The sequence below is a fragment of the Gobio gobio genome (assembly GCF_949357685.1).
Source record: "Gobio gobio genome assembly, chromosome: 10".
Classification (NCBI taxonomy): domain Eukaryota; kingdom Metazoa; phylum Chordata; class Actinopteri; order Cypriniformes; family Gobionidae; genus Gobio; species Gobio gobio.
In genome coordinates this window covers 16,045,868-16,117,956 of record NC_137116.1, presented here as the reverse complement: position 1 = coordinate 16,117,956, position 72,089 = coordinate 16,045,868, and the positions used below count along the sequence as shown (strand labels likewise).

General features: G+C 37.7%; 1 protein-coding gene across 1 annotated transcript; it reads right to left on the bottom strand.

Moving 5' to 3' along the window:
* Positions 1 to 28,272: 28,272 nt before the first annotated feature.
* Positions 28,273 to 69,906, bottom strand: snx2 (sorting nexin 2). Its single transcript, XM_079827970.1, has 15 exons — positions 69,698 to 69,906; positions 68,293 to 68,392; positions 62,424 to 62,563; positions 62,284 to 62,353; positions 62,158 to 62,201; positions 61,134 to 61,275; positions 59,921 to 59,999; positions 55,381 to 55,456; positions 50,585 to 50,698; positions 46,394 to 46,487; positions 35,250 to 35,455; positions 35,035 to 35,178; positions 31,845 to 31,925; positions 31,679 to 31,750; positions 28,273 to 28,759 (listed from the first exon to the last, which is right to left on the bottom strand). Exons 1-15 carry the CDS (start codon positions 69,794 to 69,796, stop codon positions 28,709 to 28,711), a joined length of 1,512 nt encoding a protein of 503 aa, XP_079684096.1. The 5' UTR covers positions 69,797 to 69,906; the 3' UTR covers positions 28,273 to 28,708.
* Between the last annotated feature and the right edge of the window lie 2,183 nt (positions 69,907 to 72,089).

Sequence of the window (72,089 nt, the reverse complement as noted above, 5' to 3'; positions counted from 1 at the left end):
TGAGCCTCATGTGGTTGGACACCCGTCAGACCTCCGTTCATCTTCAGACACAAATGAAGATATTTTAGTGTAAAGCTGATGCTGAGAAAGGCTTCAGATAGGCCTCCATTGGCATTCAGTACATTTACACTCCCAAGACCCATAAAAGGCACTAAAAACGTTGTTACAAAGTCCATCTCACCACAGTGACTCTACAATAATTTTACGAAGCGACGACAATAGTTTTTGTGCGCAAAAAAAAATCAAAATAACACCTTTATCCAGCTTGTTCTTGTCTTCCGTGTGTGTCTCCACGACGCATGCGTGAGAATATGAGCAGATCCGGCGTTCGGGAATCCATGAAATGCCACTTTAGCCCCATTTTGAGAACTACGAGACCTAAAGCACGATCAGTGTAGAATTCAACAGCTGAGATACGCGCGTCTTCCTCTGCTTGTAGACAAATCTCTTCTGGGTCATGTGTCCGAACGCCGGATCTGCTCATATTCTCACGCATGCGTCGTGGAGACACACGGAAGACAAGAACAAGCTGGATAAAGGTGTTATTTAGATTTTTTTTTTGCGCACAAAAACTATTGTCGTCGCATCGTAAAATTATTGTAGAGTCACTGTGGTGAGATGGACTTTGTAACAACGTTTTTAGTGCCTTTTATGGGTCTTGTGAGTGTAAATGCACTGAATGCCAATGGAGGCCTATCTGAAGCCTTTCTCAGCATCAGCTTTACACTAAAATATCTTCATTTGTGTCTGAAGATGAACGGAGGTCTGACGGGTGTCCAACCACATGAGGCTCAGTCATTAATGACACAATTTACATTTTTGGGTGAACTAACCCTTTAACAGCATAAACGCATCCAGATATGAGGTCAAAGAAAACAGGTTTCCAGAAACAACAACAACTGTTGAGCATGAACTGCCTTAAGGAGCTTTAAAACCTGTAAGCAGGGCCGGATCAACATAAGGGATAGGTGGGGCTAAAGCCCCAGGGCCCGAGCGCGGAGGGGGCCGAGAACAGAGGGGGCCCGTGATTGGCCGAGGAAATGATTGACAGTCGATCGGGTGCATCTAAACCTTTTATGGTGGGCCGCCCACCAAACCAATCAATCAAATTAAAGTAGGCGGGCTTTATGTTCACAGCAGCTGCTGCGCGAACTGTGTGAGATGTAAGTAGCTAAACTAAACATTTCATATTTCACAGCTGTTTTAGGATACAAATGTTAAACAACGAAACGACTATCAGCCAGCGCTCAGCTTTAGGAGAAGAGACAGGGCAAGAGAAGGAGACTGAGAGAAAGAAAGAGTGAAAGAAATGAGGAGAGCATATGACAGATAATCTACTGCCCACTAACATGGTTTTGAGAGCTATTTATTATAATTTTTTAGCCTTTAAACATCTTAAAATGCACATATATAGATCAGAGAAATGCCCCCAAACACCCCAAAATATCTTAAATATAGGACCTTACATGTTTTAAAGCTCCTTAAGGCAGTTCATGCTCAACAGTTGTTGTTGTTTCTGGAAACCTGTTTTCTTTGACCTCATATCTGGATGCGTTTATGCTGTTAATGTGCTGCAGCCTGCAATATTTATATATATGCCTACTTAATATTACAATTGAATATTCAGACAGTATACACTCATTGTGGGGGCCCTTGGGTTTGTTCCAGCCCCAGGGCCCGACATGTTCTTAATCCGGGCCTGTCTGTAAGGTCCAAATTTAAGCTATAGTTTTTCATTAACAAAATGGCCGCCAAATTACTCGTCTACATTGCATAATACAGCATTTTTAGTCGTTTCCGGTAATTTCGAAGTTAAGGAGGGGAGAGTCGAGTCACATGATCTCTCTGACCTTTCCTGATGAGTTTGTGTCTAGCGCAGGTCAAGCATCTGATCTGGATCCGGCCCGGATCCGGCTGACTGCAGCAAACCTCGGGATAAACAGAGAGACTAGCATAGGCCTTTATCACACTTCCTATTTGCGGTAAGTGAAGCAGTGCACCTCTACTTCCGGTCCCATCGCGACGCAATCAAAACCCGGGTGTAGCTGCAGCGATCCGGTGCTCTAATACTAAATAATGACATCCTTACCTCAGATTTGACCATTTCCTGACACTAAAAGAATAGAGGAGAGCATGGGTGAGACTGATATGGTGGGATGAAGTTGTATGTTTGTGTGCTGTAGGCCTATGCAGTTCCAAACTGCGGATGTTTACGTCTCATATCGTCAGCCTGCTGAAATGTTCCCATCCAAATGTGCATTCTGAATAATAAATACATTTCTAACCTGCCGCAGTCCAGTGATTGAATCTTCTCATTAACAGTGTTTCTCTTACTAATCATATTTCATACCTGTTGTTACATTTTTAAATGAATTTGACTGATAAACACCCTTACGAAAGTTAACCATGGTTTTATTATAGTAAGAATGTAGTAACCATGGTTTTTTTTTTGTGGATTGACTACCATTTGTATTAGTTTTACTACAAATACCATGGTTAAACTACAAGAACCATATTTTATTTGTAATAAAACCATGGTTCATTTTCATGTTATAAATAGATGAATGAATGCGCGGTAACTGCCTTAAAGAAAGTTAACGATGTTAAGCATTTAATTAATCTTAAACAGTAATACGTTAACAGCATGACTGAATTTTGGCATAAATGTGTGAATTACATATACTGTAGGCTACAGTGAAATGTTTGTCAATGAAAAGTGACAGAACAATGACTAAAATATTAATACAAATCAATATGTTGATTCAGATCTTATTCGTCAGGTCTCACACACTTCATCGCGGTCTATTTAGACGAGCACTGGCTCCGTGTGGTGAAATAATCACGTATGTTTACGACCGGTCGGATTAAAAAACTACAAGTTCAACAGAGTTTGGAAAATCCTGAACACAGTAATGATCAGTTTATCTCTTCTCCTGTCTCGGAAAATGTCCGGATTTTTAAATCATCCTCCAGATGCTTATTTTAATGGTTGTTTGTTCAGCTAGGTGTTCACAGCACATTGAAAACATGCATAACCGGAAGAATCAGCACTGCTTCGACGCGCACTTCCGGTATTCAATTCCTCTGTGATAAAGGCCTATTAGCGTAGATGCCGTTCTTCTGATGATGTCACGAGTACATCAGGTGTTATGGGAAGTGTTCCCGGATCCGGCTGACCCAGTTAATGCAGCCGAACAATCACTGATAATGTTCTGTGTGTGTGCCATAGTAAAGAGATGTGTGTGAGTCTAGATCTGACAGAGTGTGTGTGTGTGTGTGTGTGTGTGTGTGTGTGTGTGTGTGTGTGTGCGTGTACAGCTGATCTACACTGGAGTGTGTGTGTGTGTGTGTGTGTGTGTACAGCTGATCTACACTGGAGTGTGTGTGTGTGTGTGTGTGTACAGCTGATCTACACTGGAGTGTGTGTGTGTGTGTGTGTGTGTGTGTGTGTGTGTGTGTGTGTGTGTGTGTGTGTGTGTGTGTGTGTGTGTGTGTGTGTGTGTGTGTGTGTGTGTGTGTGTGTGTACAGCTGATCTACACTGGAGTGTGTGTGTGTGTGTGTGTGTGTGTGTACAGCTGATTTACACTGGAGGAATATTACACTGATTACTGGAGTTATGATCAGACTCATGAGTTATATAGTGTTGAACGGTTTGTAAAAGTCATCTTATGACGGCAGTTTCATTAAAATGACAAATCCACGAAATTGTGACTTGAAGCATTATTCACGGTGAACAAGTCAAAACTACTGTGGAATAAAAGTCCAAATTTAGCACGGATAATTTTGTTTTTAATGTCATAATTTTGCCATTTGAGTAATCATTTTGACTTTTTTTAAATAAAATAATTTAGTTTTTTATGTCATAATTTTGGCTTTTTGAATAATCATTTTAACTTTTTGTCATAATTTTGACTATGTCAGTATTGACTGTAATAATTTCGGTTTAAATTTTGACTTACGTCATAATTTTGGCATTTGAGTAATAATTTGAGCTTTTTATTTTCATATTTTTCTGGAAACTGTGATACATTATGATTAATATAATATTCAAAAGATCATAATTGATTAGAAATAGAATCTTTTGTAGCATTATAAATGTCACTTTTCATCAGTTTAATCTTACCGACCCCAAACTTTAGAATGTTATTCAAGGTTTCCACAGAAATATGAACATTGATAATAATCATAAATATCAGATCCTCATATGAGAGTGATTAGTGAAGGGTCGTGTGTGTGTGTGTGTGTGTGTGTGTGTGTGTGTGTACAGCTAATCTACACTGGAGTGTGTGTGTGCGTGTGTGTGTGTGTGTGTGTGTACAGCTGATCTACACTGGAGTGTGTGTGTGTGTGTGTACAGCTGAACTACAGTGGAGTGTGTGTGTGTGTGTGTGTGTGTGTGTGTACAGCTGATCTACACTGGAGTGTGTGTATGTGTGTGTGTGTGTGTGTGTGTGTGTGTGTGTGTGTGTGTGTGTGTGTGTGTGTGTGTGTGTGTGTGTGTTTGTGTGTGTGTGTGTGTGTGTACAGCTGGTCTACAGTGGAGTGTGTGTGTGTGTGTGTGTGTGTGTGTGTGTGTGTGTGTGTGTGTGTGTGTGTGTGTGTGTGTGTGTGTGTGTGTGTGTGTGTGTGTGTGTGTGTGTGTGTGTGTGTGTGTGTGTGTGTGTGTGTGTACAGCTGATCTACACTGGAGGAATATTACACTGATTTCTGGAGTTATGATCAGACGAGGCTTCACGAGTTCTTGTTTGAATGCTGGGATTGTGTTTTTCTCTGCACAAAAAGCCTCCGTCTGAGGCGCTGATGGTCCCAGAGCGAGAGCGAGGTCAACATCAGGTGCAGCGGCCACCCTAATTACAACCAAAAGACATGCGGCGCAGGCGGCCTGGGGTTCAGAGGTCAAAGGTCGAGCAGTGGGGGTGGGGACAACCAATTGCACGTGAAACACCATTCAGTTTCTCTTCAATCCGTTCGATCGGATACACGTGAAGACCGAACACACATCCAGCCGCCCCGCAACACGTGGACAGACACGCGTGTCCGTGTAATTCCTCCTCCGGCCTTGTTTTGGAAACAGAAACAGGTCTTCCTCTGGTTCAACAACTTTACCTGTTTACCGCTCCTGTAAAACAGAGCTGCTAAATTACTCATCGGCCCTCTGGAGGCAGACGAGTCCAAACAAAGCAGAGTTTTTTACTCCGAGTCTAAAAATAAGCCGATGCTAAAGGTTTCCTGCGGCTCGTAGCCCCGCGGCCCTTAACCTTTCCCAAAGTTGTAGATGAAATGTCAGCTGGAGACCCTCAGGTATAAGTTAGCCGGCTAACCAGACAGCAGCACCATATGAATCACTGTCATTCTAAATGTAGAATCAGCAATTCTACACTCGTCCTATCTGGAAACGTAACGCCGCTCCAGGAGCTTCGCTATTGATTTTTCTCCCAAACAAAGAGACTTTTGCGAATACATGATACATCATAATCATGTAATTTGTACCTTTGCGTCAACCGGGGAAACGCAACAAAGACGTGGACCTGTACGGAAACGTGGGCGGCGGATTTTACCCGATGACAAACGTCAGAAGTTTTGAAGAAACTTCAGGAGAGAGGCGATGCATGAGCGCGACCGCATAACTGATGCATTTCACTCAAATCAATATCTCACGCCAAAAAACAAACAAACTGATATCATCATAATCCCACAGTTCATTATTCACAGTACACGTTTGCAGAAAAGCATCTAATTAAATATGCAATCATTTGCATACCTTTACATTCGATGAAGCAGGTTCAAATTTCTAGTTTGATTGGGTCGATATATTAAAGGATTTTACAGATTTCTCTTTTCATCACTCCATAAATCAAAATACAGCGAACAGACAGAAACAAATCATCATGTTTTCAGGAGTAAACTGTTCTCTAAATCAGGTGAATGATATATGAGCAAACCTTCAGAATATAGATATGAAGAAATCTGTAAAGTGTGTGTGTGTGTGTGTGTGTGTGTGTGTGTGTGTGTGTGTGTGTGTGTGTGTGTGTGTGTGATGGGTAGGTTTAGGGGCAGTGTAGGGGGATATAATATACAGTATGTACGGTATAAAAACCATTACGCCTATGGAAAGTCCCCATAAAACATGAAAACCCAACATGTGTGTGTGTGTGTGTGTGTGTGTGTGTGTGTGTGTGTGTGTGTGTGTGTGTGTGTGTGTGTGTGTGTGTGTGTGTGTGTGTGTGTGTGTGTGTGTGTGTGTGTGTGTGTGTGTCTACAGACACATTAAAAGTGCAATGAAATAAACACTTAAGTGTGTGTGTGTGTGTGTGTGTTGGATGTTTTCTGTCCACTGGTATGAAAGAAGACCTGGAAGATCAAAAGTGGCCAGTGCATGAAAACAATGTTTTCAAAAATAGATAATCAGACTTCTAATAATGACTGATTATTCATTATGCTATCATTAACCGTTCAACTCCCAAACTGAAAACATTATGTTGGTGTTACTTTATTCTGTTACTTTGTAACTTTCAGATTTATTACAGTTACTTTCAAATATCGTTACTTTGTTACGTTGAAACATTTATTACAGTTACTTTTAAATATTGTGTTACTTTACTTTGTTACTTTGTAACTTTCACATTTATTACATTTACCTTTAAATATCGTTACTTTATAATACATTTATTACAGTTACTTTCAAATATCGTTACTATGCTACGTTGTAACATTTATTACAGTTACTTTTAAATATTGTGTTACTTTACTTTCACATTTATTACATTTACCTTTAAATATCGTTACTTTATAACACATTTATTACAGTTACTTTCAAATATCGTTACTTTGTAACATTTATTACAGTTACTTTCAAATATCGTTACTTTGTTATGTTGTAACATTTATTACAGTTACTTTCAAATATCGTTACTTTGTTACGTTGTAACATTTATTACAGTTACTTTCAAATATCGTTACTTTGTAACATTACAGTTACTTTCAAATATCGTTACTTTGTTACTTTGTAACATTTATTACAGTTACTTTCAAATATCGTTACTTTGTAACATTACAGTTACGTTCAAATATCGTTACTTTGTTACGTTGTAACATTTATTACAGTTACTTTCAAATATTGTGTTACTTTACTTTGTTACTTTGTAACTTTCACATTTATTACATTTACCTTTAAATATCGTTACTTTATAACACATTTATTACAGTTACTTTCAAATATCGTTACTTTGTAACATTTATTACAGTTACTTTCAAATATCGTTACTTTGTTACGTTGTAACATTTATTACAGTTACTTTCAAATATCGTTACTTTGTTACTTTGTAACATTTATTACAGTTACTTTCAAATATCGTTACTTTGTAACATTACAGTTACTTTCAAATATCGTTACTTTGTTACTTTGTAACATTTATTACAGTTACTTTCAAATATCGTTACTTTGTAACATTACAGTTACGTTCAAATATCGTTACTTTGTTACGTTGTAACATTTATTACAGTTACTTTCAAATATCGTTACTTTGTAACATTTATTACAGTTACTTTCAAATATCGTTACTTTGTTACGTTGTAACATTTATTACAGTTACTTTTAAATATCGTTACTTCGTAACATTTATTACAGTTACTTTTAAATATTGTTACTTTGTTACATTTATTACAGTTACTTTTAAATATTGTTACTTTGTTACATTTATTACTGTTACTTTCAAATATCGTTACTTCGTAAGATTTATTACAGTTACTTTTAAATATCTTGTTACTTTGCTACATTTATTACAGTTACTTTTAAATATCGTGTTACTTTGCTACATTTATTACGGTTACTTTTAAATGTCGTGTTCCTTTGTTACTTTTTAACATTTACTACAGTTACTTTTAAATACAGTTACTTTGTAACATTTACTACAGTTACTTTTAAATATCGTTACTTTGTTACATTTATTACAGTTACTTTTAAATATTGTTACTTTGTTACATTTATTACTGTTACTTTCAAATATCGTTACTTCGTAAGATTTATTACAGTTACTTTTAAATATCTTGTTACTTTGCTACATTTATTACAGTTACTTTTAAATATCGTGTTACTTTGCTACATTTATTACGGTTACTTTTAAATGTCGTGTTCCTTTGTTACTTTTTAACATTTACTACAGTTACTTTTAAATACTTTTAAATACAGTTACTTTGTTACATTTACTACAGTTACTTTTAAATACCGTTACTTTGTTACATTCATTACAGTTACTTTCAAATATCGCTACTTTGTTACGTTGTAACATTTATTACAGTTACTTTCAAATATCGTTACTTTGTAACATTTATTAGAGTTACTTTCAAATATCGTTATTTTGTTATGTTGTAACATTTATTACAGTTACTTTCAAATATCGTTACTTTGTAACATTACAGTTACTTTCAAAATATCGCTACTTTGTTACGTTGTAACATTTATTACAGTTACTTACAAATATGGTTACTTTGTAACATTTATTACAGTTACTTTCAAATATCGTTACTTTGTTACGTTGTAACATTTATTACATTTACTTACAAATATGGTTACTTTGTAACATTTATTACATTTACTTTCAAATATCGTTACTTTGTTACATTTATTACAGTTACTTTCAAATATCGTTACTTTGTTACATTCATTACAGTTACTTTCAAATATCGTTACTTTGTTACGTTGTAAAATTTATTACAGTTACTTTCAAATATCGTTACTTTGTAATATTTATTACAGTTACTTTCAAATATCGTTACTTTGTAACATTTATTACAGTTACTTCCAAATATTGTTACTTTGTAACATTTATTACTGTTACTTCCAAATATCGTTACTTTGCTACATTTATTACCGTCACTTCTATGGAACACAATGTTGCACCGTTGATCGCATAATGCCGGCTTGAGCTGTTTCAACTGAACATTCATGCATTTTCCCCTCTGCGCGTGCATTAATGCTCAGTAATGAACCGGTCCGCTGATGGTCATGTGCTTCAGCGAGGACAGAGCCAGGCGCCGCGTCTCCTTTCTCTCCGTTCTCCCAGAATCCCCGGCGCTCGTGCCACGCTGCATCACACCCAGTTTGCCTCCCTGTTCCCGGAGAGTCTGAAACACTTTTCCTGATCTCGTTCATCTTGATGGATTGTCAATATATGGATCGTCCTGCTCTCTAATTCAGTGAAAAAATCTAGTTTTCCATTAGTCTCTGCCTTTCTAATTTTCACTGCTGCTTTGCCACGTGTAATTATTAAAGGCAGATTCAAGAAAGCAATTACTGAACCAGGGTTTGTATCTTTGAAATCTTAATAAGCAGAAGAAGTTGTGCTGGGAGAGCAGATCTACGGCTCAGAGTCTCTCGCTGAGGCATTCTGGGGGATTCCAAAGAACACATCAAAGCGCCACACAATAAAACTACTTATGATATTGCTTTCCCACTTCAAATGATGACGATAATAATCAATATGTGTTTAGCGTGTGCAAGCTCTTTTGTGTCATTGAGGACGTCAATAAAGGAGTTTACAGAACAGGTCAAAGGTTAACAAAGCGGCATGGTCATTGCAATATAATGCTTCATAATACTGTGTGTTAAATGACCACACAAACTGTAATCCAACAGGAAAAACACGTGGCAATAGCCGATCATCGTATGGGTCAAAATTATCCATTTTACTTTTATGCCAAAAATCATTAGGATATTAAGATCATATTCCATGAAGATGTTCTGTGAATATCCTACTGTAAATATATCATAAATGTATTATTAGTAGTAATATGCATTGCTGAGGACTTCATTCGGACAACTTTAGAGGAGATTTTCTCAATATTTAGAGTTTTTTGCTCCCTCAAATATTGTCCTAACAAACCACACATCAATGAAAGATTATTAATTCAGATGAAGATGATCTATAAATGTCAATTTCAGAAAATAGACCCTTATGACTGGTTTTGTGGTCACTTATTGGATACACCTTAATTATATCCGCTCAGATGTTCATGCAGAAATATACACTGCAAAAAATGCTTTTCTTACTTAGTATTTTTGTCTTGTTTTCAGTCCAGATATCTAAAAAATCTTACATCAAGAAGCATTTACTAGACAAGCTAAAGTGTTTGTATTGTTTTGGGGGAAAATAACTCAAAATGAAGGGAGTTTTTGCTTAAAATAAGCAGAATAATCTGCCAATGGGGTAAGCAAAATAATCTTAATTCAAACAGAAAACAACATTATTTTGCTTACCCCATTGGCAGATTATTCTGCTTATTTTAAGCAAAAACTCCCTTCATTTTGAGTTATTTTCCCCCAAAACAACACAAAAACTTTAGCTTGTCTAGTAAATGCTTCTTGATGTAAGATTTTTTAGATATCTTGACTGAAAACAAGACAAAAATACTAAGTAAGAAAAGCATTTTTTGCAGTGTATCCATTTTTCTTTTATGCCAAAAATCATTAGGAAATTAAGATCATGTTCCATGAAGATATTTGGTCAATGTTCATATCATAAATGTATTATTAGTAGTAATATGCATTGCTAAGGATTTCATTTGGACAACTTTAAAGGAGATTTTCTCAATATTTACATTGTTTTGCTCCCTCAAATATTGTTCTAACAAACCACACATCAATGGAAAGATTATTAATTCAGATGAAGATGATTATAAATCTCAATTTCATCAAATGGACCCTTATGACTGGTTTTGTGGTCACATATGGGATACACCTTAATTATATCCGCTCAGATGTTCATGCAAAAATATATCATTTTTCTTATATGCCAAAAATCATTAGGATATTAAGATCATGTTCCATGACGATATTCTGTGAATGTCACTGTAAATATATCATAAATGTATTATTAGTAGTAATATGCATTGCTGAGGACTTCATTTGGACAACTTTAGAGGAGATTTTCTCAATATTTATATTGTTTTGCCGCCTCAAATATTGAAATAATGATCTATAAATCTCAATTTCATCAAATGGACCCTTATGACTGGTTTTGTGGTCACATAATGTAATCCAACGACAAAAACACGAGTGTATCTGTGGCAATAGCCAATCATCACAAGGGTCAAAATTATCCAAAAATCATCAGATAAATTAGATATTAAGATGAGATATTAAGATCATGTTCCATGAAGATATTTGGTCAATGTTTATATCATAAATGTATTATTAGTAGTAATATGCATTGCTAAGGATTTCATTTGGACAACTTTAGAGGAGATTTTCTCAATATTTACATTGTTTTGCTCCCTCAAATATTGCAATAATGATCTATAAATCTCAATTTCATCAAATGGACCCTTATGACTGGTTTTGTTGTCTCTTATTGGATACACCTTAATTATATCCGCTCAGATGTTCATGCAGAAATATAAGTGGAAGAGCGGCGGCGTTATGGCATGGAGCCGGCCATCATCTGTTTTATTGCTGATGGGCTTTTTCCCCGTTCGTAATGTGGCAAAGGGAAACTGTCAGGCTAGTTTCTGACACGCATTTACATTCTCCAATGACAAGTGACACCAGCAAAAGGCCACAGAAAACTGTTTATTGATCAGCGTAAAACTATTCAACGGAGCAGATAAGGTTCTAGCTAAAAGAGCGACTTCATTCCATCACGCCGGCTGTATTTGTGTGGCGTTTAAGAGCTGCTGATTGGCTGGTGCAGATGTTGATGGGCCTGGGCCTGCCGCTCATCACAGCTATTAACTTCTCACCGCGGTCATTCATAATCTCTGCATACTAAACGCCGAGTGTGTCACGCCGTGTTTACGGCTGAGGGATTGGAGAACGGCCAGCTAATGAAATGGGAAGAACTCACGGCCAAAGTCATTTGACACTGCCAGCGGCCGCCATCTCACAATTAAACCAATTCCCAGCGCATTCTGACCTTTAGCACAGCACAACAGAAGAAAGCGGCAGAATCTGTCATCCGCTGCGGAATCAAAGCTCAAGCACAAGCTGCATTACTGCCCAGATCACAGACGGAAAACTGCACAACTTCAGACGCATTCATTACACAAGAGTTATGAAAAAACACTCTTTTAAAACGCTTTACCAATGGGGTTTTGTCTTGGTTGTGTGAACGTTATGGGAATGTTCTCTGTTCTGAAACACTCCATGAACGACGTCTAAATGATTTGAATTTCAATGTTTAATGTTAAAGTCATAATTTCATCTTAGTATCTCATGACTTTCCATCTCATGCATTTTTTATTTGAAAACATTTTAATTTCAATTTTGAATTTAAAGTCATATTTTCATCCTTTTATGTCATAACTATGACTGTTTAAGTCATAATTTCATCTTAGTATGTCATAATTTAGACTTCAATATAATATGACTGTCATATGGTTTAATATATAATTTCAAGTTTTTATGTAATAATTTCGGCTTTTAAGTCACAATCTTAGTATGTCATCATTTTGTCATAAATGTCAACTTTTTGTCATAATTTAATTTTAGTATGTCATCATTTAGACATTCCGTCTCATAAATATGATTGTCATAATTTCAACTTTTTGTCATAATTAAGATTTTATAATGATACATTTATGTAAATTTTAATCTTAGTATGTCATAATTTTGACTTTCATTACAGAAGAGTTATGAAAAAACACTCAAAACGTCTAGTTTATTTTAAAATGCTTTACCAATGGGTTTTTTCTTGGTTGTGTGAACGTTAAGGAAACGTTGTATCATTCTGTGAACGTTATGGGAATGTTCTCTGTTCTGAAACATTTCAGGAAAACACTCCATGAACAACGTGTTAATAATGTTTTTTATTTGAAGATAACATTTTAATTTCAATGTTTAATGTTAAATTCATAATTTCATCTTAGTATCTCATGACTTTCCATCTCATGCATTTTTTATTTGAAAACATTTTAATTTCAATTTTGAATTTAAAGTCATATTTTCATCCTTTTATGTCATAACTATGACTGTTTAAGTCATAATTTCATCTTAGTATGTCGTAATTTAGACTTCAACATAATATGACTGTCATATGGTTTAATATATAATTTCAAGTTTTTATGTAATAATTTCGGCTTTTAAGTCACAATCTTAGTATGTCATCATTTTGTCATAAATGTCAACTTTTTGTCATAATTTCATTGTAGTATGTCATCATTTAGACATTCCGTCTCATAAATATGATTGTCATAATTTCAACTTTTTGTCATAATTAAGATTTTATAATGATACATTTATGTAAATTTTAATCTTAGTATGTCATAATTTTGACTTTCATTACAGAAGAGATATGAAAAAACACTCAAAACGTCTAGTTTATTTTAAAACGCTTTACCAATGGGTTTTTTCTTGGTTGTGTGAACGTTAAGGAAACGTTGTATCATTCTGTGAACGTTATGGGAATGTTCTCTGTTCTGAAACATTTCAGGAAAACACTCCATGAACAACGTGTTAATAATGTTTTTTATTTGAAGATAACATTTTAATTTCAATGTTTAATGTTAAATTCATAATTTCATCTTAGTATCTCATGACTTTCCATCTCATGCATTTTTTATTTGAAAACATTTTAATTTCAATTTTGAATTTAAAGTCATATTTTCATCCTTTTATGTCATAACTATGACTGTTTAAGTCATAATTTCATCTTAGTATGTCATAATTTAGACTTCAATATAATATGACTGTCATATGGTTTAATATATGATTTCAAGTTTTTATGTAATAATTTCAGCTTTTAAGTCACAATCTTAGTATGTCATAATTTTGTCATAAATGTAAATTTAGACATTCCATCTCATAAATATGATTGTCATAATTTCATTTTAGTATGTCATCATTTAGACATTCCATCTCATAAATATGAGTCATAATTTCAACTTTTTGTCATAATTAAGATGTTATAATGATACATTTATGTAAATTTGAATCTTAGTATGTCATATTTTTCATAATTATGACTGTTTAAACTTTAAGTTATAATTTAATTTTAGTATGTCATAATTTCGACGTTTCATCTCATGTTTTTTTGTCATGGTTGTGTGAACATTAAGGAAACGTTACTTTAGAATGTTCTCTGTTCTGAAACATTTCAGGAAAACACTCCATGAACGACGTCTAAATGATGTTTTTTATTTGAAGATAACATTTTAATTTCAATGTTTAATGTAAAAGTCATAATTTCATCCTTTTATGTCATAACTATGACTGTTTAAGTCATAATTTCATCTTAGTATGTCATCATTTTGACTTCATCATAAATATGACTGTCATAATTTCAACTTTTTGCTGTTATTATGGTTTAATATATAATTTTTATGTAATAATTTCAGCTTTTAAGTCACAATCTTAGTATGCCATCAGTTTGAATTGTATGTCATAAATGTAAACTTTGTCATAATATCATTTTAGTATGTCATAATTCAGACTTTCCATCTCATAAATATGATTGTCATAATTAAATTTTTTTGTCATAATTAAGATGTTATAATTATATTATAAGTGTATGTAAATTTTCATCTTAGTATGTCATCATTTTGCCTTTTTCATAGTTTTTCATAATTATGACTGTTTAAACTTTAAGTTATAATTTCATTTTAGTATGTCATAATTTCGACGTTTCATCTCATAAATATGACTTTTTTGTCATAATTATGACATCATAATATCAAGTGTGTCATAATTTCGACTTTAAAACTCATTATTTTGACTTAGTATGTCATAATTTTGACTTTCCATCTCATAAATATGTCATAATTTCAACTTTTAGCCATTATTATGGTTTATTTATAATAGTTTTTGTCATAATTTCAACATTTCATCTCATAAATTACATGATTAAATTGTTAAGTTACAATTTTGTCTTAGTATATCATAATTTCAAAATGTTTTCATAATTATGACATCATAATATCATATTTTTATGTCATAATTTGGACTTTAAATCTCATTATTTTGACTTAGTATGTCATAAATTTCAACTTTTTGTCATCATTTAATTTTAGTATGTCATAATTTAGGCTTTCCATCTCATAAATATGATTCAACTTTTTGCCATTATTATTATGGTTCATCTCATAAATTACATTATTAAATTGTTAAAATACAATTTTGTCTCAGTATGAAATAATTCTGACTATTCATCTCATAAATATGATTGTCATAATTTCAACTTGTCATAATTAAGACACAAGTTATAATAATTTCAACTCTTTATGTAATTTTTCATCTTAGTGCGTCATAATTTTGTATTTTTTACAGTATTGCATAATTATGACTGTTTAAACTTTAAGTTATAATTTCATCTTAGTATGTTGTGATGTGTGAATTCGGACCAGCTTTTCCAAACATTTCAGAAAAACGCTCCATGAACGATGTGTAAATGTTTTTGACGTTTTGAGAAGATAATTAGAGAGCAGATAATTTCCTTTAGCGTTACTGGAGTTTGTCCACTGGTTTGTTGGTGTTTTTCTGAAAGCTATGCCATAATGCAGATGCCATAAACATCAGGTGACAGCGGCTGTCAGAGTTCATTAAACGCTCGTCACATATGATAATGAGTCAGCAGCCTTGTGTGTGGCTGGAGATTCATTGACGAATGTCACATCGCCGATAGATTTATGTATGCAAATGAGCGGTCAATACTTCCACCAGCGCCTAAATGTACTGTAACGCTCGTTGTCCATGAGATCGTTCTCAGTCAAATAAAATCAAGGGAACGAGCAGGACCAGGCTCTGAGGAAGGAGATTTTCTGCACTTTGGTCCTAGTAAAGCTCGCCTGATGTCTTAAGGCGCTTTTCCATGAGCGTTTATGAGCGTCCTGGGCTCATATTCCCTGAATTTGCTTAAAGGGCCCCGCGGGACTTCACAAATTCAAAGCAAAGGTTGCAGTTTGAGTTTAATCATTAGGCCTCCGACAGAAAGTCAATTAGTGGAGATCAATATTTTTAAGAAACATTGAAATCAGGCGAGGGCACGACTGCCTCAATTAAAGAGCGCTAATGCATGCAAATACACAATTAACAGCAGCGCGTGCGTTCACACACACTGAAACCACGGGCGATTTATCTTCAACTCTATTGTCTTCTGTAGAGTCTGAATGCGTCTCATATTTGATAACGTCTCATCCCTGATTCTGTCGTTTTCCTGTTTGTCCCTGTGAAGCTGCTTTGAACCGATCTAAGCGATGTGGAAATAAAGCTGACTTTACTGCACATGGCATTTTTCTCGCAATTGCAAGTTTATATCTCGCAATTCAGAATTTATAACACAAAATTCCAAGTTATATCTCTCAATTCTGAGAGAAAGGCACAATTGTGAGCTATAAACTGAGAATTTGCGAGAAAGTCACAATTGTCCGAAACTACAATAAATAAAATCAGAATTATGAGTTATAAACTTAATTGCGATATAAACTTAAGATAAATAAAGTCAGAATTCTGAGTTATAAACGTAATTGTGATATAAACTTAATTACGAGAAATAAAGTCAGAATTCCGAGTTATAAACATAATTGTGATATAAACTTAATTACAAGAAATAAAGTCAGAATTACAAGAAATAAAGTCAGAATTCTGAGTTATAAACTTAATTTGCGATATAAACTTAATTATGAGAAATAAAGTCAGAATTCCGAGTTTTAAACTAAATTGTGAGAAACTAATTCAGAATTCTGAGTTATAAACTTAATTGCGATATAAACTTAATTACAATAAATAAAGTCAGAATTCCGAGTTATAAACTTAATTACGATATAAACTTAATTACGAGAAATAAAGTCAGAATTCCGAGTTATAAACTTAATTACAATAAATAGTCAGAATTCCGAGTTATAAACTTAATTACGATATAAACTTAATTACGAGAAATAAAGTCAGAATTCTGAGTTATAAACGTAATTGTGATAAAAACTTAATTACAAGAAATAAAGTCAGAATTACAAGAAATAAAGTCAGAATTCTGAGATGTAAACTTAATTGCGATATAAACTTAATTACAATAAATAAAGTGAGAATTCCGAGTTATAAGCTTAATTACGATATAAACTTAATTACGAGAAATAAAGTCAGAATTCTGAGTTAAAAACTTAATTACAATAGTCAGAATTCCGAGTTATAAACTTAATTACAATAAATTAAGTCAGAATTCCGAGTTATAAACGTAATTGCGATATAAACTTAATTAAGAGAAATAAAGTCAGAATTCCAAGTTATAAACTAAATTACGAGAAATAAAGTCAGAATTCTGAGTTATAAACTTAATTGCGATATAAACTTAATTACGAGAAATAAAGTCAGAATTCCGAGTTATAAACTTAATTTCGATATAAACTTAAATAAAATAAATAAAGTCAGAATTCCGAGTTATAAACTTAATTACGATATAAACTTAATTACGAGAAATAAAGTCAGAATTCCGAGTTATAAACTTAATTACAATAGTCAGAATTCCGAGTTATAAACTTAATTACGATATAAACTTAATTACGAGAAATAAAGTCAGAATTCCGAGTTATAAACTTAATTACAATAGTCAGAATTCCGAGTTATAAACTTAATTACAATAGTCAGAATTCCGAGTTATAAACTTAATTACAATAAATTAAGTCAGAATTCCGAGTTATAAACGTAATTGCGATATAAACTTAATTAAGAGAAATAAAGTCAGAATTCCAAGTTATAAACTAAATTACGAGAAATAAAGTCAGAATTCTGAGTTATAAACTTAATTGCGATATAAACTTAATTACGAGAAATAAAGTCAGAATTCTGAGTTATAAACTTAATTGCGATATAAACTTAATTACGAGAAATAAAGTCAGAATTCTGAGTTATAAACTTAATTGCGATATAAACTTAATTACGAGAAATAAAGTCAGAATTCCGAGTTATAAACTTAATTGTGATATAAACTTAATTACCAGAAATAAAGTCAGAATTCCGAGTTATAAACTTAATTACAATAAATTAAGTCAGAATTCCGAGTTATAAATGTAATTGCGATATAAACTTAATTAAGAGAAATAAAGTCAGAATTCCAAGTTATAAACTAAATTACGAGAAATAAAGTCAGAATTCTGAGTTATAAACGTAATTGCGATATAAACTTAATTACGAGAAATAAAGTCAGAATTCTGAGTTATAAACTTAATTGTGATATAAACTTAATTACGAGAAATAAAGTCAGAATTCCGAGTTATAAACGTAATTGTGATATAAACTTAATTACAAGAAATTAAGTCAGAATTACAAGAAATAAAGTCAGAATTCTGAGTTATAAACTTAATTTGCGATATAAACTTAATTATGAGAAATAAAGTCAGAATTCCGAGTTATAAACGTAATTGCGATATAAACTTAATTAAGAGAATTAAAGTCAGAATTCCAAGTTATAAACTAAATTACGAGAAATAAAGTCAGTATTCTGAGTTATAAACTTAATTGCGATATAAACTTAATTATGAGAAATAAAGTCAGAATTCCGAGTTTTAAACTAAATTGCGATATAAACTTAATTACAATAAATAACAACTGACTCCATTGTCTTCTGTAGAGTCTGAATGTGTCTCATATTTGATAACGTCTCATCCCTGATTCTGTAGTTTTCCTGTTTGTCCCTGTGAAGCTGCTTTGAACCGATCTAAGCGATGTGGAAATAAAGCTGACTTTACTCTATCAGCACATGCTTGTTTATGACATTTTTCTCGCAATTGCAAATTTAAATCTCGCAATTCAGACTTTATAACACAAAATTCCAAGTTATATCTCTCAATTCTGAGAGAAAGGCACAATTGTGAGCTATAAACTAAGAATTTGCGAGAAAGTCACAATTGTCCGAAACTATAATAAATAAAGTCAGAATTACGAGAAATAAAGTCAGAATTATGAGTTATAACCTTAATTGCGATATAAACTTAATTACGAGAAATAAAGTCAGAATTCCGAGTTATAAACGTAATTGCGATACAAACTTAATTACAATAAATAAAGTCAGAATTACAAGAAATAAAGTCAGAATTCTGAGTTGTAAACTTAATTGCAATATTAACTTAATTACAAGAAATAAAGTCAGAATTCCGAGTTATAAACTTAATTACAATAAATAGTCAGAATTCCAAGTTATAAACTTAATTACGATATAAACTTAATTACGAGAAATAAAGTCAGAATTCCGAGTTATAAACTTAATTACAAGAAATAAAGTCAGAATTCCACGTTATAAACTGAATTGCGATATAAACTTAATTACAAGAAATAAAGTCAGAATTCTAAGTTATAAACTTAATTGCGACATAAACTTAATTACAAGAAATAAAGTCAGAATTACAAGTTATAAACTTAATTACAAGAAATAAAGTCAGAATTTCCGAGTTATTAACTTAATTGTGATATAAACTTAATTACAAGAAATAAAGTCAGAATTCCGAGTTATAAACTTAATCGCGATATAAATTTAATTACAAGAAATAAAGTCAGAATTCCGAGTTATAAAGTGAATTGCAATATAAACTTAATTACGAGAAATAAAGTCAGAATTCCGAGTTATCAACTTAATTGCGATATAAACTTAATTATCAGAAATAAAGTCAAAATTCGGAATTATTAACTTAATTGTGATATAAACTTAATTATGAGAAATAAAGTCAGAATTACGAGTTATAAACTTAATTGCGATATAAACTTAATTAAGAGAAATAAAGTCAGAATTCTGAGTTATAAACTGAATTGCGATATAAATTCAATTACAAGAAATAAAGTCAGAATTCTGAGTTATAAACTTAATTGCGAGATAAACTTAATTACGAGAAATAAAATCAGAATTACGAGTTATAAACTTAATTGAGAGAAATAAAGTCAGAATTCTGAGTTATAAACTTAATTGCGAGATAAACTTAATTACGAGAAATAAAATCAGAATTACGAGTTATAAACTTAATTGAGAGAAATAAAGTCAGAATTACGAGTTATAAACTGAATTGCGAGAAATAGCGTTAGCCTTTTGATGTTCTCTTCTGTGGTGTTAGTCCTGACCCGTCCAGTGCAGTTTGCTCAGATTAGCTTCAGAAGAGCACGTTCCTGCACCGCTTTAGCCACGACCCTTATTCTCAACGCACCCTGAACACGGTTTAATAGTCACCCGTGTTTATCCGCCACACACTCCATATCTGATGCGCTGTAGTTTCATCGGCTCTGACCCTCACAAGACAGGAATAAACGCACACGCACACAAAGGTCCGGCTGCACAAATCATTCCTCCTGCCCGGCGCAAAATGAGCAGGCATTGGATTATAAAGGACCATCACAAACAGATAAGAGAAATGAATTAACACGGCCTTATCGCGCCGCTTGCCAACACGATGGTGAACTTCAAATTTGCCAAATCAGGAATCGCGCGCGCGGAGCGATTCCTCAACCGGCCGCGGCTGCACACCTTCGGGAAAAATGAAACGGAAAAGTGTAATTTTAGTTTTAAAACTGATCACAGTCACAGTTAGTGAATATGAAATCATGGGAGAGATAAAAGCCTGTGTGTTATATCTGTACCTGTAAAGGTGGACGTAAAAACAAAGAGAGGAAATATCAAGAGGATCTTATATTTCATTTGCAGTTATTACGGCACTGAGAGACATTCATCCCGTGTTTCTCCCAGAGAACGGAGACGCACATTTGCAAGCAGATGATATTATGGTCTGGCAGCAGCGTTCATGACAAACTGATGCAATTTCAGCGGTGTCGCAAGCACGGCCTGATATTTGTTCCTCGCGGCTCCCAGATTTGAATCGCAGGGTCCAGAGGCCCTTCTGCTGACAGGACACAAATAATTACAGGCCGCTCTCTTCATTGGCTCTTATATTGCTGCTCTTATCTGAAGGCCCGCGGTGCGTTTGATCAAGTAAGGTCACTGTATTCTGACCATAACACAACATAACACTGCTATTCGGAGATACGATAAATAAAAGCCAGACAACGTTTTATCAGTTGTGTTTATATGTGTTTGTGCTACAAGTGTGCCTGCAGGTTTCTACATTCTCTTCCAGTGCAGAGGATTTAAGAGCCATTTGATCTGAATTTAAAAGCAATTTAAATATTCAGTACATCATGTGACCTGCAGGGGGCGTGTTAGCGTGTGTAGTTTTATATTTATGAAATAAAACCTCATAATTATGACGTATTACATGCAAATAAAGACATTCAGGTGTTAATCAAGGGATTGTTAAGTCAGAATTATGACTTTCTGCGATGTAAACTGGGCATTCTGAAAAAGTCAAAATTGCGCAATGTTAACTCAGAATTCAGAAAAAGTCAAAATTGCGCAGTGTAAACTGAATTATGAAAAAAGAAAAAAATTGTGCGATATAAACTCTGAATTCAGAAAAAGTCTAAATTGCGCAATGTAAACTCAGAATTCAGAAAAAGTCAAAATTGCGCAATGTAAACTCAGAATTCAGAAAAACTAAATTGTGGGATGTAAACTCAGAATTCAGAAAAAGTCAAAATTGCATGTTGTAAACAGAATTCAGAAAAAGTCAAAATTGCGCAAGAATTCAGAAAAAGTCAAAATTGCGCAATGTAAACTCAGAATTCAGAAAAAGTCAAAATTGCGCAATGTAAACTCAGAATTCAGAAAAAGCCAAAATTGTGAGATGTAAACTCAATTACAGAAAAAGACAAGATTGCGCAATGTAAACTCAGAATTCCGAAAAAGTCCAAATTCCACGATGTAAACTCAGAATTCAGAAAAAGTCCAAATTGCGCAATGTAAATTCAGAATTCAGAAAAAGTCCAAATTGCGCAATGTAAACTCAGAATTCAGAAAAACAAAGTTGTGGGATGTAAACTCAGAATTCCGAAAAAGTAAAAATTGTGAGATGTAAACTCAGAATTCAGAAAAAGCCAAAACTGTGAGATGTAAACTCAATTACGGAAAAAGTCAAAATTGCGCAATGTTACTCAGAATTCCGAAAAAGTCAAAATTCCACAATGTAAACTCACAATTCAGAAAAAGCCAAAATTGTGCGATGTAAACTCAATTATGAAAAAAGGAAAGAATTTTGCGATATAAACTCAGAATTCAGAAAAAGTCAAAATTGTGCAATGTAAACTCTGAATTCAGAAAAAGAAAAAATTGTGAGATGTAAACTCAATTATGAAAAAAGAAAAAAATTGTGCGATATAAACTCAGAATTCAGAAAAAGTCAAAATTGCGTGTTGTAAACAGAATTCAGAAAAAGTCAAAATTGCGCAATGTAAACTCAGAATTCAGAAAAAGTCAAAATTGCGCAATGTAAACTCAGAATTCAGAAAAAGCCAAAATTGTGAGATGTAAACTCAATTACGGGATAAGTCAAAATTGCGCAATGTAAACTCTGAATTCAGAAAAAGAAAAAATTGCGCGATGTAAACTCAAAATTCAGAAAAAGCCAAAATTGTGAGATGTAAACTCAATTACGGAAAAAGTCAAAATTGCGCAATATAAACTCAGAATTCAGAAAAAGTCAAAATTCCACAATGTAAACTCTGAATTCAGTAAAGTCAAAATTGCGCAATGTAAACTCAGAATTCAGAAAAAGTCAAAATTCCACAATGTAAACTCCGAATTCAGTAAAGTCAAAATTGCGCAATGTAAACTCATTAATGAAAAAATAAAAAATTTGTAAGATGTAAACTCAATTACGGAAAAAGTCAAAATTGCGAAATGTAAACTCTGAATTCAGAAAAAGTCAAAATTGCGCAATGTAAACTCAGAATTCAGAAAAAGTCAAAATTGTGGGATGTAAACTCAATTATGTGTAGTTTGATATTTATCAAATAAAACCTCATAATTATGACGTATTACATGCAAATAACGACGTTCAGGTGATTGGGTTGTTTTAACCCAGCGGTTGGGTTAAATGTTTGCTTAAAACAATCCAATTGCTGGGTTAATCCATTTTCAACCCAACTTGGGTTATTTTTAACCCAGTATTTTTTTAACTACTTGTGTTTCAGAGCTTAGAGAACATTCAAAAGTAACGTTTCCATATTTGAAGAATGAGAAAATGGTTCCCATAATTTTTGAAAAAATGCAATGTTACCTTAGCGTTCGCATAACAAAGAAAATCATAAATAAATAAAAAAAACTGGACGTTTTGAACGTTCAGAAATAACGTTTTCATAACTATGGGAACTTTAGTAAATTTCTTAGAATGTATTTTTGTTAGATGTGTTAAATATCAACCACAAAGTCTAAAATACTAACAAACACTGACGATCTCAGTCTAACTGCCAGTGTTATTGTGTTTGCTGAATAAGTGCGAATTGGCCTCTATATTTAGCATTAAATATTAAATGAACTGTTTACAACACATCTTCTTGTTTGGGTAACTACCGAAATCTGAAGAAGACTTGAATAATTCAATAAAACAATTAAACGATTGTGCCATTTCCTCTGCCTCGCGTTCTTTCTTCTGGAGATATTAGTGAAGAATATTCAGCAGCTCTTTATCTGAAGCTCCATAAACCGTGAACTAGCATTGAAGACTCGCGTCGCGCTACATTCCGGTCATTATTAAAGAGACATTTCGTTGAAAAAGTATCGTTCTGTCATCGTTTACTCACCCTCGTGTTGTTCCAAAGCTGTCCTCTGGACAAAAACACTGAGACGTTTCTCAAAATATCGCGAACAGAGCCGTTACTCACTCAAACTCTTTCCGCCATTTCTCAAACTTGCGTATGGAAGCACATTTGCGCCACTTAAGAAAAAAATCATGCTTTGGTTAATCAAAATTAATAATTTATTAAATAAAAACTCATAATTATAACTTATTACATGCAAATAAAGACGTTTAGATGCACGTTTATTTAAAAAAATCGAAATGATGACTTTCTATGTCATAACTTTTTAAATCATAATTTCAAATTTTACATAATTTCGACTTGTCATAATTGTGACTTTTTAAGTCATAATTTTGATTTAGTAGGCCTATATCAATATCGTAATTTTAACCTTTTAAATGCCATACTTTGATGTCATAGTAATGATAGTATGCCGCAGTGTGTCAATTTTGACTTTTCATCTAATAAAATGACTTAAAATGAACTCTTGCAATTGCGAGTTTATCTCACAATTTGAACGTTTTCTCGCAATTGCGAGTTTATATCTCGCAACTCTGACGTTTTCTCGCAATTGCGAGTTTATATCTCACAATTCGAACGTTTTCTCGCAATTGCAAGTTTATATCATGCAAGTCTGGCGTTTTCTCGCAATTGCTAGTTTATATCTCGCAACTCTGATGTTTTCTCGCAATTGCGAGTTTATATCTAACATTTCAAATATTTTCACGCAATTCCGAGTTTATATCTCGCGAATCTGATGTTGTTTTCTCGCAATTGTGAGTTTATATCTCGCAACTCTGATGTTTTCTCATAATTGCGAGTTTATATCTCACAATTCAAATAATTTTCACACAATTGTGAGTTAATATCTCTCAACTCTGACGTTTTCTCGAAATTGCGAGTTTATCTCTCGCAATTCTGACATTCTCTTGCAATTGCGAGTTTATATCTCGCATTTCAAATATTTTCTTGCAATTGCGAGTTTATATCTCACAATTCGAATGTTCTCGCAGTTGTGTTTTTATCTCACATTTCAAACGTTTTCTCGCAATTGTGAGTTTATATCTCGCAATTCTGACGTTTTTTCGCAATTGTAAGTTTATATCTCGCAACTTATGTTTTCTCTCAATTGCGAGTTTATATCTCACATTTCAAATATTTTCACGCAATTACTTGTTTATATCTCAGAATTCGAACGTTTTCTCGCAATTGCAAGTTTATAATGAATAAAATGAAGATGCTTAGGTGTTTATCATGATTTGAACGGATTTTCAGAGATAAAAATAAAATGTAATGCAGCATAAAAATCATAATCATCGACAAAAATAATAAGTTTTGCGTTGTTAAAATTAATTTCTGCGCAGTAAATTACCATGTGCTTGAACTCACATTGGATAAAAGTGTCTGCAAAATAAATACGTATTAGTTTTACACCAATTTGTGGCCCAACAGCAGTAGATCTCAGAACCAGCCAAGAACATGTCACTCATATTTCACTTCACAATACATTTTCTCTTCTATTGTGATGATGCACTGCATTTATAATCTCACACATACATTGCACAATGAAAATAGACGAGTTAAGGACATCTCAACCCCCAAAATATTACTGTATAATTCAAAAATCAAAACTATTTCTCATTGTGATGCATTATTTAATTGTAATACAGCACAGTTCATGCAAATGTAACTGTGAAAACATTACAGTAATTTGACTAAAATATGACAGTGACACCAATAAGAACTACAAAAAAATTTATAAATGTAGTAAATTTAGTCACATTTTTATGGCATGCATGATCATCATGGACAGTGAATTTCTCACTCTCAAGCATTGCATAAACATGTGGGATTTGTGGGAAAGGTCCAAGAACAGCATGTCAACCCTTAATAATCCTAAAAATATGCTTCTTTTTCTGTATGCAAAATGTTTTTTGCTCCCACATTTGGGTGTGAACGTCTCCCAGACAGACACTGTCTCACCTCCACTATCAGAAACACCTGCAGGTAAAGCATCAGACATTCAGAAGAGGAATGAGTCTGCCCTACAGACGGACACAGACAGCCTTCATAATCATCTTCCTCAAAGATGCAGCCCATAATGCGACGTCGCTATGACAGCTTGCCAATATGCCGGGCCGAGCCGAGGACGGCGCTGGGGTTTTTGACGTATATGCAGAGCGCTGAAATGCTCGGCGGGCCTGTCAAGAACACTGTTTCTTTTATTTCTCTGTTTAAGTGAGTTTAAGCAGCGATGTGACATCCTCAAGATCGACTGCTGCTTCTGCTCCCTCCGAAAAAGTCAAAACTCAATGAACATCTCTTAAGAAACCAGCTCTTCTCTTTCTGAGGGAAATCAAGAAATACACGTTTAGCTGGAGCCAAAAAACGACAAACACATTTACACCGTCTCCTGGAGTCCCTACAGATCGCAGAGACTTCTCCAGTGGCTTGTGTTTACAGGAATCATATGGAAGCTTGTTTCTGCCACGGAAAACTAAAATAAAAAAAGTTTGTCTCGCAATTGCGAGAAAACATTAGAATTCTGAGATATAAACTCGCATTTGCGTGAAAATATTTGAATTGCGTGATATAAACTCAAAATTGCGAGAAAACGTTTGAAATTGTGAGATATGAACTTACAATATAAACTCGCAATTGCAAGAAAACGCTCGAATTGTGAGATATAAACTCGCAATTGCGAGAAAACATTCGAATTCTGAGATATAAACTCGCATTTGCGTGAAAATATTTTAATTGCGAGATATAAACTCACAATTGCGAGAAAACGTCAGAGTTGCGAGATATAAACTCGCAATTCTGAGAAAACGTTTGAATTGTGAGATATAAACTTGAAATATAAACTCGCAATTGCAAGAAAACGCTCGAATTCTGAGATATAAACTCGCATTTGCGTGAAAATATTTGAATTGCGAGATATAAACTCGCAATTCCGAGAAAACGTTTGAATTGTGAGATATAAACTCGCAATTGCGAGAAAACGTTCGAATTGTGAGATATAAACTAGCAATTGCGAGAAAACATTCGAATTCTGAGATATAAACTCGCATTTGCATGAAAATATTTGAATTGCGAGATATAAACTCACAATTGCGAGAAAATGTTTGAATTGTGAGATATAAACTCACAATTGCGAGAAAATGTTTGAATTGTGAGATATAAACTCACAATATAAACTTGCAATTTTGAGAAAACGTTCGAATTGTGAGATATAAACTTGCAATTGCGAGAAAACATTCGAATTCTGAGATATAAACTCGCATTTGCGTGAAAATATTTGAATTGCGAGATATAAACTCACAATTGCGAGAAAACGTTTGAAATTGTGAGATATGAACTAGCAATATAAACTCGCAATTGCAAGAAAACGCTCGAATTGTGAGATATAAACTCGCAATTGCGAGAAAACATTCGAATTCTGAGATATAAACTTGCATTTGCGTGAAAATATTTTAATTGCGAGATATAAACTCGCATTTGCGTGAAAATATTTTAATTGCGAGATATAAACTCACAATTGCGAGAAAACGTCAGAGTTGCGAGATATAAACTCGCAATTCTGAGAAAACGTTTGAATTGTGAGATATAAACTTGAAATATAAACTCGCAATTGCAAGAAAACGCTCGAATTCTGAGATATAAACTCGCATTTGCGTGAAAATATTTGAATTGCGAGATATAAACTCACAATTGCGAGAAAACGTTCGAATTCTGAGATATAAACTAGCAATTGCGAGAAAACATTCGAATTCTGAGATATAAACTCGCATTTGCGTGAAAATATTTGAATTGCGAGATATAAACTCCCAATTCTGAGAAAACGTTTGAATTGTGAGATATAAACTCGCAATTGCGAGAAAACGTTCGAATTGTGAGATATAAACTAGCAATTGCGAGAAAACATTCGAATTCTGAGATATAAACTCGCATTTGCGTGAAAATATTTGAATTGCGAGATATAAACTCACAATTGCGAGAAAACGTCAGAGTTGCGAGATAAACTCGCAATTCCGAGAAAACGTTTGAATTGTGAGATATAAACTTGCAATATAAACTCGCAATTGCCAGAAAACGCTCGAATTCTGAGATATAAACTCGCATTTGCGTGAAAATATTTGAATTGCGAGATATAAACTCACAATTGCGAGAAAACGTCAGAGTTGCGAGATATAAACTCGCAATTCCGAGAAAAAGTTTGAATTGTGAGATATAAACTCGCAATTGCGAGAAAACGTTCAAAATTGTGAGATATAAACTAGCAATTGCGAGAACATTTGCGTGAAAATATTTGAATTGCGAGATATAAACTCCCAATTGCGAGAAAACGTCAGAGTTGCGAGATATAAACTCCCAATTGCGAGAAAACGTTTGAATTGTAAGATATAAACTCGCAATATAAACTCGCAATTGCGAGAAAACGTTCGAATTGTAAGATATAAACTTGCAATTGCGTGAAAATATTTGAAATGCGAGATATAAACTCGCAATTGCAAAAAAAACCTTAGTATTGCGAAATATAAACTTTTACTACAAAACATTGCCTTGTTTCTTTTTCATTCCGTGACCGAAACCGGCTTTCACAGCAAAAACACATTTTAGAGCAGAACTACAAAAAAATGAATATCCACTTCAGCCAAAAACACGAGGTCGAGTTCTGATACTGATTCATTCCTTTATTAATGTTCAGATATTGTAGCACAGGAATGTAGAGTAAAAAATACTTGAGATTAAAAAATCTGTTAGAACAATGAATCAACTGAAATGTTCAAAATTTTCAGGCTACAAAGCAAAATAAAAAAATATACATATGTATATCGGTGATGCGAGTCGCAGAGTCCAGAGCCGAAAGCCGTGGGTTATTAAACACTGAGAGAGAGAATATGCTTCATCTGTACACACACACACACACACACACACACAGACAGAAGGCCTTCCCCTGCCGGATCATCGCCTAATGCCACAGTCTGAGAGGAGAACCAGCGCTGATCTCCAGAGCTGATGATGATGATTACTGTAGTGTAGATTAGAGGTGGATTGGGTTTCTTGCAGGATCAGCTGGAGAAGAGCGAGATGAGCGAGATGAGCGAGGGCGTCCATTATGCGATGGCTTTGGCTTCAGGTAAGAACGCCTCCCAGTACTTTATCAGCTGAAATAGACAAAAGAAACACCACATGACATCTGAAGGCCGTCTGATTGGATGACCATCACCCTCGTGTTCTTCCGTCAGAAGCTTCATGCAAAAAATGCTTTTCTGATTTAGTATTTTTGTCTTGTTTTCAGTCCAGATATCTAAAACATCTTACATTAAGAAGCATTTACTAGACAAGCAAAAGTTTTTGTGTTGTTTTGGGGGAAATTAACTCAAAATTAAGTGAGTTTTTGCTTAAAATAAGCAGAATAATCTGCAAATGGGGTAAGCAAAATAATCTTGTTTTGTTTGAATTAAGCAAAAACTCACTTAATTTTGAGTTATTTTCCCCCAAAACAAGACAAAAACTTTTGGTTGTCTAGTAAATGCTTCTTTATGTAAGATTTTTTATTAGGGCTGTCAAAAGATTAATCGCGATTAATCGCATCCAAAATAAAAGTTTGTGTTTAGATAATATATGTGTGTGTACTTATTTATATATAAATACACACACATTCATGTATATATTTAAGAAATATTTGCATGTATATACTGTATATACATTTATATAATTTATAATATATATAAATATAAATGTTTTATATATAAAAAATAATATTTTTTTCTTAAATATATACATGAATGTGTGTGTATTTATATATAAATAATAATTAACAGAGCACACACACATATATTATGTAAACACAAACTTTTATTTTGGATGCGATTAATCGCGATTAATCTTTTGACAGCACTAATTTTTAGATATTTGGACTGAAAACAAGACAAAAATACTAAGTAAGAAAAGCATGTTTTGCAGTGTGGGATCAATTCATTTTGTTTTGATGTATTTTTATTCTGATTAAATTGTATGAATTAAGCAGCTCGTAAATGTGCTTTATCACTATGAAGAGTTGAAATAACTCATTAAAACCAATCAGAAGAGAGTGTGGGCGGAGTCTCTCTGCAAACGCACTGCACTCGCAACCACAGCCAATCAGAAGAGAGTGTGGGCGGAGTCTCTCTGCAAGCGCACTGCACTCGCAACCACAGCCAATCAGAAGAGAGTGTGGGCGGAGTCTCTCTGCATGCGCACTGCACTCGCAACCACAGCCAATCAGAAGAGAGTGTGGGCGGAGTCTCTCTGCAAACGCACTGCACTCGCAACCACAGCCAATCAGAAGAGAGTGTGGGCGGAGTCTCTCTGCAAGCGCACTGCACTCGCAACCACAGCCAATCAGAAGAGAGTGTGGGCGGAGTCTCTCTGCAAGCGCACTGCACTCGCAACCACAGCCAATCAGAAGAGACAGTGGGCGGAGTCTCTCTGCAAGCGCACTGCACTCGCAACCACAGCCAATCAGAAGAGAGTGTGGGCGGAGTCTCTCTGCAAGCGCACTGCACTCGCAACCACAGCCAATCAGAAGAGAGTGTGGGCGGAGTCTCTCTGCAAGCGCACTGCACTCGCAACCACAGCCAATCAGAAGAGACAGTGGGCGGAGTCTCTCTGCAAGCGCACTGCACTCGCAACCACAGCCAATCAGAAGAGTGTGGGCGGAGTCTCTCTGCAAGCGCACTGCACTCGCAACCACAGCCAATCAGAAGAGTGTGGGCGGAGTCTCTCTGCAAGCGCACTGCACTCGCAACCACAGCCAATCAGAAGAGAGTGTGGGCGGAGTCTCTCTGCAAGCGCACTGCACTCGCAACCACAGCCAATCAGAAGAGAGTGTGGGCGGAGTCTCTCTGCAAGCGCACTGCACTCGCAACCAAATCAATCAAACATTGACCATTTCAAAAATAATATGTTCGCGTATAGCCGCCGCGTCTGATTGGACACAGTGCGGGAATGTAGCTGATGTCATTACACTGGACTTTGCTCATCCAATCAGCTCAGGTGTTGAGCTTCTGACCATGGGCCGCACTGATCTGAGTTCATTCACCTGAGCTCACCTTAAAACCCTCCGATCAAACACAAACCCTGAGCTAACTGAGAGAAAACACGCGGATAAACCCATCGAGATTGAGAATACACCAGTGTTGATTTTGACAGCATATTTTGATTTAGTTTTAGTCATATTTTAGTCGCCTGAATTGTTTTTAGTTTTAGTCTAGTTTTAGTCTCCTAAAATCTAATGAGTTTAGTTAAATCGTAATAAATTAAGCATTTAAGCGTCACATAACCGACTGTCACTCGAACTGACATTCTGACATCATTTTGTTTTTGACATTAAAAATACACGAAAGAGCTCAATTCACTTTTTTGTGTGTTTTCTAAAAACATCTCTATAGTTTTTATAACTTTGTATTTCTGTTTTAGTCCTTAGGGCATATCAGGTTAAGCTAAAGCTTCAAATAAGTTTGTTTATTTATTTAATTTAGTTAACATTTATTTAATTTCAAGTAATGAAGATTTTCTTTATGGTTTTAGTGAACTATTATAACCCTGATACTTTATTGAATATGTGTCTAATACTGGTCTTTCCTCCTGACTATGAATTAAATGGGAATGAAATTAAATACAGTTTATCGTGTTCGCAAAAACGAATATATAATGCGTGACTTTTAATTATAAACAAGCTGGAAATACACCAGGACTCTTATTTTGAAATGCGCCTCTATTGCAGTTGCAGGAGCTCATTCAAGTTCAGGAGATAAAATATGCATCATTACAACCGTCTAAAACATATTACTATATAAACATGGTAAAGTAAACATTGTCATGACATTGCCATAATCAATTGCCTGGCATAAATGTGTGTTATTGATTGATTGAGCGTTTTTATTTGTTGACGAAGTTGATTTTCCTCATAGTTTTTGTCATCCAACACTAGTTTTTATTTAGTTATCGTCTCGTTTTCGTCAGTGAAAAAAGGCCAATAAATCATTAGTCAATGAAATGAAGTCTGTAATCCAGCATAACCAGAGACGCTCGAGCTGTACCTGCTGCTGCGTGTGAACTAGCGACTCCAGATATTTAACGATGACGACTTTGAAATCCTTCACTCGGTCTTTCTGTGAGGAGAAAAAGACACTGGAGTCAGAGAAACAGCGAGAACACACACACACACACACACACACACACACACACACTGACAGCTGGACTCACCTCGAAGCGGCCCACCTCTCGCCGGATGTTTTTGGAGATCTGCTCAAAATCTCTCTCTCCCTGCTGCACTTTCCCTTCCCACTACACACACACACACACACACACACACACACACACACACACACACACACACAAGAGACATGCTTCAGGACTTCAGTGTGTGTGTCCAACCGCCCGTCTCCAGCACAATAATCAAAGTCTCGTCGGGTCAGAAGGTCTAGTGGTTATCATTTATGGGATGAGAGCGATGAGTTATAATGTTAACAACTACAAATAAACAACACAAGACGTCAGCCACTGTACACCAAACACAGCTCAGAGATTGGTGGAAGCATGTGCGTCTGATGAATACATAATTAGGCTTTGATCTGCATAATGCAAATATAAGAGGAGTGTGAAGGAGCAGTGATGATGATGATGATGAAGACAGCAAATCAAACCAAGCGACTGTCCTACCTCCTCGATCTCCTTCGTGGGGCGTGGCGGGGAAAATGCAGAAATTAAAGAGGCTGGAAATGTTTCGTGCTTAAAAGAATCAATAACTGTCATGAACTCTTGCAGCTGTCGGTGGAGTAACAGTAGATATGAATGAACCGAAGGGAAATAAACATGCTGGATAATTCCCATCATCCCCAGTGCCGCTCACAAACTCCAGCGGTGTCCCCAGTGGCGCATTATGTGCACTGTGTAGTGCACGAGGTTTAAAAGGTTATTTTGTCATCCGCCATTGGATTTAATAACCACTTTAACTACGTGCAGTCCACACTTCTTCTCCTGGGTGCATCATCCAGTGCACTTTGAATTTACACATTATTTACTCTACAAAATGCCCGAAATCACAATTCATAAGCGAAACGGAAAATGACTCTTTTACAAATTATAAATATATTTTTTTAATATTTCTATAAATATTAAGACTTTTTAATAAACTTCATGATTTTAAATGAATCTGAATGAAAAAAGTAGAAGCAATAACATTGATTAATTTATCATTAAAAATAACAATTCAAAAGGATCTTTTTTTAAAAAGTAATTCAATTTACAACAAAATAAGATGAACCATAGAACATGTATATTGTGTAAATTAAGACATGAATGAAATTGTATAACTTTATAAAAATTTATTTTTGTGATTATTACTTTGAGAGGTACATTTTTACTGTACTATACTATTTCTGGACTTTTATTTTGGAGTTTGTGAGTGAATCCGCCAATCATTTTCAGGACTTTTATTTTGGAGTTTGTGTGTGAATCCGCCGATGGTTTTATGGCCTTTTATTTAGGAGTTTTATGGACTTTTATTTTGGAGTTTGTGTGTGAATCCGCCAATGTTTTATGGACTTTTATTTTGGAGTTTTATGGACTTTTATTTTGAAGTTTGTGTGTGAATCCGCCGATGGTTTTATGGCCTTTTATTTTGCCGCTTGTGTGCGAATCTGACGACAGTTTACAGGACTTTTATATTGGCGTTTGTAAGCGAACCTGACGACAGTTTACAGGACCTTTATTTTGGCGTTTGTGTGCGAATCTGACGACAGTTTTCAGGACTTTTATTTTGGCGTTTGTAAGCGAATCTGACGACAGTTTTCAGGACCTTTATTTTGGCGTTTGTGTGCGAATCTGACGACAGTTTACAGGACCTTTATTTTGGCGCTTGTGTGCGAATCTGTCGACAGTTTTCAGGACCTTTATTTTGGCGTTTGTGTGCAAATCTGACGACAGTTTACAGGACCTTTATTTTGGCGTTTGTGTGCGAATCTGACGACAGTTTTCAGGACCTTTATTTTGGCGTTTGTGTGCGAATCTGACGACAGTTTACAGGACCTTTATTTTGCCGTTTGTGTGCGAATCTGACGACAGTTTTCAGGACTTTTATTTTGCCGTTTGTGTGCGAATCTGACGACAGTTTTCAGGACTTTTATATTGGAGTTTGTGTGCGAATCTGACAACAGTTTTCAGGACTTTTATATTGGAGTTTGTGTGCGAATCTGACGACAGTTTTCAGGATTTTTATATTGGAGTTTGTGTGCGAATCTGACGACAGTTTTCAGGACTTTTATATTGGCGTTTGTAAGCGAATCTGACGACAGTTTACAGGACCTTTATTTTGGCGTTTGTGTGCGAATCTGACGACAGTTTTCAGGGCCTTTATTTTGGCGTTTGTGTGCGAATCTGACAACAGTTTACAGGACCTTTATTTTGGCGTTTGTGTGCGAATCTGACGACAGTTTTCAGTACCTTTATTTTGGCGTTTGTGTGCGAATCTGACGACAGTTTTCAGGACCTTTATTTTGGCGTTTGTGTGCGAATCTGACGACAGTTTTCAGGACCTTTATTTTGGCGTTTGTGTGCGAATCTGACGACAGTTTTCAGGACCTTTATTTTGGCGTTTGTGTGTGAATCTGACGACAGTTTTCAGGACCTTTATTTTGGCGTTTGTGTGTGAATCTGACGACAGTTTTCAGGACCTTTATTTTGGCGTTTGTGTGCGAATCTGACGACAGTTTTCAGGACCTTTATTTTGGCGTTTGTGTGCGAATCTGACGACAGTTTACAGGACCTTTATTTTGGCGTTTGTGTGCGAATCTGACGACAGTTTACAGGACCTTTATTTTGGCGTTTGTAAGCGAATCTGACGACAGTTTACAGGACCTTTATTTTGGCGTTTGTGTGCGAATCTGACGACAGTTTACAGGACCTTTATTTTGGCGTTTGTGTGAGAATCTGACGACAGTTTACAGGACCTTTATTTTGGCGTTTGTGTGCAAATCTGACGACAGTTTTCAGGACCTTTATTTTGGCGTTTGTAAGCGAATCTGACGACAGTTTACTGGACCTTTATTTTGGCGTTCGTGTGCGAATCTGACGACAGTTTTCAGGACCTTTATTTTGGCGTTTGTAAGCGAATCTGACGACAGTTTACTGGACCTTTATTTTGGCGTTTGTGTGCGAATCTGACGACAGTTTACTGGACCTTTATTTTGGCGTTTGTGTGCGAATCTGACGACAGTTTTCAGGACCTTTATTTTGGCGTTTGTGTGCGAATCTGATGACAGTTTTCAGGACTTTTATATTGGAGTTTGTGTGCGAATCTGTAGACAGGCGTGTGTTGGCGTGTCAGTCATGGACAGGCGTGTGTTGGGGCGTGTGTTGGCGTGTCAGTGACATCATCGAGAGGCGTGTGCTGTACCTCCTTGATCTCGTCTTTGGCCTGCTGGAGCTTGTCTGGTTTGTTGCCGTACTGTAGTTTGGCTTCGGCCTCCCTCTTGCGCTGCAGCATCATCTGCGCCTCCTGCCACTTGCCCCAGGTCTTCATGCGCTGGTCGAACACGCCCTGCGGACACATGGTGTTTGTGAGTGATGATGTCACAGCCGTCGGGCGGCCGACCTCTGACCTGCGCTCACCTTGACGGCGCCGATGAGCCGCACGTAGTCCCCCAGCAGCTCTGAGAACAGGCAGAAGTCGGCGCAGACCTGGTCCTGGTGCAGCTGGTCGATCTTCTCCTCCACCTCGGCCAGCTGGGACAGCGCCCGCGACAGCGCAGTGTGATCCTCGGAGTTTCCCAACATGGCCGCGCTCTTCGCAAACGACGCCGTGTTCACCGACAGCTCTGAGGAGCACATCATCACACGCGTGTGTGAGCATCACTCCAGACAAACCATCACTACAGACAAACCATCACTCCAGACAAACCATCACTCCAGACAAACCATCACTACAGACTAACCATCACTCCAGACTAACCGTCACTACAGACAAACCGTCACTACAGACAAACCGTCACTACAGACAAACCATCACTACAGACAAACCATCACTCCAGACAAACCATCACTACAGACAAACCATCACTACAGACAAACCATCACTACAGACAAACCATCACTACAGACAAACCATCACTCCAGACAAACCATCACTCCAGACAAACCGTCACTACAGACAAACCGTCACTCCAGACAAACCATCACTACAGACGGACCATCACTCCAGACAAACCATCACTCCAGACAAACCATCACTCCAGACAAACCATCACTACAGACAAACCATCACTACAGACAAACCATCACTACAGACAAACCATCACTCCAGACAAACCGTCACTACAGACAAACCGTCACTCCAGACAAACCATCACTACAGACAAACCATCACTCCAGACAAACCATCACTCCAGACAAACCGTCACTCCAGACAAACCGTCACTCCAGACAAACCGTCACTCCAGACAAACCGTCACTCCAGACAAACCGTCACTCCAGACAAACCGCCACTACAGACAAACCGTCACTCCAGACAAACCGTCACTCCAGACAAACCATCACTACAGACAAACCATCACTCCAGACTAACCATCACTACAGACAAACCATCACTACAGACGAACCATCACTACAGACAAACCATCACTACAGACAAACCATCACTCCAGACAAACCATCACTACAGACAAACCGTCACTCCAGACAAACCGTCACTCCAGACAAACCATCACTCCAGACAAACCGTCACTCCAGACAAACCGTCACTCCAGACAAACCGTCACTCCAGACAAACCGTCACTCCAGACAAACCGTCACTCCAGACAAACCATCACTCCAGACAAACCATCACTACAGACAAACCATCACTACAGACAAACCATCACTCCAGACAAACCTTCACTACAGACGAACCATCACTCCAGACAAACCATCACTCCAGACAAACCATCACTCCAGACAAACCATCACTACAGACAAACCATCACTACAGACAAACCGTCACTCCAGACAAACCGTCACTACAGACAAACCATCACTCCAGACAAACCATCACTCCAGACAAACCATCACTCCAGACAAACCATCACTCCAGACAAACCATCACTCCAGACAAACCATCACTCCAGACAAACCTTCACTCCAGACAAACCATCACTACAGACAAACCGTCACTCCAGACAAACCGTCACTCCAGACAAACCGTCACTCCAGACAAACCGTCACTCCAGACAAACCGTCACTCCAGACAAACCATCACTCCAGACAAACCGTCACTACAGACAAACCGCCACTACAGACAAACCGTCACTCCAGACAAACCGTCACTACAGACTAACCATCACTACAGACAAACCATCACTACAGACGAACCATCACTACAGACGAACCGTCACTACAGACGAACCGTCACTACAGACAAACCGTCACTACAGACAAACCGTCACTCCAGACAAACCGTCACTCCAGACAAACCGTCACTCCAGACAAACCGTCACTCCAGACAAACCATCACTCCAGACAAACCGTCACTCCAGACAAACCATCACTACAGACGAACCATCACTACAGACGAACCATAACTACAGACAAACCATCACTACAGACGAACCATCACTACAGACGAACCATCACTACAGACGAACCATCACTACAGACGAACCATCACTACAGACAAACCATCACTCCAGACAAACCGTCACTCCAGACAAACCGTCACTCCAGACAAACCATCACTCCAGACAAACCATCACTCCAGACTAACCATCACTCCAGACTAACCATCACTCCAGACAAACCATCACTCCAGACAAACCATCACTACAGACAAACCGTCACTACAGACAAACCGTCACTCCAGACAAACCATCACTCCAGACAAACCATCACTCCAGACAAACCATCACTCCAGACAAACCATCACTCCAGACAAACCATCACTCCAGACAAACCATCACTACAGACAAACCGTCACTCCAGACAAACCGTCACTCCAGACAAACCGTCACTACAGACAAACCATCAATACAGACTAACCATCACTACAGACAAACCATCACTCCAGACAAACCATCACTCCAGACAAACCATCACTACAGACAAACCATCACTACAGACAAACCGTCACTCCAGACAAACCGTCACTCCAGACAAACCATCACTACAGACAAACCGTCACTCCAGACAAACCATCACTACAGACAAACCGTCACTACAGACAAACCGTCACTCCAGACAAACCGCCACTACAGACAAACCGTCACTACAGACAAACCATCACTCCAGACAAACCGTCACTCCAGACAAACCATCACTACAGACAAACCGTCACTACAGACAAACCGTCACTACAGACAAACCATCACTCCAGACAAACCATCACTACAGACGAACCATCACTCCAGACAAACCATCACTCCAGACAAACCGTCACTCCAGACAAACCGTCACTACAGACAAACCGTCACTACAGACAAACCGTCACTCCAGACAAACCGCCACTACAGACAAACCGTCACTACAGACAAACCATCACTACAGACAAACCGTCACTCCAGAAAAACCATCACTACAGACAAACCGTCACTACAGACAAACCGTCACTACAGACAAACCGTCACTCCAGACAAACCGTCACTCCAGACAAACCGTCACTCCAGACAAACCATCACTACAGACAAACCATCACTACAGACAAACCATCACTCCAGACAAACCATCACTCCAGACAAACCATCACTCCAGACAAACCATCACTACAGACAAACCATCACTCCAGACAAACCATCACTACAGACAAACCATCACTACAGACAAACCGTCACTCCAGACAAACCGTCACTCCAGACAAACCATCACTACAGACAAACCATCAATACAGACTAACCATCACTACAGACAAACCATCACTCCAGACAAACCATCACTCCAGACAAACCATCACTACAGACAAACCATCACTACAGACAAACCGTCACTCCAGACAAACCGTCACTCCAGACAAACCGTCACTACAGACAAACCGTCACTCCAGACAAACCATCACTACAGACAAACCGTCACTACAGACAAACCGTCACTCCAGACAAACCGCCACTACAGACAAACCGTCACTACAGACAAACCATCACTCCAGACAAACCGTCACTCCAGACAAACCATCACTACAGACAAACCGTCACTACAGACAAACCGTCACTACAGACAAACCGTCACTCCAGACAAACCGCCACTACAGACAAACCGTCACTACAGACAAACCGTCACTCCAGACAAACCGTCACTCCAGACAAACCGTCACTCCAGACAAACCACCATCACTCCAGACAAACCACCATCACTCCAGACAAACCGTCACTCCAGACAAACCGTCACTCCAGACAAACCGTCACTACAGACAAACCGTCACTACAGACAAACCGTCACTCCAGACAAACCGCCACTACAGACAAACCGTCACTCCAGAAAAACCATCACTACAGACAAACCGTCACTACAGACAAACCGTCACTACAGACAAACCGTCACTCCAGACGTCACTCCAGACAAACCATCACTCCAGACAAACCGTCACTCCAGACAAACCGTCACTCCAGACAAACCATCACTACAGACAAACCGTCACTACAGACAAACCGTCACTACAGACAAACCGTCACTACAGACAAACCGTCACTCCAGACAAACCGCCACTAAAGACAAACCGTCACTCCAGACAAACCGTCACTCCAGACAAACCGTCACTCCAGACAAACCGTCACTACAGACAAACCGTCACTCCAGACAAACCGTCACTACAGACAAACCGTCACTACAGACAAACCGTCACTCCAGACAAACCGTCACTCCAGACAAACCGTCACTACAGACAAACCGTCACTCCAGACAAACCGTCACTACAGACAAACCGTCACTACAGACAAACCGTCACTACAGACAAACCGTCACTACAGACAAACCGTCACTCCAGACTAACCGTCACTCCAGACGAACAATCACTCCAGACAAACCGTCACTCCAGACAAACCGTCACTCCAGACAAACCGTCACTCCAGACAAACCATCACTACAGACAAACCATCACTCCAGACAAACCATCACTCCAGACAAACCATCACTACAGACAAACCATCACTACAGACAAACCATCACTACAGACTAACCATCACTCCAGACAAACCATCACTACAGACAAACCATCACTACAGACAAACCATCACTACAGACAAACCATCACTACAGACAAACCGTCACTCCAGACAAACCGTCACTACAGACAAACCGTCACTACAGACAAACCGTCACTCCAGACAAACCATCACTCCAGACAAACCATCACTCGAGACTAACCATCACTCCAGACAAACCATCACTCCAGACAAACCATCACTCCAGACAAACCATCACTCCAGACAAACCATCACTCCAGACAAACCGTCACTCAGACAAACCGTCACTCAGACAAACCATCACTACAGACAAACCATCACTACAGACAAACCATCACTACAGACAAACCATCACTACAGACAAACCATCACTACAGACAAACCATCACTCCAGACAAACCGTCACTCCAGACAAACCGTCACTACAGACAAACCATCACTCCAGACAAACCGTCACTACAGACAAACCGTCACTACAGACAAACCGTCACTACAGACAAACCGTCACTACAGACAAACCATCACTCCAGACTAACCGTCACTCCAGACGAACAATCACTCCAGACAAACCGTCACTCCAGACAAACCGTCACTCCAGACAAACCGTCACTCCAGACAAACCGTCACTCCAGACAAACCGTCACTCCAGACAAACCATCACTACAGACAAACCATCACTCCAGACAAACCATCACTACAGACAAACCATCACTACAGACAAACCATCACTACAGACTAACCATCACTCCAGACAAACCATCACTACAGACAAACCATCACTACAGACAAACCATCACTACAGACAAACCATCACTACAGACAAACCATCACTACAGACAAACCGTCACTACAGACAAACCGTCACTACAGACAAACCGTCACTCCAGACAAACCGTCACTACAGACAAACCGTCACTACAGACAAACCATCACTCCAGACAAACCATCACTCCAGACTAACCATCACTCCAGACAAACCATCACTCCAGACAAACCATCACTCCAGACAAACCGTCACTCCAGACAAACCGTCACTCCAGACAAACCGTCACTCAGACAAACCATCACTACAGACAAACCATCACTACAGACAAACCATCACTACAGACAAACCATCACTACAGACAAACCGTCACTCCAGACAAACCGTCACTCCAGACAAACCGTCACTCCAGACAAACCGTCACTACAGACAAACCGTCACTACAGACAAACAATCACTCCAGACAAACCATCACTCCAGACTAACCATCACTCCAGACAAACCATCACTCCAGACAAACCATCACTCCAGACAAACCATCACTCCAGACGAACAATCACTCCAGACGAACAATCACTCCAGACAAACCGTCACTCCAGACAAACCGTCACTCCAGACAAACCGTCACTCCAGACAAACCATCACTCCAGACAAACCATCACTCCAGACAAACCATCACTACAGACAAACCATCACTACAGACAAACCATCACTACAGACTAACCATCACTACAGACTAACCATCACTCCAGACAAACCATCACTCCAGACAAACCATCACTCCAGACAAACCATCACTACAGACAAACCGTCACTACAGACAAACCGTCACTCCAGACAAACCATCACTACAGACAAACCATCACTCCAGACAAACCATCACTCCAGACGAACAATCACTCCAGACAAACCGTCACTCCAGACAAACCGTCACTCCAGACAAACCGTCACTCCAGACAAACACCGTCACTACAGACAAACCGTCACTACAGACAAACCGTCACTCCAGACAAACCGTCACTCCAGACAAACCGTCACTACAGACAAACCGTCACTCCAGACAAACCGTCACTACAGACAAACCGTCACTCCAGACAAACCGTCACTACAGACAAACCTACAGACAAACCGTCACTACAGACAAACCATCACTCCAGACTAACCGTCACTCCAGACGAACAATCACTCCAGACAAACCGTCACTCCAGACAAACCGTCACTCCAGACAAACCGTCACTCCAGACAAACCGTCACTCCAGACAAACCGTCACTCCAGACAAACCGTCACTACAGACAAACCATCACTACAGACAAACCATCACTCCAGACAAACCATCACTACAGACAAACCATCACTACAGACAAACCATCACTACAGACTAACCATCACTCCAGACAAACCATCACTACAGACAAACCATCACTACAGACAAACCATCACTACAGACAAACCATCACTACAGACAAACCATCACTACAGACAAACCATCACTACAGACAAACCATCACTACAGACAAACCGTCACTCCAGACAAACCGTCACTACAGACAAACCGTCACTACAGACAAACCATCACTCCAGACAAACCATCACTCCAGACTAACCATCACTCCAGACAAACCATCACTCCAGACAAACCATCACTCCAGACAAACCATCACTCCAGACAAACCGTCACTCCAGACAAACCGTCACTCCAGACAAACCGTCACTCAGACAAACCATCACTACAGACAAACCATCACTACAGACAAACCATCACTACAGACAAACCATCACTACAGACAAACCATCACTACAGACAAACCATCACTCCAGACAAACCGTCACTACAGACAAACCGTCACTACAGACAAACCATCACTCCAGACAAACCATCACTCCAGACTAACCATCACTCCAGACAAACCATCACTCCAGACAAACCATCACTCCAGACGAACAATCACTCCAGACGAACAATCACTCCAGACAAACCGTCACTCCAGACAAACCGTCACTCCAGACAAACCGTCACTCCAGACAAACCATCACTACAGACAAACCATCACTACAGACAAACCATCACTACAGACTAACCATCACTACAGACTAACCATCACTCCAGACAAACCATCACTCCAGACAAACCATCACTCCAGACAAACCATCACTCCAGACAAACCATCACTACAGACAAACCGTCACTACAGACAAACCGTCACTCCAGACAAACCATCACTACAGACAAACCATCACTCCAGACAAACCATCACTCCAGACGAACAATCACTACAGACAAACCATCACTCCAGACTAACCATCACTACAGACTAACCATCACTACAGACAAACCATCACTACAGACTAACCATCACTCCAGACAAACCATCACTCCAGACAAACCATCACTCCAGACAAACCATCACTCCAGACAAACCGTCACTCCAGACAAACCGTCACTCCAGACAAACCGTCACTCCAGACAAACCGTCACTCCAGACAAACCATCACTCCAGACAAACCATCACTCCAGACAAACCATCACTCCAGACAAACCATCACTACAGACAAACCATCACTCCAGACAAACCATCACTACAGACTAACCATCACTCCAGACAAACCATCACTCCAGACAAACCATCACTACAGACTAACCATCACTCCAGACAAACCGTCACTACAGACAAACCATCACTCCAGACAAACCATCACTACAGACAAACCATCACTCCAGACAAACCGTCACTACAGACAAACCATCACTACAGACAAACCATCACTACAGACAAACCGTCACTCCAGACAAACCATCACTCCAGACAAACCATCACTCCAGACAAACCGTCACTCCAGACAAACCGTCACTCCAGACAAACCATCACTCCAGACAAACCATCACTCCAGACAAACCATCACTACAGACAAACCATCACTCCAGACAAACCATCACTACAGACAAACCATCACTCCAGACAAACCGTCACTCCAGACAAACCATCACTCCAGACAAACCGTCACTCCAGACAAACCGTCACTCCAGACAAACCGTCACTCCAGACAAACCGTCACTCCAGACAAACCATCACTCCAGACAAACCATCACTCCAGACAAACCATCACTCCAGACAAACCATCACTACAGACAAACCATCACTCCAGACTAACCATCACTACAGACTAACCATCACTACAGACTAACCATCACTCCAGACAAACCATCACTCCAGACAAACCATCACTCCAGACAAACCATCACTCCAGACAAACCATCACTACAGACAAACCGTCACTACAGACAAACCGTCACTCCAGACAAACCATCACTACAGACAAACCATCACTCCAGACAAACCATCACTCCAGACGAACAATCACTACAGACAAACCATCACTCCAGACTAACCATCACTACAGACTAACCATCACTACAGACAAACCATCACTACAGACTAACCATCACTCCAGACAAACCATCACTACAGACTAACCATCACTACAGACAAACCATCACTACAGACTAACCATCACTACAGACAAACCATCACTACAGACAAACCATCACTACAGACTAACCATCACTCCAGACAAACCGTCACTCCAGACAAACCATCACTCCAGACAAACCATCACTCCAGACAAACCGTCACTCCAGACAAACCATCACTCCAGACAAACCGTCACTCCAGACAAACCATCACTCCAGACAAACCATCACTCCAGACAAACCGTCACTCCAGACAAACCATCACTCCAGACAAACCATCACTACAGACAAACCATCACTACAGACTAACCATCACTACAGACTAACCATCACTACAGACAAACCATCACTACAGACTAACCATCACTCCAGACAAACCATCACTCCAGACAAACCATCACTCCAGACAAACCATCACTCCAGACAAACCGTCACTCCAGACAAACCGTCACTCCAGACAAACCGTCACTCCAGACAAACCGTCACTACAGACTAACCATCACTCCAGACAAACCATCACTCCAGACAAACCATCACTCCAGACAAACCATCACTCCAGACAAACCGTCACTACAGACAAACCGTCACTACAGACAAACCGTCACTCCAGACAAACCATCACTACAGACAAACCATCACTCCAGACAAACCATCACTCCAGACGAACAATCACTACAGACAAACCATCACTCCAGACTAACCATCACTACAGACTAACCATCACTACAGACAAACCATCACTACAGACTAACCATCACTCCAGACAAACCATCACTCCAGACAAACCATCACTCCAGACAAACCATCACTCCAGACAAACCGTCACTCCAGACAAACCGTCACTCCAGACAAACCGTCACTCCAGACAAACCGTCACTCCAGACAAACCATCACTCCAGACAAACCATCACTCCAGACAAACCATCACTCCAGACAAACCATCACTACAGACAAACCATCACTCCAGACAAACCATCACTACAGACTAACCATCACTCCAGACAAACCATCACTCCAGACAAACCATCACTACAGACTAACCATCACTCCAGACAAACCGTCACTACAGACAAACCATCACTCCAGACAAACCATCACTACAGACAAACCATCACTCCAGACAAACCGTCACTACAGACAAACCATCACTACAGACAAACCATCACTACAGACAAACCGTCACTCCAGACAAACCATCACTCCAGACAAACCATCACTCCAGACAAACCGTCACTCCAGACAAACCGTCACTCCAGACAAACCATCACTCCAGACAAACCATCACTCCAGACAAACCATCACTACAGACAAACCATCACTCCAGACAAACCATCACTACAGACAAACCATCACTCCAGACAAACCATCACTCCAGACAAACCGTCACTCCAGACAAACCGTCACTCCAGACAAACCGTCACTCCAGACAAACCGTCACTCCAGACAAACCATCACTCCAGACAAACCATCACTCCAGACAAACCATCACTCCAGACAAACCATCACTCCAGACAAACCATCACTCCAGACAAACCATCACTCCAGACTAACCATCACTACAGACTAACCATTACTACAGACTAACCATCACTCCAGACAAACCATCACTCCAGACAAACCATCACTACAGACAAACCATCACTCCAGACAAACCATCACTACAGACAAACCATCACTACAGACAAACCATCACTACAGACAAACCATCACTACAGACAAACCATCACTACAGACAAACCGTCACTCCAGACAAACCAGTGTTGGGGAAAGTTACTTTGAAAAGTAATGCGTTACAATATTGCGTTACTCCCTTAAAAAGTAACTAATTGAGTTACTTAGTTACTTTTTAAGAAAAGTAATGCGTTACGCTTAAGACATTGGTCAATTAAATATAAAAGGTAGATTATGCATAAAAATAGTTGTTTTATTTAACATTTAATTATTGGAGGTTTGCATAGTTCTCTGATTTTGCATTTGACTGATTTTATTCATTTTGAGGAGAACAGAATCTTTATTGTGCAAGTGAGATAAATAAATGCTCACATTTAGTCTAGAACTACAATAACCATCATGTTCACACACACACACACACACACACACACACACACACACACACACACACACACACACACACACACACACACACACACCTCTGCACTAACTCAACATGAGGACAGGAGAGCTGTCAGTCAAACTAATGTGAAAAAGTAACTCAGATATTTTGTTGTAAATTTGAAAAGTAATGCGTTACTTTACTAGTTACTTGGAAAAAGTAATCTGATTACGTAACTCAAGTTACTTGTAATGCGTTTCCCCCAACACTGGTCTTCAGTGTCACATGACCCTGATATGAGGATTATTATGGGGTGTTGTGACGCTCACCCTTCCGGTGACACACCAGTGATTCCACACTCGTGTGCAGTTTCCGGAGCTGGACGTCCAGGTTCTCGAACTGCTGCTGCTTCTCTTCAAACCACTGCAGAAACACACACACCAGAGGTCAGAGAACACACACACACACACACACCAGAGGTCAGAAACACACACACCAGAGGTCAGAAACACACACCATGACCGTTTACATGCGTGTAAAAATGTCCTTTCTATCATGTTTCACTCCCTATAGTGCTATACTGTAAGAAGTATTATTTATTATTTATTTAAATACATTTTCTTGTTTATTTTAATCCTATTTATTTAAATTAACCATATATTTGATACATTATTATTTGATTGAAATGTATGTATTTATTTAAATCAAATTCATATTCTATTACAATTTATTTTGTATAGGTCAATATTATGAATTAATAATATTTTGCTAAAATATTTATTTATTGATTATTTGAAATACCTTTCACAAGCAGAATTATTTATATTTTGATTATTTTTAAATTACATGTGATAATTAATTGTTATTTATATAATTTTAATAATTAAAATATATTGTAATATTTATTATATTTACATTAAACATATTATAATAAATGTTCTAGTTTGTTTAATATTGATTTAAAATCATTTATATTATTTTGTGTTTTTAATACATTTTCATGTTTGATTACAATTTATTTTTTTGTTTAAATCAAATTTATATTTTATTTTAATACACTTTCTGTTATTTTAATCCTATTTATTTATTTAATTATTTAAATCAATCTTTTATTATTTTTTAATATATTTTATTGTTTGTTAATCCTATTTATTTAAATCAAATTTATATACATTTTAATACATGTTCTTTTTATTTTAATCCTATTTATTAATTCATTCAAAAATATAACAAATTCTATTGATATTATAATACATTTACTAATTTGATTATAATTTATTTATTTAAATCAAAATTGTATTTTATTTTTGAATCCAATGGATTTATTCATATATTTATTTTGATTATTTTTAAATTACGTGTGATAATTGTTATTTATATACATTTTAATGATTACAATATATTGTAATATTTATTATATTTAAGCATTTACATTAAACATATCCTTTTAATACATTTTCTAGTTTGTTTAAAATGTATTTAAAATAAAATTTATATTATTTTATTTTAATACACTTTCTTGGTTATTTTAATAATATTTATTTATTTAAATCAATTTTATTATTTTTAATATATTTACTTGTTTGTTAATCCTATTTATTTAAATAAAATGTATATTATTTTATTTATTTTAATACATTTTCTTATTTGATTAATTTGTTTTGGTTTCAATCAAATGTATATTCTTTTATTTTAACACATGTTCTTTCTATTTTAATCCTATTTATAAAAAATATAAGTATATAAAAATATAACAAATTCAAATAGATATTATAATACATTTTCTTATTTGATTACAATTTATTTATTAAAATTAAAATTGTATTATGTTATTTGAACACATTTGATGTATTTAATCTAATTGATATTAATTTTATTGTAACACCTTTTCTTATTTAATAATTATTTATTTGTTTGTTTGTTTTAATCAAATGTATATTATTTTAATAAATGTAATAAATGATCATACTTATTTGAATCCAATGTATTTATTCTAGGGCTGTCAAAAGATTAATCGCGATTAATCGCATCCAAAATAAAAGTTTGTGTTTACATAATATATGTGTGTGTGCTCTGTTAATTATTATTTATATATAAATACACACACAAGCATGTATATATTTAAGAAAAAAATATTATTTCTATATATAAAACATTTATATTTATATATATTACAGATTATATAAAAGATATTTCTTAAATATATACATGCTTGTGTGTGTATTTATATATAAATAATAATTAACAGAGTACACACACATATATTATGTAAACACACACTTTTATTTTGGATGCGATTAATCTTTTGACAGCCTTAATTTATTCATATATTTATTTAAATCAAATGTATATGATTAATATTTTAATAAATGTTCTCATTGATTTGATTCCAGTTATTTATGTATTTGTACAGTTTTCCTCAGAGTCCTGGGGCCTGTTTCAGAAAGGAGGTTCAACCAACTCTGAGTTTAAACCTGAACTCTGAGTTGACTTACTCTGAGATGGGAAACTCTGAGTTTTGGGTTTCAGAACAGCTGAATTGAGTTAGTTCAATCAACTCTGAGTAGACTGACTCTGAGTTAAGCTCATGCATTCCAACTATGAAAAGCCACGATCAATGGAGCTCCGAAATTACGATTCACCATGGCAACAGCACCCAACAAAAAGACGATTGCATACTTCCGGGTCAATACACAAGTTTAATTCTTAATTATTTTAATTAAGTTTAATTTTCATGGTATCCAAAAGGCAAACAAAGAATGTGGCAGCAGCTAAAAAAAAAAAAAAAAATTCAATCAGGAAAAGCTTTAAGCATAAAATGTTAATGGGTGTAGGTTTAATGACTTTACAAACATTTGACATATTAAATAAATGTCATTCAGTGTCCAATGTGCAGCAGCTTTTCCCACATAGACCCTTTTCACAGACTGTGATGACGCGTTTTAATGGTCATCAATATCGTAAATCGTGCAAAGTTTTAAAAATTTTTTTAAATTTTTTTATGCATGTACATTTATAACTCTAATACTTTGTATTATATTACTTGTGCATCAAATTACAAAAAACAAGTTACCGCTGCTGTGAGAGTGTTTCTAATAAAGCGTCTATGGGAGTGATAGTTAAAATTAACATCTTTCTCTCTTTTCACTGCAGTTATCAATCTCACTTTAATTTTTCCATCTTTTTGAAAGTTGTGAAATCACTATTGTGGAGTTTTTCTTTTGCTCTTTGAGCAAATGGAGACACAAAAATATATATTTGATGTATTCTCTCATTCACCGCTATAAGAGTTAACCCAACTATGACGACTTCAGCTTAGGAAACCCTGAAATGTGAAAGGGTCTATGCTCTTTTCACATAATGAAATGTGCTCTAATCCCACCTGTTACATTTATTAATCAGGGGAATGATATTAACATTTGACTTCTACTCAGGCCAGCCAAACTCCAGCACCACTGACAGATGAAGAGGAGATGGAGGAAGAATATTAACATCCAACAGGAAAAAGAATAAAGTATTTGTAGGAAATGAAGATGACTATAAAAAATGTAAATAAATGTATTTAACAGCTGTGGTGGTGGTTATGGCATATATCTCGTACTACCATCTGGCAGCATCCTTCCATTCCATACAGTAATCCGTTTTCAGAAAGTGTGATGATGGGTATATGAGTGTCATAAATGCACCCAACACCTGGAAATCCTAAAGGAAATTCTAATTATTAGGTTACTTCTAGAGGATTATCAAGTGAACGTCAGGATCCTGTATAAAAGGACATGCCAGTTTTGTCACTTTGACAGTGTCCTCATGATGGAAATATGAGCAATGAATGTTCCTGCAAAGAATGCTTTTCTTACTTTGTATTTTTGTCAAGTGGCAGAAAATTGTATTTGTTTTAAGTAAACTTTGCTTACTTTAGATTTAGATTAAATTTATAATTTGTTTATATTTATACTTGAAATACGACCAAAATACTCAGTAAGAAAAGCATTTGTGGCGTTTGAATGAATGAATAAAGTATTTAAACACTGCTGGTGATTTAAAAAGGGGGAGGAGAACAAAAGAAACTCTGGGTTTACCAAAGAAAACCTGCTTCTGACCAGGTTAGGTTCACAGAGTAAGTTACCCTGGTAACTGACTCTGAGTATAAGTTACCTCTCTTTCGGAAACGGGCTTGGCTTACCCTGCTTTCTCGGGTTTGACATACCTCCCATTCTGAAACAGAAAACCCAGAGTTTCCCTTATTTCAGGGTTAACCTACTCAGAGTTTTCACTTAACCTCCTTTCTGAAACGGGCCCCTGGTATAATCTGTGTTATTTCCTCCAAAAATGCCGCCCAGACGCGTCACATGACCTGGCCCCACACACACACACACACACACACACACACACACACACACACACACACACTCACACACACACACACACACACACACACACACACACACGTCTCAGGACTCAAGCCAGAGAGCAGCTCATTAATTCGTCTCATTATTCAAGTCCAGAAATCAGAGCCTTACCGCATCCGATTCATTCATCTTGATTGTCATTTTGTTGACAGCGTCGGCCGCTTTGTTTACCATCCTCAATATCCCGGCCCCGCTCAGAGCCTGAGTGCTAACGGCCCGCGGCAGCTGCGGGAAAATGACAAATAAGGGCAAACAAACCGGTTAACGGGAGCGGCTCAGACCCGTCCCTCAGGAGCCTCGGCTCCCGCAGGGGCCGCAGTTTCTCCAGTCCTATACATTTCAATGCTGGTCCAATTTAATCCGTTTCACCCTGGAAAACTCTCAGAGGGCCGGCGCAAAAATAGCTTTCAATCGGCCCCGAGTCTTCCATTACACACACAGAGTAAACTACACACACTACATACACACACAGAGTAAACTACACACACTTCACACACACACAGAGTAAACTACACACACTTCATACACACACACAGAGTAAACTACACACACTTCATACACACACACAGAGTAAACTACACACACTTCACACACACACAGAGTAAACTACACACACTTCATACACACACACAGAGTAAACTACACACACTTCATACACACACACAGAGTAAACTACACACACTTCATACACACACAGAGTAAACTACACACACTTCATACACACACAGAGTAAACTACACACACTTCATACACACACAGAGTAAACTACACTTCATACACACACAGAGTAAACTACACACACTACATACACACACAGAGTAAACTACACACACTTCATACACACACACAGAGTAAACTACACACACTTCATACACACACACAGAGTAAACTACACACACTACATACACACACAGACAGAGTAAACTACACACACTTCATACACACACAGAGTAAACTACACACACTACATACACACACAGAGTAAACTACACACACTTCATACACACACACAGAGTAAACTACACACACTTCATACACACACAGAGTAAACTACACACACTTCATACACCAACACAGAGTAAACTACACACACTTCATACACACACAGAGTAAACTACACACACTTCATACACACACAGAGTAAACTACACACACTTCATACACACACAGAGTAAACTGCACACACTTCATACACACACAGAGTAAACTACACACACTTCATACACACACAGAGTAAACTACACACACTACATACACACACAGAGTAAACTACACACACTACATACACACACAGAGTAAACTACACACACTTCATACACACACACAGTAAACTACACACACTTCATACACACACAGAGTAAACTACACACACTTCATACACACACAGAGTAAACTACACACACTTCATACACCAACACAGAGTAAACTACACACACTTCATACACACACAGAGTAAACTACACACACTTCATACACACACAGAGTAAACTGCACACACTTCATACACACACAGAGTAAACTACACACACTTCATACACACACAGAGTAAACTACACACACTACATACACACACAGAGTAAACTACACACACTTCATACACACACAGAGTAAACTACACACACTACATACACACACAGAGTAAACTACACACACTTCATACACACACAGAGTAAACTACACACACTACATACACACACAGAGTAAACTACACACACTTCATACACACACAGAGTAAACTACACACACTTCATACACACACAGAGTAAACTACACACACTTCATACACACACAGAGTAAACTACACACACTACATACACACACAGAGTAAACTACACACACTTCATACACACACAGAGTAAACTACACACACTTCATACACACACAGAGTAAACTACACACACTTCATACACACACACAGAGTAAACTACACACACTTCATACACACACAGAGTAAACTACACACACTTCATACACACACACAGAGTAAACTACACACACTTCATACACACACACAGAGTAAACTACACACACTTCATACACACACACAGAGTAAACTACACACACTTCATACACACACAGAGTAAACTACACACACTTCATACACACACACAGAGTAAACTACACACACTTCATACACACACACAGAGTAAACTACACACACTTCATACACACACAGAGTAAACTACACACACTACATACACACACAGAGTAAACTACACACACTTCATACACACACACAGAGTAAACTACACACACTTCATACACACACACAGAGTAAACTACACACACTTCATACACACACACAGAGTAAACTACACACACTTCATACACACACACAGAGTAAACTACACACACTACATACACACACACACACACAGAGTAAACTACATACACTTCATACACACACAGAGTAAACTACACACACTTCATACACACACAGAGTAAACTACACACACTTCATACACACACAGAGTAAACTACACACACTTCATACACACACAGAGTAAACTACACACACTTCATACACACACAGAGTAAACTACACACACTTCATACACACACAGAGTAAACTACACACACTTCATACACACACACAGAGTAAACTACACACACTACATACACACACACACACAGAGTAAACTACACACACTTCATACACACACAGAGTAAACTACACACACTACATACACACACAGAGTAAACTACACACACTTCATACACACACAGAGTAAACTACACACACTACATACACACACAGAGTAAACTACACACACTACATACACACACAGAGTAAACTACACACACTTCATACACACACAGAGTAAACTACACACACTTCATACACACACAGAGTAAACTACACACACTTCATACACACACAGAGTAAACTACACACACTTCATACACACACAGAGTAAACTACACACACTTCATACACACACAGAGTAAACTACACACACTACATACACACACAGAGTAAACTACACACACTTCATACACACACAGAGTAAACTACACACACTTCATACACACACACAGAGTAAACTACACAACTTCATACACACACACAGAGTAAACTACACACACTTCATACACACACACAGAGTAAACTACACACACTTCATACACACACAGAGTAAACTACACACACTTCATACACACACAGAGTAAACTACACACACTTCACACACACACAGAGTAAACTGCACACACTTCATACACACACAGAGTAAACTGCACACACTTCATACACACACAGAGTAAACTACACACACTTAATACACACACAGAGTAAACTACACACACTTAATACACACACAGAGTAAACTACACACACTTCATACACACACAGAGTAAACTACACACACTACATACACACACAGAGTAAACTACACACACTTCATACACACACACAGAGTAAACTACACACACTACATACACAGAGTAAACTACACACACTTCATACACACACACAGAGTAAACTACACACACAGAGTAAACTACACACACTTCATACACACACAGAGTAAACTACACACACTTCATACACACTGTGTGTAGTTATGTGTGTGTAGTTTACTCCGTGTGTATTAAGTGTGTGTAGTTATGATGTGTGTGTAGTTTACTCTGTGTATTAAGTGTGTGTAGTTATGTGTGTGTGTGTAGTTTACTCCGTGTGTATTAAGTGTGTGTAGTTATGATGTGTGTGTGTAGTTTACTCTGTGTGTATTAAGTGTGTGTAGTTATGATGTGTGTGTAGTTTACTCTGTGTATATTAAGTGTGTGTAGTTATGATGTGTGTGTAGTTTACTCTGTGTATTAAGTGTGTGTAGTTATGTGTGTGTGTGTGTAGTTTACTCCGTGTGTATTAAGTGTGTGTAGTTATGATGTGTGTGTGTAGTTTACTCTGTGTGTATTAAGTGTGTGTAGTTATGATGTGTTTGTAGTTTACTCTGTGTGTATTAAGTGTGTGTAGTTATGATGTGTGTGTAGTTTACTCTGTGTATTAAGTGTGTGTAGTTATGTGTGTGTGTGTAGTTTACTCTGTGTATTAAGTGTGTGTAGTTATGATGTGTGTGTGTAGTTTACTCTGTGTGTATTAAGTGTGTGTAGTTATGATGTGTGTGTGTGTGTGTAGTTTACTCTGTGTATATTAAGTGTGTGTAGTTATGATGTGTGTGTGTGTGTGTAGTTTACTCTGTGTATATTAAGTGTGTGTAGTTATGATGTGTGTGTAGTTTACTCTGTGTATTAAGTGTGTGTAGTTATGTGTGTGTGTGTAGTTTACTCTGTGTATTAAGTGTGTGTAGTTATGATGTGTGTGTGTAGTTTACTCTGTGTGTATTAAGTGTGTGTAGTTATGATGTGTGTGTGTGTGTGTAGTTTACTCTGTGTGTATTAAGTGTGTGTAGTTATGATGTGTGTAGTTTACTCTGTGTATTAAGTGTGTGTAGTTATGATGTGTGTGTGTAGTTTACTCTGTGTGTATTAAGTGTGTGTAGTTATGATGTGTGTGTGTGTAGTTTACTCTGTGTGTATTAAGTGTGTGTAGTTATGATGTGTGGATGTGTATGTGTGTGTAGTTTACTCTGTGTGTATTAAGTGTGTGTAGTTATGATGTGTGTAGTTTACTCTGATGTGTATGTGTTTGTAGTTTACTCTGTGTGTAGTTATGATGTGTGTAGTTTACTCTGTGTGTAGTTATGATGTGTGTAGTTTACTCTGATGTGTATGTGTTTGTAGTTTACTCTGTGTGTAGTTATGATGTGATTGTAGTTTACTGAGTAAACTACAAACACATCATAACTACACACACTTAATACACATCAGAGTAAACTACACACATCATAACTACACACACTTGGAGACGTGGAGAAGCAGATTTTGAGAATGATGGTAGTTTGTACCTCTGAACTCTCCAGAAACTGCAGGACGTCGGGATCTTTGAGCAGCGCCGGGTGTTTGACGGTCCTCATCAGATACCTGCACACACACACACACACACACACACACACACACACACACACACACACACACACACACACACACACACACATCAGGATCAGTTCTTTAACAGACGCGCCGCTGACCGATCCGCTGACCTTCATGTCACTCAGACGCCTGATAAAAAGGGCACAGAATGCCAGCGCCTCTGAACTGTAATTTTTATTCGATTCATCAGTTTGTGCAAAACCATCTCTCGCTGACAGAGCAAACGTCCTCCGCTCGAGCATCAGGGTTTATCTAATGCTGCTAACGAGAGAACGAGAGAACGAGAGAGAGAGAGAGAGAACGAGAGAGAGAGAGAGAGAACGAGAGAGCGAGAGAACGAGAGAGAGAGAGAACGACAGAGCAAGAGAGCGAGAGAACAAGAGAGCAAACGTCCTCCGCTCGAGCATCAGGGTTTATCTAATGCTGCTAACGAGAGAACGAGAGAGCGAGAGAACGAGAGAGAGAGAGAGCGAGAGAACGAGAGAGAGAGAGAGAGAACGAGAGAGCGAGAGAACGAGAGAGCGAGAGAGAGCGAGAGCGAGAGAGAGCGAGAGAACGAGAGAGCGAGAGAACGAGAGAGCAAACGTCCTCCGCTCGAGCATCAGGGTTTATCTAATGCTGCTAACGAGAGAACGAGAGAACGAGAGAGCGAGAGAACGAGAGAGCGAGAGAACGAGAGAGCAAACGTCCTCCGCTCGAGCATCAGGGTTTATCTAATGCTGCTAACGAGAGAGCGAGAGAACGAGAGAGCGAGAGAACGAGAGAGAGCGAGAGAACGAGAGAGCGAGAGAACGAGAGAGCGAGAGAACGAGAGAGCGAGAGAACGAGAGAGCAAACGTCCTCCGCTCGAGCATCAGGGTTTATCTAATGCTGCTAACGAGAGAGCGAGAGAACGAGAGAGCGAGAGAACGAGAGAGCGAGAGAACGAGAGAGCGAGAGAACGAGAGAGCGAGAGAACGAGAGAGCGAGAGAACGAGAGAGCAAATGTCCTCCGCTCGAGCATCAGGGTTTATCTAATGCTGCTAACGAGAGAGCGAGAGAACGAGAGAGAGAGAGAACGACAGAGCGAGAGAACGAGAGAGAGAGAGAACGACAGAGCAAGAGAGCGAGAGAACAAGAGAGCAAACGTCCTCCGCTCGAGCATCAGGGTTTATCTAATGCTGCTAACGAGAGAGCGAGAGAACGAGAGAGAGAGAGAACGACAGAGCGAGAGAACGAGAGAACGAGAGAGAGAGAGAGAGAGAGAACGACAGAGCAAGAGAGCGAGAGAACGAGAGAGCGAGAGAACGAGAGAGCGAGAGAACGAGAGAGCGAGAGAACGAGAGAACGAGAGAGAGAGAGAGAGAGAGAGAGAACGACAGAGCAAGAGAGCGAGAGAACGAGAGAGCAAACGTCCTCCGCTCGAGCATCAGGGTTTATCTAATGCTGCTAACGAGAGAACGAGAGAGCGAGAGAACGAGAGAGAGAGAGAGAGAGAACGACAGAGCAAGAGAGCGAGAGAACGAGAGAGCAAACGTCCTCCGCTCGAGCATCAGGGTTTATCTAATGCTGCTAACGAGAGAATGAGAGAGCGAGAGAACGAGAGAGAGAGAGAGCGAGAGAACGAGAGAGAGAGAGAGAGAACGAGAGAGCGAGAGAACGAGAGAGCGAGAGAGAGCGAGAGCGAGAGAACGAGAGAGCGAGAGAGAGCGAGAGAGCGAGAGAACGAGAGAGCGAGAGAACGAGAGAGCGAGAGAACGAGAGAGCGAGAGAGCGAGAGAACGAGAGAGCGAGAGAACGAGAGAGCGAGAGAACGAGAGAGCGAGAGAACGAGAGAACGAGAGAGTGAGAGAACGAGAGAGCGAGAGAACGAGAGAGCGAGAGAGAGCGAGAGACTCACGACCATGACGCTCGATTTCACTAGATAATCACTATTACATGACAAAATACACTATTTATTTGAAATTATACATTTTAATTTATTTAATTTTAATATTGATGTATTCATTGTTTTATTATTAACAATTCATATTTTCACAAATAAAAATGACAAAGAATTTATTATTATTAATTATTTTAATTATTATTATATTCATATTTTTATTAATTATTTAAAAAAAATAAAAAAATACAATATTTATTTTAATATACATGTATTCATTATTTGAAATATCCTTCCAATTAATTTTAACAGATTTTTTATATTTTTTAAATATTTTATATTTTATCACTTTAAAAATTCTATTAAAATATCTATTTATTATTTCTTTGAAATACCTTTCTAAAGCAGATTAATTATAATTAATTTTAAATGTATTTGTTTGAATTATTATTACACTTATTTATTTATTATTATTAGTTAAAAAAAATTACAATATTTAATTTAATATTTATGTATTAATTCTTTGAAATGCTTTCCCAAGGCCTTAGACGGCGTTAGCGCGCAAGTCCCGAAGCCGCTTTCACTTTCGTGCTCATAAAGTTTGTCAAGTATGCGTTTAGGGCTTGCCCGTTTCAACATTTAAAGCGATTATGCACTATTGAAAAAACAACAATACGTATCCGTTCAGAGTTCAGCTTCTTTCTGGGACACAGAGAGCCGAGCCGTGTCTCTGACAACACGCGCGCGCGCCCTGAAGGCAGATCTTTCACCTGCGCCGCGTGATGATCGCGCAGAGGAGCAGCAGAAACACAGTGTCAACGCCGTCCTGTGACTAAAGTAAAGTCACTGAAGTAGCTCAGAAACTCAACCGTTATAGCATATATTTGAATACCTTTGCAGTAAGTAAAAACCACAGCGTAATAATGAATAGAGACGGTATGAGTATTGTATGAGTATGGTATTAATTTATCTGTATCTGATGTACAACAAACAGAAATCTGCTTTGTATTATTTTAATCTTTATGTATTAACTCTTTCACTGAAAAAAATGGTGTGTTGGATTTACATGATTTAATCATGTACATCGGTTCCACATGATTCAATTAAGTTAAACAAACATAATTTGTTCACATAATTTCAACATAATGGAATTAAGTAATTTTTAAGTAACCGAATTGAGTAGTCTCCCTAACAACAGTGGTGCACACGGGGCTTGAGACCCTGCATCTTTAATCAAAACACATGTTTATTTTTGTATATTTTTGTTGTCACTTGACTGATCTATAATACAGTACTCAGTAGCTTTCATTATATTGGCCAGCAATAGCACATCATATATGTATATATCTATGGTAACCCAGTGTAATTTAAATGGTTTGAATAATTCCAACATAATTAAACATTAAACACTAATAAACAATATAAAGTCTTTTTCTCATTTTGCTCAAAAACACATAAAATAACACTTACTTTCAACACTTTTACTCTAGTCGTCAAGTCCCGAGCAAAGCATGCTGGGAACTACAGTTTCAGCAAAAATCATTTTCGAGTACTTAATTGGTTCACATTCACCCCAAATAATTAATCTCGTAGATTGCACATTTTAGAGAATTACATTAATCGAAAGCAATGAAATCATGTTTAGAAGAGAAACACAAATTTGTTGCGTAGATCACAAATAATACGCTTAAGTAAATTGGACAACATGTGTTTTCCTGTTTTTTCAGTGTTGAAATGCCTTTCCAAAGCAGATTTATTTTATTAATTCCGTATGTTTTTTTTTTTTTAATTAAATTAATTATTAATACTTAAAATATTGTTGTAAAGTGTTTATTTTAATATCTATGTATTATTTATTTGAAATTTATTTCAAAAGATTTATTTGTATTAATTTTAATTAAAATTTTTTAAAAAGATTTAATTAATTATTACTTAAAATATTATATTAAAATATTTATTTATTATTTATTTGAAATGCCTTTCCAATGCAGATTTATTTTATTAAATTTAATAGATTTTTTTTATTATTTTGTCAAATGTATTTAATTAATTATTATTACTTAAAAATATTTTAAAATATTTATTTATTTGAAACACCTTTCCAAAGCAGATTTATTTTAATTAATTTTAAATGTATTATTTTAATTATTTTTATATTTAGTTACTTGAGTTATTATTAATTAAAAATAGTGATATAATAATATTTATTTTTAATGTTTATGTATCAACTCTTTGAAATACCTTTCCAAAGCAGATTTATTTATATTAATTCTAATTGTTTTTTAATAAAAAAATTTGATTTATTGAATTAATTATTAATACTTAAAATATTGTTTTAAAGTGTTTATATTAATATCTATGTATTATTTGTTTGAAATATAATTTTCAAAGATTTATTTTTAGTCATTTTAATTAAAAAATAAATAAATAAATACAAATATATTTTATATATATATATATATAATTAATTATTATCACTTAAAAATATTATATTAAAATATGGATTTATTATTAATTACATTATTATTATGAATTAAAAATAGTGATATTAAAATATTTATTTTGAATGTTCATGTATTAACTCTTTGAAATACCTTTCCAAAGCAGATCTTCTCTTCTCCACGAACTCCACTGATGACAGATCCTCTTTTCCCACCTTGACCTTCGTCATTCCTGAAAGGCACACATGAGCTGATCAGGACCCTCAGATCATCGCTGAGATCATCGCAGAGATCACGCTCAGATCATCGCTCAGATCACCGCTGAGATCATCGCTCAGATCATCGCTCAGATCATCGCTCAGATCATCGCTGAGATCACGCTCAGATCATCGCTCAGATCACGCTCAGATCATCGCTCAGATCATCGCTGAGATCATCGCTCAGATCATCGCTGAGATCATCGCTCAGATCATCGCTGAGATCATCGCTCAGATCATCGCTGAGATCATCGCTCAGATCATCGCTGAGATCACGCTCAGATCATCGCTCAGATCACGCTCAGATCATCGCTCAGATCACGCTCAGATCATCGCTCAGATCATCGCTGAGATCATCGCTCAGATCATCGCTGAGATCACGCTCAGATCATCGCTCAGATCACGCTCAGATCATCGCTCAGATCACGCTCAGATCATCGCTCAGATCACGCTCAGATCACGCTCAGATCATCGCTCAGATCATCGCTGAGATCATCGCTCAGATCATCGCTGAGATCACGCTCAGATCATCGCTGAGATCACGCTCAGATCATCGCTGAGATCACGCTCAGATCATCGCAGAGATCACGCTCAGATCATCGCAGAGATCACGCTCAGATCATCGCAGAGATCACGCTCAGATCATCGCAGAGATCACGCTCAGATCATCGCAGAGATCACGCTCAGATCATCGCTGAGATCATCGCTCAGATCATCGCTGAGATCATCGCTCAGATCATCGCTCAGATCATCGCTCAGATCATCGCTGAGATCACCGCTCAGATCATCGCTCAGATCACCGCTGAGATCATCGCTCAGATCATCGCTCAGATCATCGCTCAGATCATCGCTCAGATCATCGCTCAGATCATCGCTCAGATCATCGCTCAGATCATCGCTGAGATCACCGCTCAGATCATCGCTCAGATCACCGCTGAGATCATCGCTCAGATCATCGCTCAGATCATCGCTGAGATCATCGCTCAGATCATCGCTCAGATCATCGCTCAGATCACCGCTGAGATCATCGCTCAGATCATCGCTCAGATCATCGCTCAGATCACCGCTCAGATCATCGCTCAGATCATCGCTGCACGTGCAGATCTTACCCACAAGGCTTTTCTCTGGCGCTGGAGGCACAATGTAGCCGATGTGCAGGTACTTGGAGGCTAATTTGCTGTGCAAGCCCAGGAAATCACTGAAGCGCCTCTTGACGGAAACCTCGTCTCTGCTGAATATGGACAGGCTGGTCTAGAGAAACACACACAGACGATTCAGAGCCAGGGCTTATTCTGACAGCATATTTAGATTTAGTTTTAGTCAGTCTTTTGACAAAAATGCCATTTAGTTTTAGTCATATTTTAGTCGCCTGAATTGTTTTTAGTTTTAGTCTCCTAAAATCGAATGAGTTTAGTTAAATTGTAATACATTAAGCATTTAAGCGTCACATAACCGACTGTCACTTTAACTGACATTTTGTTTTTGACATTAAAAGGACAGCTCAATTAACTTTTTTGTTTGTTTTTAAAAACATCTATATAGTTTTTATAACTTTGTATTTCTTTTTTAGTCAGTAGGCCATATCAGGTTAAGCTAAAGCTTCAAATAAGTTTATTTAATTTTTTTAATTTCAGTTAACATTTATTTAATTTCAAGTAACAAAGTTTTTTTTAATGGTTTTAGTGAACTATTATAACCCTGATACTTTATTGAATATGTGTCTAATACTGGTCTTTCCTCCTGACTATGAATTAAATGGGAATTATATTAAATACAGTTTATTGTGTTCGCAAAAACGAATATATAATGCGTGACTTTTAATTATAAACAAGCTGGAAATGCACCAGGACTCTTATTTTGAAATGCGCCTCTATTGCAGTTGCAGGAGCTCATTCAAGTCCAGATCTCTGCCCTAATCCACCCTCACTAACATTGTCCTCTCGTTTTTATTTGTTGACGAAGTTGATTTTCCTCATAGTTTTTGTCATCCAACACTAGTTTTTATTTAGTTATCGTCTCGTTTTCGTCAGTGAAAAAAGGTTGTTGACGAAAATTATGATGAAAATTATTTGTGAACAAATTAACACTGGCCACAGAGCCTCGGACTCTCAGCTGAAGACCCAGATTTCTCACCTTGGTCGTCACTTTATACACCATGTACGCGTTCATGCCATCGCCTGGAGAACAAACACATAAAACAAAACAAATGAGAAAATGAGAGTCGGAAATTGATCGCAAACATCATGAAAAACTCCTTACCGACTTTCTCCGGGTCGGACACGGATATCTGCACGTCAAACGTGTCCCTGCTCTCCTCTTCATCTTCATCCTGGAGGAAGAGGGGTTGTGTGAGACAGGCATGAGATCAGACAGACACATGTGGCGTTAGGGCACTTCACCTCGTCCTGCGATTGGTCGAACAGGTCCACCCGCGGGTCGATGATGGCTGTGGGCGTGACCGGAGTGATGGCGGGAGACGGCCCGTCTGACAGGATTGGCTGACGCTCAGGACTGTCCAGCGAAACTTCCTCTGTCGCTTCTGAAGGAGAAGAAGAACACATTCAGCTCATCAGACCTGGACCACACTCACAGCGAGCAGGGAACGTTCTGGCAAGGTTCTCTCAACGTTATGAACAAACATTCCTCCAGTCATGCGAATAGAACGTTTGTTTAAAGTTATCTGGACTTTAATAATATTCTCAAAACACGTCAAGAGTAACGCTCGGAGAACACTCAAGAGTAACGCTCAGAGAACACTCAAGAGTAACGCTCGGAGAACACTCAAGAGTAACGCTCGGAGAACACTCAAGAGTAACGCTCGGAGAACACTCAAGAGTAACGCTCAGAGAACACTCAAGAGTAACGCTCGGAGAACACTCAAGAGTAACGCTCGGAGAACACTCAAGAGTAACGCTCGGAGAACACTCAAGAGTAACGCTCGGAGAACACTCAAGAGTAACGCTCGGAGAACACTCAAGAGTAACGCTCGGAGAACACTCAAGAGTAACGCTCGGAGAACACTCAAGAGTAACGCTCGGAGAACACTCAAGAGTAACGCTCGGAGAACACTCAAGAGTAACGCTCGGAGAACACTCAAGAGTAACGCTCGGAGAACACTCAAGAGTAACGCTCGGAGAACACTCAAGAGTAACGCTCGGAGAACACTCAAGAGTAACGCTCGGAGAACACTCAGAGTAACGCTCAGAGAACACTCAAGAGTAACGCTCGGAGAACACTCAAGAGTAACGCTCGGAGAACACTCAAGAGTAACGCTCGGAGAACACTCAAGAGTAACGCTCGGAGAACACTCAAGAGTAACGCTCGGAGAACACTCAAGAGTAACGCTCGGAGAACACTCAAGAGTAACGCTCGGAGAACACTCAAGAGTAACGCTCGGAGAACACTCAAGAGTAACGCTCGGAGAACACTCAAGAGTAACGCTCGGAGAACACTCAAGAGTAACGCTCGGAGAACACTCAAGAGTAACGCTCGGAGAACACTCAGAGTAACGCTCGGAGAACACTCAGAGTAACGCTCAGAGAACACTCAAGAGTAACGCTCGGAGAACACTCAAGAGTAACGCTCTGAGAACACTCAGAGTAACGCTCGGAGAACACTCAGAGTAACGCTCGGAGAACACTCAGAGTAACGCTCGGAGAACACTCAGAGTAACGCTCGGAGAACACTCAGAGTAACGCTCGGAGAACACTCAGAGTAACGCTCGGAGAACACTCAGAGTAACGCTCGGAGAACACTCAAGAGTAACACTCAGAGAACACTCAAGAGTAACGCTCAGAGAACACTCAAGAGTAACGCTCAGAGAACACTCAAGAGTAACGCTCAGAGAAGACTCGAGAGTAACGCTCAGAGAACACTCAAGAGTAACACTCAGAGAACACTCAAGAGTAACGCTCAGAGAACACTCAAGAGTAACACTCAGAGAACACTCAAGAGTAACACTCGGAGAACACTCAAAGTAACGCTCGGAGAACACTCAGAGTAACGCTCGGAGAACACTCAGAGTAACGCTCGGAGAACACTCAGAGTAACGCTCGGAGAACACTCAGAGTAACGCTCGGAGAACACTCAGAGTAACGCTCGGAGAACACTCAGAGTAACGCTCGGAGAACACTCAGAGTAACGCTCGGAGAACACTCAAGAGTAACACTCAGAGAACACTCAAGAGTAACACTCAGAGAACACTCGAGAGTAACGCTCAGAGAACACTCGAGAGTAACGCTCAGAGAACACTCAAGAGTAACACTCAGAGAACACTCGAGAGTAACGCTCAGAGAACACTCAAAAGTAACGCTCAGAGAACACTCAAAAGTAACGCTCAGAGAACACTCAAGAGTAACACTCAGAGAACACTCAAAAGTAACGCTCAGAGAACACTCAAAAGTAACGCTCAGAGAACACTCAAAAGTAACGCTCGGAGAACACTCAAAAGTAACGCTCGGAGAACACTCAAAAGTAACGCTCGGAGAACACTCAAAAGTAACGCTCAGAGAACACTCAAAAGTAACGCTCAGAGAACACTCAAGAGTAACACTCAGAGAACACTCAAGAGTAACGCTCAGAGAACACTCAAAAGTAACGCTCAGAGAACACTCAAGAGTAACACTCAGAGAACACTCAAGAGTAACACTCAGAGAACACTCGAGAGTAACACTCAGAGAACACTCAAGAGTAACACTCAGAGAACACTCAAGAGTAACACTCAGAGAACACTCGAGAGTAACACTCAGAGAACACTCAAGAGTAACACTCAGAGAACACTCGAGAGTAACACTCAGAGAACACTCGAGAGTAACACTCAGAGAACACTCAAGAGTAACACTCAGAGAACACTCAAGAGTAACACTCAGAGAACACTCGAGAGTAACACTCAGAGAACACTCGAGAGTAACGCTCAGAGAACACTCAAAAGTAACGCTCAGAGAACACTCAAGAGTAACACTCAGAGAACACTCAAGAGTAACACTCAGAGAAGACTCAAGAGTAACACTCTAGAGTAACGCTCAGAGAACACTCAAAAGTAACGCTCAGAGAACACTCAAGAGTAACACTCAGAGAACACTCAAGAGTAACACTCAGAGAAGACTCAAGAGTAACGCTCAGAGAACACTCAAGAGTAACACTCAGAGAACACTCAAGAGTAACACTCAGAGAACACTCAAGAGTAACGCTCAGAGAACACTCAAGAGTAACGCTCAGAGAACACTCGAGAGTAACGCTCAGAGAACACTCAAGAGTAACACTCAGAGAACATTCAAGAGTAACACTCAGAGAACACTCAAGAGTAACACTCAGAGAACACTCAAGAGTAACGCTCAGAGAACACTCAAGAGTAACGCTCAGAGAACACTCAAGAGTAACGCTCAGAGAACACTCGAGAGTAACGCTCAGAGAACACTCAAGAGTAACACTCAGAGAACATTCAAGAGTAACACTCAGAGAACACTCAAGAGTAACACTCAGAGAACACTCAAGAGTAACGCTCAGAGAACACTCGAGTGTAACACTCAGAGAACACTCGAGAGTAACACTCAGAGAACACTCAAGAGTAACACTCAGAGAACACTCAAGAGTAACACTCAGAGAACACTCAAGAGTAACGCTCAGAGAACACTCAAGAGTAACGCTCAGAGAACACTCAAGAGTAACACTCAGAGAACACTCAAGAGTAACGCTCAGAGAACACTCAAGAGTAACGCTCAGAGAACACTCAAGAGTAACGCTCAGAGAACACTCAAGAGTAACGCTCAGAGAACACTCAAGAGTAACGCTCAGAGAACACTCGAGAGTAACACTCAGAGAACACTCAAGAGTAACACTCAGAGAACACTCGAGAGTAACACTCAGAGAACACTCGAGAGTAACACTCAGAGAACACTCAAGAGTAACACTCAGAGAACACTCAAGAGTAACGCTCAGAGAACACTCAAGAGTAACGCTCAGAGAACACTCGAGAGTAACGCTCAGAGAACATTCGAGAGTAACACTCAGAGAACACTCAAGAGTAACACTCAGAGAACACTCAAGAGTAACACTCAGAGAACACTCAAGAGTAACACTCAGAGAACACTCAAGAGTAACACTCAGAGAACACTCAAGAGTAACACTCAGAGAACACTCAAGAGTAACACTCAGAGAACACTCAAGAGTAACACTCAGAGAACACTCAAGAGTAACGCTCAGAGAACACTCAAGAGTAACGCTCAGAGAACACTCGAGAGTAACGCTCAGAGAACACTCAAGAGTAACACTCAGAGAACACTCAAGAGTAACGCTCAGAGAACACTCAAGAGTAACACTCAGAGAACACTCGAGAGTAACACTCAGAGAACACTCAAGAGTAACACTCAGAGAACACTCAAGAGTAACGCTCAGAGAACACTCAAGAGTAACGCTCAGAGAACACTCGAGAGTAACGCTCAGAGAACACTCAAAAGTAACGCTCAGAGAACACTCTAGAGTAACACTCAGAGAACACTCGAGAGTAACGCTCAGAGAACATTCGAGAGTAACACTCAGAGAACACTCAAGAGTAACACTCAGAGAACACTCAAGAGTAACACTCAGAGAACACTCAAGAGTAACACTCAGAGAACACTCAAGAGTAACACTCAGAGAACACTCAAGAGTAACGCTCAGAGAACACTCAAGAGTAACGCTCAGAGAACACTCAAGAGTAACGCTCAGAGAAGACTCGAGAGTAACGCTCAGAGAACACTCAAGAGTAACACTCAGAGAACACTCAAGAGTAACGCTCAGAGAACACTCAAGAGTAACACTCAGAGAACACTCGAGAGTAACACTCAGAGAACACTCAAGAGTAACACTCAGAGAACACTCAAGAGTAACGCTCAGAGAACACTCAAGAGTAACGCTCAGAGAACACTCGAGAGTAACGCTCAGAGAACACTCAAAAGTAACGCTCAGAGAACACTCTAGAGTAACGCTCAGAGAACACTCAAGAGTAACACTCAGAGAACACTCAAGAGTAACACTCAGAGAACACTCTAGAGTAACACTCAGAGAACACTCTAGAGTAACGCTCAGAGAACACTCAAGAGTAACACTCCTATAATATTTGAAGAATGATACAATGGAATGTTTGCATAACTAAGAAAATATGTTTTAAAACATTTTAAAAGCTGGGCGTTTTGATCTTCATAACTTAAAGGGAAAGTTATAGGGAATATGCCAGCTTGGTTTGTAGATTTTCTGTTTATGCAAAGTTTGAAATAATAAAGATGTGTTAATGTGTCTGAGAGTCTCATGAATCTGATCATAACTCCAGTAAACAGATAAATATTCCTCCAGTGTAGATCAGCTGTACACACACACACACACACACACACACTCCAGGGTAGATCAGCTGTACACACACACACACACACACACACACACACTCCAGTGTAGATCATCTGTACACACACACACACACACACACACACACACACACACACACACACACACACACACACACACACACACACACACACACACACACACACACACACACACACACACACACACACACCAGTGTAGATCAGCTGTACACACACACACACACACACACACACACACACACACTCCAGTGTAGATCAGCTGTACACACACACACACACACACACACACACACACACACACACACACACACACACTCCAGTGTAGATCAGCTGTACACACACACACACACACACACACACACACACTCCAGTGTAGATCAGCTGTACACACACACACACACACACACACACACACACACTCCAGTGTAGATCAGCTGTACACACACACACACACACACACACACACTCCAGTGTAGATCAGCTGTACACACACACACACACACACACACACACACACACACACACACACACTCCAGTGTAGATCATCTGTACACACACACACACACACACACACACACACACACACACACACACACACACACACACACTCCAGTGTAGATCATCTGTTCTCTATGTGAATATATAGTAAAGTGTAATTTATTCCTGTGATTTATCATCATTACTCCAGTCTTCAGAGTCACATGACCCTTCACTAATCACTCATATGATCAACACACATTTATGATTATTATCAGTTCATATTTCTAGAATATAATCTTTTGTAACATTATAGATGTCTTTACTGTCACTTCTGATCAGAATAACAGCACTTTTAAAGGGCTGTGTTTGTGTCAGTCAGAGAGCCAATAGAAACAGAGCTCTCTCAGATATGCAAATGAGGCTCACACACCTGCGAACAGGTCGTCCGGATCCTCGTCCAGGAAGATCTGCTCCGGTTTGGGCCCGTTGGAGCTGGTGCTGGTTCCGTCCTCTGGAGACGCTGGACTGGCCTGAGACACACACACACACACACAGAAATGAGTTCTCGGAGTCCTCATTAAAGTTAATGTTCACACACACTCATCTGTCGTAAACGTGTTGGGCTCACAGGACGAACCCATGACCGGAAGCACAGGAAGTGCGAAGGAAGGGACTTCCTGTCGGTCCAGAATCTGCTGATCAGGTGCAAATCAGCACAACATCACATGACCGCGCGGAAACATGCGTTTATGGAGATTTTTCTCAATATTTAGATGTTTTTGCACCTTCAGATTCCAAATATATTGTCATAACAAACCACACATCAATGGAAATGTTATTTATTCCGCTTTCAGCATCTCAATTTCATAAAATATACTGACTTATGACTGATTTTGCGGTCCAGGGTCACATATTATGACCAGGCAAACCATTGTTTTGCTTCCATAACTTCATACTAGTGGGAAAAAAACATCCAAAATACAATTTTAAGTGTTTATTTTATGCACTTTTAATCTTTAGTTTGAGTAGAAAACCTCACACCTGTATTCAGAAGGTTTATTTATGATAATATCGAGGCTCTGCGTAACACCAGTCATGATCTCACAGGAATATGCCAATCATTTTATGGGTCAAAATTATACTTTTCTTTTATGCCAACAATCATTAGGATGTTAAAATCATGTTCCATGAAGATATTTTGTACATTTTCATATCATAAATTTATTATTAGTAGTAATATACATTGCTAAGGGCTTTATTTGGACAACTTTAAAGGAGATTTTCTCAATATTTAGATGTTTTTGCACCTTCAGATTCCAAATATATTGTCATAACAAACCACACATCAATGGAAATGTTATTTATTCAGCTTTCAGCATCTCAATTTCATAAAATGTACCCTTATGACTGATTTTGTGGTCCAGGGTCACATATTATGACCAGGCAAACCATTGTTTTGCTTCCATAACTTCATACTAGTGGAAATAAAACATCCAAAATACAATTTATATACAAAATGAGGCACTTTTAATCTTTAGTTTGAGTAGAAACACACCTCACACCTGTATTCAGAAGGTTTGTTTATGATAATATCGAGGCTCTGCGTTCACGCGACGCAGTGTTGATGTGCAGAAGGAGCCCGTGTCGCGCACGCGCGCTCAGCATCTCCACTCGCTCATGAAATTCAATGAAATCTGTCAGAATCCGCTGTAAATACGCCGATTATGTTCCGCTGATGGCGAGCATTGATTAGTGGTTTTGATTAGCGCCTGTGGGCAGAAGGGCGTGTCGACGCGCCTCGGGAACGCGAGCGTCGCGCGCAGGTTTAATCTCACCTCCATTCTGCTCGCGGCGCTGACGAACAGATCCTCCCCGTCCTCCGGCTCCGTCAGGCCCGCGGTGGAGAGCGGTGGAGGCTCTCTGTCCTCCGCCATCTTCAACAATAACAGCAGAATAAAGTCTCAGAGTGACAGAATGAGTGTGTGCTGAGGCCAGTCATGTGACCGAGTCTCATGACAGAAGCGCTTCATGCGGCTCGTGCTCCGCCCTCACTGCGCAGGACGGGCGGGTCTCCAGCACTGCGCATCCGCGCGAGACACTGGCGCGAAACTGCTTTAATTAGCGGTATATCGAAATTAGGACCAAAAGTCGAATTAGAGGATTCATTTAGACTTTTATGTCATGATATCGACTCTTAATGTAACTTTATAAAGTCATAATTTTGACTTTTTTATGGTTATTTAAAATTATGACCTACATTTGTGTCAAAATTATGAAATTGTGACTAAAAAGTTTTAATTAAATACAATATTATGACAAAAAGTAATGAGATAAAAGTCATAATTTATCTGAAATAAAGTCCAAATTTATTTGTCATAATTATCACATAAAACGTTTTATTATTAATTAAAAAGTTCGAAATTATGAGTCATAATCAATACATACAGTCATAATTTTGACTTTTTGTTTCAGAATGACTCTTTGGTCATTATAACTTATTTCGACTTCTATGTTTATTTAAAATTATGATGTAAATGTATGTAAAAAATTATGACTTAGAAAGTAGAAATTGTGACTAAAAAATTATAATTAAATACAATATTAAAGTCAAAATAATGAGATAAAAAGTCGTATTTCTGAAATAACGTAAAAATTTACTTAAGTCATAATTATCACATAAAACGTTTTATTATTAATTAAAAACTTCGAAATTTTGAGTCATAATCGAGACAGTCATAATTTCAACTTTTATGTTTATTTAAAATTATGACGTAAATTTATGTCGAAATTCTGACTTAAAAAGTAGAAATTGTGACTAAAAAGTCAATATGTCAATATGATAAGAGTCAATATTATGCCAAACGTCAAAATTATGAGATGAGTCATAATTCTAAAATAAAAATAATTATCTAAAAAATGTGACTCTTTATTTCAGAATTACTTTCTATGTCAGAATTATGACTTTAAACCACAATTTCTATTTTTTAAGAAGAATTTTGACTTTTTAATGTGAAAATGATGATGTAAATTTATGTTGAAATTCTACCTTTAAAAGTATAAATTATGACCAAAAAGTTATAATTAAATACAATATTATGACAAAAAGTCAAACTTATAAGTTAAAAAATCTAAATCAGATAAAAGTCACAATTCTGAAATAAAGACAAAATGTACTTGTCACATAAAAAGTTTTATTATTAATTAAAATATCATAATTTCACATTATAAAGTCAGAATTTTGACTTTCTGTCATCATTTCACCTTTTATGTGAAAATTATTGAAATTGTGACTTAAAAGTAGAAATTGTGACTAAAAAGTTATACTTATGAGATAAGTCAATTTTTATTTTTTATTTCAGAATTATGACTATCTCATAAGTATAACTTTTTAGTCACAATTTCTACTTTTAAGTCACAATTTCAATAATTTTCACATAAAAGGTGAAATGATAACAGAAAGTCAAAATTCTGACTTTATAATGTGAAATTATGATATTTTAATTAATAATAAAACTTTTTATGTGATAATTATGACTTCAGTAAATTTCGACTTTGTTTCGAAATTGTGGTTTTAAGTCATAATTCTGCCTAAAAAGTCATTCTGAAATAAAGCAAACATTTTGAGATAAGTCCATTTTTATTTTTTATTTCAGAATTATGACTATCTCAAAATGTTTGCTTTATTTCAGAATGACTTTTTAGGCAGAATTATGACTTAAAACCACAATTTCGAAACAAAGTCGAAATTTACTGAAGTCATAATTATCACATAAAAAGTTTTATTATTAATTAAAAACTTTGAAATTATGAGTCATAATCAAGACATAGTCATAATTTTGACTTTTTGTTTCAGAATGACTGTCATAACTTTCTGAAGTCATAATTTCGACTTTTTATGTTTGTTTAAAATTATGACGTAAATTTATGTCGAAATTCTGACTTAAAAAGTATAAATTATGAATAAAAAGTTTAAATTAAATATAACATTATGACAAAAAGTTAAAATTATAAGTTAAAAAATCTAACTGAGATAAAAAGTCACAATTCTGAAATAAAGACAAAATGTACTTGTCACAAAAAAGTTGTATTATTAATTAATATATCATAATTTCACATTATAAAGTCATAATTTCACCTTTTTTTGTGAAAATGATGACAACTTTTTGACAAGTCAAAATAGTTATGACAGTCAATATTATGACATAAAAAGTCAAAATGATGAGATAA

Coding starts and splice junctions, on each gene's coding strand:
- snx2 (XM_079827970.1), bottom strand. CDS start 69,796: ATGGCGGAGGACAGAGAGCCTCCACCGCTCTCCACCGCGGGCCTGACG. Junction 62,202..62,283: donor GTCCGACCCGGAGAAAGTCG/GTAAGGAGTTTT, acceptor TTTGTTCTCCAG/GCGATGGCATGAACGCGTAC. Junction 50,699..55,380: donor AGTTTCTGGAGAGTTCAGAG/GTACAAACTACC, acceptor ATTTTCCCGCAG/CTGCCGCGGGCCGTTAGCAC.